We start from the raw sequence: 71,140 nt of genomic DNA on the forward strand, positions 1-71,140 counted from the left end.
TCTCCATATGATAATCTTAGTCATAACTTCGTTAAAAGTTTTCAGTTCAATATGACTCCTTGCAGTATTTTTATTTTTCATACTGATTGATTGTTAAACTTAAATTGCATGGCTTGGTTAAGTTCTCAATTCTGATACATAGCTGACTTTCCTAGCTTGCTTTGTATTTTTATGTTAACTTTTAAATGTTTAAATACTCGCAAAAGTTTAAAAATGCTTAAGCTTTATGGCTGCATAGACGTGCTAGTTTTTGTAAGTATACCTTTGTTAGTTTTCATTGAAAATTTTCATTGCTCATTGAAAAGTTAGTTTATAGGCTATCTACTGCATCTAACATAATAAAAGAGTTTTTTTTTTTTTTTTTTTGACAACATATAATAAAACAGTTACTACAGCACAAAATTAGAAAATAAAAACTGGGCATATATAATTATTTCACCAACCAAACTGATTCTAATTGTGAGAGAGTGTATGTAACTATGTATATAGTTGATGTGTATGCACTTATTCTTTAACTATATATCTACTGTTACCCTGAAAGTGAAGGTTTTAGCTTGGTGAAGGTTTTAGTTTGGACTTATGTTGTGTGCTCTCAGGTTTTGTTCTGGATTTATTTTTCTGGTGCAGGTGATGTGTGTTAAGAGTCCCACATCGGTTGAGATATGGCCTGACTAAGTGTTTATATACTAGAGGCAATCCTCACCTTACAAGCCGGTTTTGTAAGGATGAGTTAGGCTCAATATCCATTTCTAAGAATGTGTTTGCCTCTGCTGTCCTGGTTTTTATTTTTCTATTTCGGATGTTTTTGTCTTGGTTCGTTGTTTGCCTGCCGTGTCGGATGTGTTTTGTTTGTTGGGATGTAGTTGTGTTGCTATTAGCTTTTTCTGGTTTACCCTACTGTGCAGTGGTGTGTATTTGATTTCTCCTCATCGGGTTTAAAATTTAGCTTTTAAAAAAAAAAATGCAGTGCCAATGATTCCTATTTAATTGCATAATTAATTTTCTTAGTTTGCAAGTTTTCTTCTCATCTAACCCCCCTTTTCTCCTCTTCTTATATTAGTTTTAATTTGCTTAGTTTGCATGTTTTCTGACTATGATTAACTCTTAACAGTTTTTATTCAATTTATTTCTTTATTCCATCTCAACTCCTTCATTTTTTATTTCTGTAATGCTGCAAATGAGCATTCATTTCATTCTATTATTATCTTACAGATATATTTTTGGATGTAGTGTAGAACATGTTGAAAAATTTGAGTTTATTAATATCAAACTTTGAGGTTGCTTCTGTACATCATCATGATAATTGTAGAGTTTGGCAAGTCTAATTTGCCGTTCAATTTAATTTTTGGTAAATGCCTTATGGTAGTAGTTCAACTTACTTATTAAGGTACAATCATCAATCATATAGTTAAACATTACTTTTGAGAACAAATTGTTAGAGGGTGTTTTTGGAGACATTCTTAGGTGTGTGTTGATCCAACATCAAAGATTTAGGTACAACCAATCAATCAAGCCTTGACAACTAATAACTAATTCAAGTTGAACCATGACACTTCCTTCCTTTGTCTAATTTGTAGATGAACAGGATAAGTGAAAAATCTGAAGTATGCTCCTATTAAGGACCCGAAGAACTAGTAGTAGCACCTCATCATGCTCATCTCACGGCCACTCTCACTCCGATAACTCTTCTAACCGGTAACTCTCTCTCTCTCTCTCTCTCTCTCTCTCTCTCTCTCTCTCTCTCTCTCTCTCTCTCTTCCCGTTTTTCCATTAACCATTCTCACTCTCAATCTGAACCCTTATTACTATGTTTCAAATTACTATTATGACTTGATCTTTTATGAACAGCAGAATTTGTTTAGTTAGTATATGTAATAATAACAAATAAGTGATACGTGAATGACAACTATTTACGGAATTGATCTTATCTTTGTTCTTGTTACCGAATGGGTTTTTAAATTGGACTAGGTAGTAAGAAATGGCTTAATTAAGAAACTTTCATGTTAGTGTTTCTGCATGTTATAGACTTGTAGTTTTCTTGTTAAACATGCAACCCTTAGTTACTACGTTCATGGTATGTGAAGAGATGAGATATTGCATTTTAGTTACATGTCCCTGTATCTAGCTAGCTGAATATGAAAGGATAAATGTGATGTGATCTCCTTCTGTTGAAGCTATAGATACCGTTTTCTCTTTTAGGAGTATCATCATAGGGTTTGTTCTCTAATTAGTTTCAACAGTTCCTTCCAATAATCATTTGATTTTAGGACTATATATATTCTTATTCTTTCTTTTGGAAGATCTATATTTTCAGTTCAAAGTAGATATATTCTTATCCTAAAATGTCTATTTTTGGCTGGAGACTTATTTTGGTAAGGTTTTTTTCTTATCCCTAATATTTTGCCGGAAGACTCTATTTGACATTATTTTGAATTAGACCAATAATTTGCAAAGTGTGTTAGCTTTTTCAAAAAAAATTCTACCGGTTAAAGTCTGACCGACGAACGTGGTTAAATGTTGATTCATTAACCGGTAAGTCTTATTAAACTAGAAGCCCTATCACTACTAGAAATTTGCTGTTTTCCTGCCGATTTTGGTTCCCAGCTAATACCTTCGTGGTAATTCTGGAATCCTCAGAAAACTTTGCTGCGGAATTTACTATGGAAAATAAAAACAAACATCCGCAGGAATTGTGAAAAATCCGCAGGTAACTCCGCTGTAAATACCGCGGGAAAATCCCCATGAAACGTTTTTACACAGATAAATCCGCAGGAAATACACTTTTTTTTTTTTGACAAATTTTTATCTTTTATTAAATACCAAAATGCATATAAAAAAAATATTTTTATTTAAAGTAAATTAAATTTAACTAAATACTTAATTGAAGTGCTATAAGTATCATGACATAAATCATATCAAAACAGAGAAAAGGAATTACATAATCTTTTGTTATTACTATATTCCATCAACTACACAATAGTACCAAAAAAAATACACATCAGTTGTTTTTCATGAAAAGAAAATACACAATAATCTTTGTAAATGAAGCCAACTTTTTGCCCTGAAGACTTGCTGCTGTTGATTCACACAGCTTCACGGCTATTTACTCAACCTACAAGTTTAACGGAATGCAAAAAATATTAGCTAGCTTAGTAAGAGCAAAAGTGGCCAATATACATGAGCAAGACTTCTCTAAATTTGCCTTTAGAGCATAAATACATACCACAGTCTTGGTTTATCCATCAGAGTTTTCAAATCTGGTACCAAGTCCGACTTCTCCAAATTGGCCTTTTCCTTAATACTGAGCACATGACGTAAATTGTTTTCAACCTCTGTCCATTGCAAGGTCATAAAACCATGCCCACTATCAATTAAAGAATAATTCAATTAAAGATAAGCAATGCATTATAAATGTCCACATCAAAACCAATGATAATCAGAAAGTAATAGTAGATTCTCAATGAAAGAAAATATGCACACCTCATGTCGCCAGAATATATGAATCTGAGTGGAGAAGAACCAGAAGATTTGAATCGACAACACTGTTCACCCATAGTTCACCCTTCTGCAACCAACAGACTGCATAAACCAACTCTACACTTCAAATGCCTCTAGAGTTGTAGTTCCTATTATTTCACGAGAGTCCTGCAATGTTAATTAAACACGAGTACCTTGCAAGGCTTGAAGAGAAGTGGGATTTTGATAGCTGGATCTCTGGATAACATAGCCATATGAACTTGAATTACTTGTAACATAACTGCAGCTTCACATTCCATCAGGCATTTGAAATTTTTGGGAAGTTCTGCGTATATATCTTGAGCTGCTTCCTTTGAACTGATGCATAAGTGTGTCTAGCCAGCTTGATGAAATCCAGAGGGCTTCTCTACCATCTACAAGCACAAAAGAATCCAAGTTTATGTTACTGGAAGACAATACCAACCCTTTCCGGCACCAACGGCTTTGGAGATTGACTAGAATTCCCATCATCCCCAATTTTTTTAATGTGAATGGATCCAAATGTTGGTTTCATTATTCCTGCAACGGCTCTGTATATAACATGAATGTTCAATAAAGCAGATTTACAAGAGTAAAAAGATGTAAGACCTGCAAGAGAGTTGTTTTTCCGCTTCCACTCTGTCCGAAAATTAGACCCAAACTGTGGCAATTGACAGAAATGAGCTACCACACAAATGAAAAATCATTTTCTCCTTTACGACATATGTAAAACATCCAGCATTTATATGTTAAACAGTTTATCCAAAATGCTAGTTAAAGTGGTTTTATGAGAGACTACAAGGAGATACAGTAGGTCTTTATCTAGTTTAACCAGGATAGATACAGGGAGATAGAGGATGCTAGTTTGACCAGGGACTACAAGCGGATACAATAGGTCCTTATATTTTAGGATTGGTTCAATAAAATAGTATACCTTTGCACTGCTATCCTTAAACAGGTGAACATGAGCATCAATTTTTTTGAAGTCAACACTTTTTTGATCCCTGCACGTGTAAAATCAATAGAACATAAAAAATCATGCACTTCTCCATATTCAAGCCATATCATACAAACTGAACTGAATTCAATGCTTATATTTAGGGATCCTTAACAAGCTGAATAACAGTCACAAACTGAACTGAATTGAATGACAGATTCCCTAAGTCTTACTAACTGAATAACAGTCACAAACTAGTATCATGAATCCTTAATAAGACCTTGTTCGACAATAATGTACCCATGGCAGGAAAAGTTAATTAGTAAAAGTAGGATATATAGTTAGAATTAATTAGTTACATGGTGTGATAGATTATACTAGATACTAGATGAGAATACACATATCAAAGTTAATTTATTTCCTCAGTTAACCCCTCTTATGAGATCTAAACATAAACTATAATCTAAGCCAAAAGCCAGAAGTTCTTCTGCCACCTGATTAGGAAAATAACATTAATTATAGTGACATTAATATTCATTTTATAAGATCAAAGCTCAAGATCTCTCATGGACAAAAGGATGTAAATTGAAGGTGTTTTGGATGATAGGGCTCTTACCAGGTAAAGAAAGAAGATGGCTTCTTTTGGCCTAGTACCAAGATAGAGACCTCCAATTTCTTAACTTGGCTCATCACATTGGCAAGTTTTGGTCCTTGAATTACAAGTGCTTCAACTTTCACCTATGTCATACAATAAGCATATGATACAGCAAAGTGATTCAGTCATGAAAATGAAAGAAAAATATGCTTAAGCACACTCAATATTGAAAACAAATGAGATTGATACCGCATCGTGAAAGTGATTCAGTCATGAAAATGAAAATAATATATGCTTAAGCACACTCAATATTGAAAATAAGCATATAAATAGTGAAGAGAGAAGTAAGAATCAGCTTATATGAAAACAACGAAGGGCTTGTGACATAAACATCTTCTGAAAACAACTTAACAACTTATATGAAAACACCTTACTTAGACCTAATTTCTCAAAGATAATGAACAAACAAACAAAAATAGGAATAAGAAATGCACAGAATTAGGATCTATTTCATACTTAGACCTGATTTTTCAACCTTAAGCAAACACAATTAGGATCTATTTCATACTTAGACCTAATTTTACAACCTTAATCAAACACAATTAGGATCTATTTCATACTTTTCCAGGTCTAACAAGTTCAATCAAGTACAATACAAAGAAAATAAGAATGAATCAGAATAAAAGATGAACTCAAAATGCTTACAAAATCGCAGAGAGAAGCTCAGATATGAACTCAAAGCTTTCAAAATCGCAGATATGAACTCAAATCTTACAAAATCACAGGGAGAAGTGACTTATTGAAGCATAAAGAAGTGACGAATGAACGTTCAAATCGCAGAGAGAAGAGAGCTCAAAATCTCGACGGAAGAAAGCTCAGAATCAAAGGAAGAAAGCTCAGACGGTGGCCATGGCGCTCGATGATGCACGATTTGTTCGTGAAAGATGACAGAGTGATTTTAGGGTTTTTGTTGGATAGTGATGATTTGTTCGTGAGTGATTTGTTCTATGCATATATTTTTTTTACGTTAAATTAAAAAAAGAAGAAAAAAAAAAGGTTAGATATTAGATACAAAAAAAGTTATATACTATTTGTTACGAGTATTAGTTAGATATTAGATTAGATTAGATTATATATAGATATTACTAGTTGTGTTAGTTAGATTTGGATTTTTACTTATTCTATGAATTTATTAGATTTTGATTTTTTGATTTTTTGGTACACTATTAGATTTGGATTAACTCAGGGCATTGTACCTGGTTATTATAATTTTTTATTGGCTGTTCCCTTAAAGATATTTTAGGTTTTATAATGGTCTCTTAAAGAAAAAAGGTTCGGATTGGTCCCTTAAAGAAAAAAAAGCCCGGAATGGTCCTTAAAGACATATATTTTTGTCATATTGGTCCTTTCCGTTAAATTTTAACTCCAAATGACAAAATGTAACAAAAAATTCCAATGGTTAAAATTTTAAAAATTAATAAGATTTTTGGTGGACCACTTACACTTAATGACATCCACAATTCAGTATACTAAAACTAACGTTTTTTGTAAAAAAATTGACGGAATGGACCAATTGAGAAACAGATGTGTCATTAACTGACCTTTTTTTCTCTAAGGGACAATTGTGAAACCTAAAATATCTTTAAGGGACCAAAAAACTAATTAAGCCTTTTTTATTTTAAATAAAAAATGAATAAATTTAATTTTCTAAACTTAAAAAGTTTTAATTTTTTTTAATCGAACAAATTAAACACTTTCTTTCTTTTTTTTTAATAAAAATACACTTTCTATTTTTTAAAATTTTCTTTTACAAATTTAAATCTATTCTTTTTTTGTACATAAATTTAAATTTATTCAATATTATATATAGAGCTGTCAAAAAGGGCCGGGGCTATCGGGCCGGCCCATTAACCCTATCCTTTTACATGTGCCGGGCTTCGTAAAAACCGGGTCGGGCCTTATCGGGTCAGGCTTTTATGGGCCGGCCCCCTTAAAGAATTAAAAAAAATATTTAAAAAATTTTTATAATCATTTTATTGTTATATTTTGGTCCTATTTTTATGCATAAATTTATATATAATTTATATATAAAGAGGATACATAAGTTTTGGTGTAGATTTTCATAATACCAACAATATCCCTGTTTTTTTAGTAGCAACAAAAATATTTTGTTAACAAACTCACCATAACATAAGACACATTTTGTTTTTTCAACAAAAATCTTTTATTAACAAACTCACTACAACATAAGGCATATTTTTTTTTGACATAAGTTTTTTTTTTAACATAAGTTAAACACATGCAGATGCGGAACGCGCCTGTCTGGCCCGTTAGTAAATAAATAAAATTTCTAACAAAAAAAATACTTTTTAATAAAATATTTTAATTTGAATATTTTTTTATCTTAATCATAATTTTTAAATTAAAAAAATAAAAATAAAAGTTACCTGCGGAATTTCCTGAAGGGATAAAATCCGCCGGAAACTGGGTCAAAATCCGCAGGAAAAGCCTTTGGAATACTTGCGGAATTTCCTGAGATACCAAAATCCGCAGGAAAGTTGTCTGGGTGCAAAATTCCGCAGGAAAATCCTTGGCAATACCTGCGAATTTTCCTGAAAATGCCAATTCCGGAGGAAATGAGTTCTAATTGTGAAATCTGCAGGAAAGTCCTTAGGAATACCTGCAGATATTTTTCCGCAGTAAAATAGCAAATTTCGTATATTTAATATATTTGGGTGGTATATTGACTCAAAATATATTAGTTGCTATTGACTTTAGGATGGTAATTTGTTGCCCCAATGGCGCTTAAGTTAAATTTCTATTGGCTCTGCAAATTCTTATATGGTTAAAAATTGCATCGGTGTACAATATAAATTTGATTAAATGTTGCATCGATGAGCTTTGGTTAAATGTTGCATCGATGACCCTTATTTAATGTTGTTTCGATGACCCTTAAGTCCAATTATTATTGGCTATATAAATTCGGTTAAATGTTTCCTCGATGACTCTTAATAAATGTTGCCTCGATAAGCCTTAAGTCCAATTCTTATTGGCTATATAAATTCGGTTAAATGTTGCTTCAACGGCCCTTATTAAATGTAGTCTCGATGACTCTTAAGTTCAATTATTATTGACCAAATTAATTTGGTTAAATGTTGTCTCGATGACCCTTGTTAAATGATGTCTCGATGACCCTTAAGTACAATTCTTATTGGCTATATTAATTCGATTAAATGTTGTCTCAATGACTCTTATTAATTGTTGCCTCAATTACATGTTGTTTTGATGACCCTTATTAAGTAAAAAAAAAAGTATTTTGTCACAAAAATACTAATTTTTTCATATTTTAACTAAAATACAAACTTTTTAAGTCAAAAAAAAGAAATTATTTTTTTAAATATTATATTTTTCGTTTTGTTGTTTATTATTATTTCACAAAAATACTAACTTTTTGTATTTTTTTGACAAAAATACAAACTTTTAACACTTTTCTTATTTAAATATACTATTTTTCGTTTTATATATAGTTTATTATTTCAAAAAAAAATACTAAGTATTAATAAATGAAATACTAAGTATTATTCTTGTCAATTAAAATTACATTACTTCAAATAACATACTATGTTAAAATTAAAATTTACGTACTAAGTATTAATTCAAATACATACTATTATAAATTAAAATTATATTACTTACTTGAGTGTCGAGTAGATTCAAACTTGACGCGCTCCCAACCGACGAACTTCGATGACCACGAGAATATTTATATCAACACTTGCTAAATAAAAATTGTAACAACAAATTATAAGAATATATACATATTAAATTCAACTAATAAAGACGTAAAATAAAGTTTTCAAAATTAAGAAATGGTAAAAATGTGAAAGATAAACACTTACATTTTTTTAGATTGAGAAATGAAAAAAAATTGAGAAGTGATAAAAATGTGAGAGAAAAATGAAATTTTAGAGAGAAGTTAGGTTTAGAGATAACTTAGAGGAATAAGAAGGAAAGTGTGGAAATGAAATGAAGTAGGGATATATATATATTATGATGAGGGAAGGAGCAACCGCATTGAGAATTCAAAATTGGTGCAATATTGGCGGCCCTAAGTCGTCGGTAATGCATGTATTATTGGCGACCCTAAGCTTTCAATAATGTATATGACAACTTTTTTGCAAATATGTAGCTTTTGGCAAAACTGGTGTGCATTATTTGCGCCCCATAGCCTCTAATAATGCTGATTTTATTTTTTGTTTTTTTAAACGCATTTTTGACCCTTTTTGTGCATTATTGAAGGCTTTTTAGCCCTAAAAAAAATTGGTAAAGAATTTTAAGTTTTCTTGTAGTGCATGTACCCCGGGGTTCAAATACATGTTCAATCCATTCATACTACCTAAGTTGGTGGGGCCTGGGCTGTTACACAAAAAGTATCTATTGAGTTTTCTGTCGGCCATTATTAACGCGAGAGTGACCTTTTCAGTCATTTTGTATCTCAACTCTGGTCTGGCTAAGACCTTTGAAACGAAGTAAACTAGGCTTTGGTTAGTTCCTACTTCCCTTACGGGTACGACACTTATTGCTTCTGCCAATACTACCAAATAAAGGTATAAGGTTTCAGCCTCCATTGGTCTAGATAACACTGGAGGTTGGGACAATACTTTTTTTTAGTTGGGAGAACGCTTTCTCACACTCTACTGTCCATTCGAATGTTGCTACTTTCTCAACAGTTTGTAAAATGGTAGTGCCTGTAGTTTGCGCTATCTGTCATAAATGTGGTTTTATATCGGTCTCCTTCGTACATGGGTATCTGATTATAGCCAAAATAGGCGTTCATGAAAGATATTAGTTTGGCAAACCGATAACTAGAGTTCTCTATGAATTCTCTTTGTAGGGTTGTCTTTTGTACTACTTTGAATTTGGTTATTTTTCTGGTAAGGTCTACCCCCACCCCCCATGTACATTTTTTTTTCCTATTTTTATTTATATTATTATGAGCTATAGGTATAGGATGAGAGCATTTAGATGTGCCAACTTAGTTGAGATTTCTACTCAATCCTTGATGCCTAGATGCTCTTAGTTTATCTATAAAAAAAATAGTTCTAAATTCGAAAAAATGACGGGGTGGCGGTATTTTGTTCGAAAAGGATCGAAAACGAATTATTATATTTGGCTCAAGTTGTCTTAAACTTGAAAAATTGAATTAATGGTATCAGTTGTTGGAATAATTATTTTTTTATCGTTGAATCGTTAAATATTCGGTTCAGTGCTTTAATCTATTTATTAGGACTACTAACTCTTTATTTTTTATTATATTAGTTTTTCTTAGATTTAATTTAATAAATTAAAGGAGATAATATAACTTTGTTATTTATTTACATTTTGCATGAAATTTTCTTAGACGTGTCACATCATCACAAAGTTTGGCTAGGAGCAACTCAAGCTTTCTGTTACTAGTAAAAGATAAAACATTCTTAAATTGAGTCTTTAATAACCGCCATATCTTTCTCTTTGACATAATATGGATAATATAGATTCTTTTGAACCTAAAAAGGTCGTAATATTAACATTAAAATGTCAAAATTTTGCTCACTAGAGATTAAAAATAAAAATTGTCAAAAAAAAAAAAAAAAGACTAAAAACAAAAGAAAAAATTTTGTAGGATGAAAACAAATAATTTCATTTTACAGGGATGAAAACAAAAATATTTTAGCCGATTTTTAACTTTGTAACAGCTCACAATCAATCAGTAGTGCTGGGTCAGACAATTCTTAAACCCGACCATAGTAAAGCGACAGACAGACAGACATCAAAATTTCTAGAAACCCCAAAAACACAACCATCCGATTTTGTAGTCTTCCTGTTCTTCCCACCGCAACAACTCATCAAAACCGTTCTCATTCGGAGAGATTATTGATTAACATCATCGCTGCATATAACTTCACAGTTCAAAAATTGATTCTTCTTCTTCTTCTTAATAAAGTTTTAAGAAAAAGCTTTAATTTTGAGGGTGAAATCAGTGACCCAGAAGCTTGATTTATTGAAACAGCGAGAGTGTGTGTGGAATGCAGAAACCGAAGTTGATTTCGTTGGTATTGTTGAGGAAGTTGTTAACTGCAGCTATATTCTCAATTGCTTTTGTGGCTCTATTCTCTGTTCCTCACATTGTTCCTTCTTCTAAGGATCATAAGTTCAATGACAAGTTCCCCACGGTTTGTCTCTCTTTTTTTCCCTTTAATTTTAGAAAAATTAAACTGTTTAGGGTTCAAGTTTGTTTTATAAGGAATTTTTTTTTCTTTCTTAAGAAAATTGTTAAATTTGATCATATAACTGGTTTTATTTTTAGGGGTTTTTCAATTGTTATTGCTTATTTTATTACAAGATATTGCTATTAATTTTGTCAAAAAAAGAAAAGAAAAGAGATTGCTATTAATGGCCTATCAATCTTGAACAAACATGGAATTTTATTCAGTTTGGTATGTACTTGTCTTTTCTTACAAGTATATTTAAATTTATGAAGATAGATTTGATTCACCGTGATGCTTTTTTTTTTTTGAATAATAAATTAACCCCTCAAACTGGCATCAGAGAGAATCGAACCTCAGATCTCAAGAGGAGCACACTCCCAGGTCTCAAGCCAATACCACTGTGATTCTTGTATGACTTTTAAGTTAGATTTAATGAAAGTCAAATTGTTTTAATGATCAAACAATATGATTGGCTGATCATATGAATTAAATCCTTAATTTATTTAGGGAAACTGTGTTTTGTTATTATTGGTTGATATTTTAGTGAGTTAAAGATTCCTTTGTTTTTGTATTTGTTGTCATCTGTGTTACAAATTTTGACAGACTAAGAATCTGCAAAGCTGGACTCAAGAGCTAGCTCCACCCCATTTATCAAAAACACTACTTCATACTTCCAAGGTTTGGTTCTTCATGTTAACACCGGCTAGTAGCTGATTTGGTTATATCATCTGTTTAAATGCTAAAGAAACAGAATACCCTACATCTAAGAAAAGTATCTTTGTGCCAACCAAAGAGCTTATTAAATATCAATATTTGAATAAACAACATAACATAATTAAGCACTTATAGTATAAGCAGTTATCATAAAATTAATTATGCATAAAAGTCAATCTGTTTTCATATCACCTAAAAGCAGTTATCTTAACATGTATTGTTCAATAGTTTATTTCCTCTCCTATCCCCATTTCTAGTGTTTATGAATTTCATGTATCGTGTGACCTTAAACTTGTTTGATTTGGTCGTATCACATATGCATAGATGTTGGTGTATCATGTATGTCATGTAGATATATTTAAATCATGTAAAGAAGTTATGCACTATTAGTGTTTTCATCTCTATCGGTTGGACAGTTGAATGGTTCAAAAAGGGATTCAAATTATGAGAAGCTGTGGAAGCCTCCATCAAATCGTGGGTTTCTTCCATGCACAAAGCCTACTCCTAATTACACTGGTAAGAAACTTACACCTTTCTTGCAAGTTGCAAGTATGAATTAGTTTGGTACTTACTCGTATTAATACATGTTTATCAGCTCCTGTTGAGTCAAGAGGATATCTTTTAGTTCATACAAATGGTGGGCTCAACCAAATGCGTTCTGGGGTCTGATCTTTCTCTTTTCTCTATATTACTCTCATATGCATGTTATTAGTATTTATGCCAACTCATCCAATATTGAACTTTTTTCTTCCGAAGTTGTATTGTGAATGAGAGGAGGACATTGCATGTTTAAATTTGTCATATTCCATTGTTGTTAGATGCTAAAAATATGCTCCATTTACTGCAGATATGTGATATGGTAGCTGTAGCTCGTATCCTAAATGCTACTCTTGTAATTCCAGAACTTGATAAAAGATCATTTTGGCAAGATACAAGGTAAACAAAATCTAATTCCTTTTTAGTCTATTATTTATCTGTTATAGTTTGTCTTTATGTTGGATTTTACTTAATTAACAAAACCAAATGTTGACTTTTTTAGTTTTGGTTTTGTGATTTTTCTTTCAGCAATTTCTCTGATGTTTTTGATGAAGAGCATTTTATCGATTCACTAGCTAATGATGTAAAAATCGTTAAGAACCTTCCCAATGAACTGGTTAATGAAACCAGAATGGTCAAGCAATTTATAAGCTGGTCTGGCATGGATTACTATGAGAATGAGATTGCTAGCTTGTGGGAAGAATACCAAGTATGTATGTTGAAAATCTATTGCGGAACTGAAAACAGTTCTACATTATCTAGCATTCTTTTATATGCCTTATTTTCTAACACATTATGGAATTATCAATATTTATAATTTTTTAAGGTTATTCGTGCTTCCAAATCCGATTCGCGGTTGGCAAACAACCATCTACCTCCAGACATTCAGAAGCTTCGCTGCCGAGCTTGTTATGAAGCTCTTCGTTTCTCTCCTCACATTGAACAAATAGGAAAAGTATACGAGGATATCTTGATTGATTGATTTCTTGTTTTCTATCTACTACTTTCCCATGACTCCTGTAGTTTTCATTCTTTAATACGTTTTTTTTTGTCCTTGGTAGTTATTGGTGGAGAGAATGAGGTCATTGGGTCCTTATATTGCCTTGCATTTACGTTATGAGAAGGATATGCTTGCATTTAGTGGGTGCACGCACGATTTATCTCTAGATGAAGCTGAAGAGCTACGGATTATCAGGTACAGAACTGTGGAATCTTCAGAAGGATAAACTGGTCATTTCTTTTCATTTACATTTTTTTTAAGTTATTGTATATGAAACTTGTAGAGAGAACACTTCCTATTGGAAAGTTAAAGATATTGATCCCGTAGAACAGAGGTCCAGGGGGTTTTGCCCCTTAACTCCAAAGGAAGTTGGAATTTTTCTTACTGCTCTCGGATATCCATCAAATACACCGATATATATTGCTTCTGGAGAGATATATGGGGGTGAGTCCCATATGGCTGAACTGCGATCACGTTATCCGTTGTTAATGAGCAAGGTAAGGAATTGCATTACTGTGTTATGCGTTATGTTGTTCATGCTTGATGGGCCCTTTTTATTCGATATATTTTTAGAATATATGAAGTTTTATAATGCATTCTGTATCTCATCAATATCAACTTGAAAGATTCAGCATGTAAATTCATTATATGCATATATATCTGATAGACATTCAATTGGTTCAATTGAAAAAGATGTAGTATCAAAAGATTGTTATTTTGAAATAAAAGTTTTCCATTCAATAACAAGACGTTTGCCACGCTCCCTCTCACATCACATTTTAGATGCTGTATTTGGTTAAGCTCATATTTCTATCAAATTATTTAGATGCTGTCAAGATTTCTATAAGAGGTTTAATTTTTCTTGAGGAAAGAAAAAAAATTATCGGTGGCAGGAACTGACCTTTTATTGCGACGTCAAAATTATTAGTTGTTATGAGCAGACAACTTCTAGAGTAGACCACAGCCCAGAAACTATTGAAATCATTTTAAGGATTAAAAACCTTTTTCTCCTATGCTTCTCCTTGCACTGCTGCTTCTCTTAATAACAAAATTAAAAAGCAAGATAATGTATACTACGTCTCATAAGTGTCTTATTTGAAATATATTTTGTTTTATTAATTATATTTTTTCCAACGTTAATTCTTATTGATTAAAGCTATTTTATTGCATGACATGGATAAATGGGAGTAGTTGCAAATTTTAGGGTCTATGTAGCCTGTGGTAAATAGCCACCAGCACCCCGCTATAGTGGGTAGCGGTATATCCGCTACGTCGAAGTTTAGGGAAACAATACAAAAAGCTTATCATACGTACCCATTTAATCTAAAATATAGAAAAAAAATAAACAAGATTGAAGACATATTCATAATTGATAATCAAAGTTCATTACTATTCAAACCCAATATAAAGCAAATAATTTTTAGCCTCCATGGTTTAAAATAGCTCATCTAAGTATTTAAAATATATACAATTGGTCCCTTAAATGGAATGGAATCACTATCTCCAAGGCGAGGGTGATTGCCAGAAAGTCAGTGGATTGCCAGAAAGCCACATGAGGTAAGGAGGAGAGATGAAGCTGTTTTGGAGGAGACGAATGAGAACACAGGAAGGTGTTACAAGAGTTTCACTGTAGCACCTGCGACAACCGCCATTTAGCCGCTATTGCTGGTGCTGCAACTGCTACTCAACCACAACACAGTGGGATTTTGTGTGGCATCTAGCTACTGACTAAATAGCTTAGGGTTGGCTAATCATAAATGGAAGTACAAGAATATTTTAGTCCTAACACATCATTTGCATCGGAGATTAGTATAATAATCATTTTCTTAAGATGTGTGCATTACCTTAAACAACAGTTAATAAGACAGCAGGAGTATGTTCATGTTCAACTAGCTTAAAAGTAAAATAAAATACAGTTCTTCACTTCTGCTATTCTGAGATAACAACAGCCTGCTGTGAAGCATTAGTATGTGTTCATTAACTTTCCTGTGATTAATTTCAGGAAAAGTTGGCATCCGTTGAGGAGCTTGAGCCCTTTCTGAATCATGCTTCTCAAATGGCTGCTCTTGACTATATTGTATCTATTGAAAGTGATGTATTTATACAGTCTTATTCTGGAAACATGGCAAGAGCAGTTGAAGGTCATCGCCGTTTTCTTGGGCGTGGAAGATCAATATCTCCTGATAGGTAAAGGCTTCCATTTACTCAAGGAGCAGATACTTATCTTTTAGAATTGATTTTTTTAACCTTTTTCCAGTTCATACCTTACAGAGCTGTTCTGATTGTTGTCATCTCTTGATTTAATTAGGAAAGCCCTTGTTCGTCTCTTTGATAAACTGGATCAGGGAACAATGACCGAGGGGAAAAAACTGTCATATAGGATTATTGATCTCCACAGAAGACGGTATGTAATTATAATAAACTCTTCCTTTTTTTTTTCCTTCTCAGGAATTGCAATATTTGTTATTCACAAGTCATGAAAATTTTGGGACTAATTTGATCATATCTCTAATATTATCTGTTTGGTTTCACCTTTGAAAAGTCTTTTTTTTTTTTTAATGGCGCCGATTGAAAAGTCTGGTTTATAATTTACTCATTCTTATATGACAATAGGTTGAACTTCTGCTTGTGATTTTAAAATTGTTTTATGTGGCAGACTTGGCTCCCCTAGAAAGAGAAAAGGGCCAATTTCTGGAACAAAGGGCATGGACAGGTTTCGCTCTGAAGAAACCTTTTATGCTAATCCCTTACCTGATTGTTTATGCCGGACAGAACCATCACTGCAAAACATTTCTCACATCGCCCAATAAATGAGATACTACATGACTTTTTTCTTAGAAAAATCCATTAGTACAAAGGCGGCACTTGTGTAAACTGCCGAAGTAAGAGGCATTGAAGTGTATGTGCAGCTGGAAGGTGTGGCCGCAGAGTGTATATATCAGTATCGGTTTTCCATTAACCATTTAGATTTTGAAGAAAAAAATAAAGAAAAGGAAAGAAAACCCATATTCGGGTTTTGATATATACGATTATGTGTTGGGATGAGAAGTTCTTGAAAGATGGAGCTTTGAGAAGACTGGATTCATTCATTCTGTTAATTGACTTATTTATAGAGGTAAAAAGGCTTTCAGATGTGGTCAGGGATTCAACCATACATGTTATTGAATTTCTTTATGATAAATCCTAAGTAGTTCTACTTAATGTAAATTCTCTAGTATTTATTTTTTGGATACGAAATTCTCTAGTATTTATTTTATTCAAGTGATTTCAGCATTTTAATTTTCTTTTTATAATATTGCTTTTATGGTTATATTGCTTATATATATATATATATATATATATTTTTTTTTTTTTTTTGAAAATTTGAATTTTTTTTTTTTTTACAATGAATTGAGAATCAAATCCAGGACCTGACCCAAACCTCTCACCACTAGACCAACCCTAGTTTATTGCTTATATATGTTAGTTAGTGGTTATATTGCTTTATCTTAATTTTTTTGGTACATATATATTACTTTATCTTAATGTTTCTGCGTTTCCACTTTTTACGGCTTTTGCTCTTTTATAAAGTCTCTTTTATTTTTTATTTTTTAAAAAAAGAGAGAGACAACAAAAGCAACACCAACTAACTATTAAGGGTCTGTTTGGATTGACTTATTTTTGAGTTTATGAGAAATAACTTATTCGAATAAATAAGCTTTTATACATAAATGTTTATTTATTTGCAATTTTGCCTAAACTATTTTCATAAGCTCAAAAATAAGCTAAATCCAAACAGCATATTACAATTTAAGGGTTAATAGGTCTTTACTCCATGTAATATCTATAATTTTTTTTTTTTGCGATTCGTCCCTTGCAATGTTAAAATTCTAACATTTTAGCCCCTCCTTGGACAAGGCGGTCTGCCTAAACCAAATGAATGATGTGGCATGAATAAGTAGATTTTTTTAAAATTTTAATTTATTTATTTATTTAATGACAAGTAGATTAATAATTTTAAATATTATTTTTTTATAAAATTAAATTAAATTGAAAATTATAATAATGCAGAAATTGGAGTTTCTTCATCCTTCAAATTCATAAATTCATCCTAAGAAATAAAAAAAAAAAAAGGACATTTTATTTGTTCTTCATTAGATTCATAAGCATTTTGTTTGTTTAAAAAAGATGAAGATTTGTTTAAGGAAGAAGATGAAGATATGAAGATGCTAAATTCATCCAAATTATGAGTTTTATGTTATTTAAAAAAAAATCAGTATTTGTTTTTAATAAAAAGATGATAAAAAAAGTTTATATGTGAATGTTATAAAAGATAAAAGACCTAAATTAAAAAAATAATAATAAATAAAGGATCAAAATGTTAAAGAAAAAATTTACTTTTTTAAATTTATTGAGAATATAATCTATCTAGTACTTAACAAAAATTAAACAATTTTGTACCTAGGGATGACAATGGGTAGGGTACTATAGTACCCATCCCCATACCCGCAGATTGAAAAAATACCCGTACCCATCCCCATACCCGCGTGGGTAACAACTTTTGCCCCCGTCCCCATACCCTATGGGTACTTAGGTACCCAAACCCGTACCCGATACCCGCATTTTTACTAAAAATAAATTGATCGATTATAAAATATCATATAATTTTAATAGAATTAAAAAAATTTCAAAGATTTTAATATTGACTAATAAAAATTATAAACAAAATTATTACTAACCTTATGTTAAAGTTCATATTTATGTTAAATATTCACATTATTTTTATATTATGTTATAAATAAACATTTTTATTAAAAATATGTAATAGTTTAGTAGAGTTGTATTGTTTTAAATTGATTTATATATATTATAATATAATAATATAAATAAAATAAATAAATATATATTATGCGGGTATGGGGCGGGGTGGGTACTAAGGTACCCGTACCCGCACCCATACCCGTTCATTTTTGCGGGTAATTACTCATACCCGTGCCCGTACCCAAAATGTGGGTTTTTACCCTACCCGTTGTGGGTAATTTTTGCGGGTACCCTCTGGGTATGGGTCAAATTGCCATCCCTATTTGTACCTAGTTGTAAAAATTGAAATGACACAATTGGCTACAGTAACAAATGGAAGGCGGCAAATATGGACCACTTCTTCAAGTGGTCCACGATGGATCGATATTTAAAAAATAATTAAAATATTATTGATAATATAATTGATGTTTGAAAGTATAATTTAATTGTTATTTTTATTTTTATGATTGAAATAATGACTTAATTGACACCGGTTTAATTAAAACAACGTATAGTAAATATGTAACTCGTACTGAATTAACGTTAATAATTTCATTTTTTTAGCCGTAAAAATGAGAAGAGTCGTTATATTTATTTTTAAATAATATTATCGACCGTCGTTGTCGGAATTTTGGATTATTTTAAGCATTCATACATGGTGGACCACTTGTGTCCATCCTAACATTAGCAAGAAATCTAAGGATTGAGGCAGAAATAAGAGAGAATCCAATAGCAAAACATGAAAGTGGATAATGTATGTTATCATAAAGTGACCAGAAACAAACCACAAAAGAAAACATCTTACATTATTACATGATCCTTTTTTCAATCTCTCCTCTTCCAAAGACAAAGACACCAAACAAACAATCACAATTTGGTTATAGTTGCAGCAATCAACAACAATGGGTGTCTCTTTCCTCTCAACCTCAACTCTTCCTTCTTTCCTTCCACTTGGTTCTCATAATCCAAAAACAGCCACAACTAGATGCCAACCTCGTTCTGTAAGTCTTCTCATTCACATTACAATGTCCTAACATTTCATGGTTTCATTGCGATTTCATCAAACTCACTATGATTCCAATTATTCACTCAATCATCTTGGTTGCAATTGTTGCTTAGTTATCAATAGTGTTTGTTCAAATGTGTTGTTAGGTGACCATTTGTTGTACTAAAATCAAAACTGGCGTCACTGATGAAGAAGAACAGTTACGTTGGAGACGAAGAGACGTTCTTAAATGCATTGGGGTTACCATTGCTTTGGTAAGAGCCATTTTTTGGAGTGGTTGGTAACAAAATTATTATTCTTGTAAATTACTAGTTTAACTTGTTTCCTATTTCATTTTTATTTCTATAAGAAAAATTTGTGCAATTGAAAACAAAGTTTCAAGTTTCAACCTCAAGTTTGCTACACCGTTTTTTCAAGTAGGGTAAGACTTCTTGGTATACTGTAACAACAATGAACATGATTAACCAATCAATCAAAAAATTAACTAATAAGAAATAAGAAAGTGAGAGCTTACATATAGCTTCAATTCCTTATAATTATTTGTTTGTATGCTTGAAGTGGCTTATCCTAGAACTTATGAAAAACTCGTCTTCTTGGATTTGGCTTCCCTAAGGGGATGTATTTTTTAGGAATTAGGATAAAGTGTGGAATTATGATTGTTAACATGAAAATCAGTGGACTATGTTTTAATAGATTCAAGTCTCTTATATACGAATTGACGGTTATGATTTTGCATTGACGGTTATGATTTTGCACTTTTCCTGCTAGAGTACATCACTTGCTTTAGAGGAAGCAAATTCCATCTTCTCATAGCGTTTTGCAGCTCATCTATTGTAACCAAGAGAAGATTTTTCATAATTTTGCTCAAATAATTCTCTTAGCAAAAACCAAGTGAGGTTATTGAAGAACATCGAACTTTATGTTTATATCATAACAAATTAGTTTAGGTAGTAAATTTTGAGCTGACACATTGCGCCATCATATTTTGATCTTGATCGACCAAACAATTAATATTTCATTATTATTATTATTATTATTATTATTATTATTATTTAATTTATAAGATTGATTTGATGACGAGTTTTGATCAGTTGTATCTGTTTGTAGGAATCGATAACAAGCTCTAGATCGCTTGTTGAAAAAGCTAATGCTGCTGATCTGATAGAACGCAGACAACGTTCTGAATTTCAATGTAAGATCATTTGGATTTACAATTCCATGTCAAACTGGACTAATCTTTCTTTGCAGCAGAGTTCTAACTTTCTGTTCTTATAGCTCAAATTAAAGGAACACTTTATACAGCCATTAAGGTATATTATGCTGACTTGAATTTACCTAATAACAGTAAGAGTATTATGGTTGTAGATAAGATTATACATTTATCAAACTCCTTAGATTGAGTAAAAAAAAAAAAAAGTCCTTAGGAACATATATTTTTCTATCTAGAGAAAAGAATTTCCAACAAGGATATAATCTGATTTGACATTTGATATCTCTTCAGGAAAACCTGATCTTGTTCCATCCATACTAACACTGGCTCTAAATGATGCTTTGACTTATGATAAGGTGAGACACGCGCACGCACTAGAGCGTGCATACGCAATTTATGAACACACATCTGTTTTCCATCATTTATGTTAAATATTGATTGGAATCTTCTTAAGTTTGTAGGCAACGAAAACGGGTGGCCCAAATGGCTCTATAAGGTTCAGGTATCTTTTTCTTTGGAATTAACATTCACAAGACAGTGATATATAGGTGGTAAAGCCAAATATATTTTAAATCCAATGATATTAGCACATATATAACCATAGATGGATTCTTTAATTCTCTATAGGTGATACAAAAAAGTAAAATTTGGATACCGTACTTGTTAGTATATCTTAAATTTCTGGTTTTTCTTGCAAGTTTTTCTTCTTCTTCCTTTGCCTGTATGCATTATATTTGCTGACTAATAATTAACCATAATAATTTTTTGTTTTTCTTGTTTAATAATTCTGTGTGAAGCTCAGAAATAAGTAGACCTGAAAACAAGGGGCTTTCTGAAGCCTTGAACTTCATAGAGGAAGCGAAAAAAGAGATAGATTCGTATTCCAAAGGTGGACCCATTTCCTATGCAGATCTCATCCAGTATGCAGGTTATACATTTTATCCCTTCTTTTTTTAAGCTTAATACTTATTAACAATACATACTACACATACATGTTCAAAATGTCTGTTAATTATTATTATGACCATTTTTTGTGAAATCAACTTGTGATTAAGAATTAACTAGAAGTTGTGGAGATATATTCAAATTCCACTGACATTATTATTGACTTCATTTTTGTAGCACAAAGTGCAACAAAGGCTAGATTTTTAGCTTCTGCAATTCGCAAATGCGGTGGAAATGTGGAGAAAGGGAATTTACTGTACACTGCATATGGATCAAATGGACAGGTTTTATTTTGTGCATGTGTTCTTGCCCAAAATTGGCTTAATAATATGTTTATGGTTATGGTGATTGGTGACAATCTTCATTGTAGCTTTTAGGTTCTTTGAAGCATGATCTAACACATAGATTATTCTTTGCCTTATTTGTTTATACATAATCATGTGAACATACCAATATTAAATACATGAAAAATGGTATATGTATTTGGTCTAAATACATATATATCTTTCCATATTAAGTCCGGAGGAAGAATAACTCAATCTCTTCCCCTAGCTTTAGAAGTCTTCCTTGTGTGTTGGTTTATGAATTCTTGATCAAGGTCAATTTAATCTATTATTCTTTCTTAGTTTCTATGTTTAGTGAGGTTCCTCTTTCGTATTTTCTATTTTGTGTACATTGGTAATCTGCGTATCTTTAAGTGAAAATTCGACAAAGATGCGGTTTGTTGATTTATCAATAATTATACACAGTAATGTCTTATGATAGCTTTATAAATAAGATTATGACGATGTAACCTTAAGGGATTGGGTTCGAATCCCTCGAAGACGGTTATAAAGTGCTCTTTAGTATCACTTTAAATTATAATAATAATTTCCCTCTTCCCAATTTCTGTTAAAAGAAAAGAAGCTTAGGCATGTAATATAACATGTCCAATTTTCATTGTGGATCAGTGGGGTTTGTTCGATAGGCAATTCGGTAGGGCTGATACTCAAGAGCCAGATCCAGAGGGGAGAATTCCAATTTGGGAGAAAGCAAGTGTTCAGGAAATGAAAGATAAATTTTCTGCAGTAGGTTTGGGTCCTCGCCAGGTACTTCCCATATTTTATCACTATTTTTGCTCATTCTTGTCAATTGCGGATCACATAAAATAGTGGTTTGTCTGCACCAAAATAGCGGTGATTTGACAATACTACTATACAGTGTTCCATGATACAATAGCGATTTGTTCAAATTCTGTTATGCTATCTAACAACACTGCATTTTCTTATTGAAATTTTGAAAGGCGTATATGATCAGAGAAGCCAACTGTATATAAAGTAGAAATTGTGATATTTGTATATATATGCTACAAAGTTCTACTTAGACTGACACAAGAATTCCCCTCTCCAGTGAAGCTATAAAATGATAAAAGCTATTTGGCTATTCCATTTTAAAATGCTACCAAGTTGTACAAAAAGCTATTTTCCGCATTCACGATTGACAACATTGGATGTTACTAATTCTTTTATTTCTTTATTTGGCTAGCTGGCTGTCTTGTCTGCATTCATAGGTCCTGATCAGGACGCAACAGAGACCTTATTGGCATCTGATCCGGATGTTGCTCCATGGGTACAAAAATACCAACGGAGCCGTGAAACTGTCTCACGGACAGATTATGAGGTAGGTTTGTTTATCTATCCAAAGGAAACAAAACAGTCACTGAGACTTTTGTTTGGTTAACAAAAATTCACTTTGTTTTTTTTTTTTTGTTTGTTTTCTTATCTTTTTCAGGTTGATCTGATAACAGCATTCACGAAATTGAGTACCTTGGGCCAAAATATTAACTACGAGGCATATACATATCCTCGCGCGAAGATCGATATTACCAAACTCAAGTTGTAAAAATCGAGTACCATATCATCTTTATTTTCTTCCCCCAAGGACAGACTCACAGACCTTCAATTTCAAGTTTTGACTTGTCTTTTCTCTTATTAACTGAAAAATGTTGAGCTTGTATGCAATTACTTATTATGCTCATGTAGTGAGATAGAACCATATCCTCTTATTAAGTTGAAGCAAAACCAATATTGAAGAATAGACCAGAAGTTTCATTATATTACATAGGCATAAAGATCAATGTCATATTATTTGTTTTTAGTTTTAACCATCAGGTACTTAGAAAAAAGGGCATGTTAACATTTAGTTCGGCCACAAGATAAGTAATCACCTAATCTTTTTATGTCTTCATTTTATCACCTAATCTTCCCCACTTAGCAAGTATTTTATTTTTAAGAAACTTAGCAAGTTATTATTATTATTATTATTATTATTATTATTATTATTATTTACCGGAACCTTTATTACCATCCAGATCAAGTGGGTGAGTCATGACTGTACACAGCGGAGGTAGAATCCAGGTCTGGATGGGAAGAAGATAAAGTTGGAGATAGAAGATGAGTTAATATTATTTGAGGTTTTGTTTTGTTTTTTGGTCAAATTATTTGAGCTTTTTTAATAAAGAAATTAACAAAAAAACAATGGGTAAGGCCGTAAGGGGAGACAAGGAGAGAGTGTGAACTCAGTGAAGAAGAAGATATGTGATAAGGTGTAGGAGGAGTATGATAAGATTTGGTAGGAATGCAATATTTAACCACCGGGTCCGGTTGCACCGTGCATAAGCCCAAGATAATTGCTTAGCACACCCCGTCCATTGCTTCGTACACCCCAACAAATCCCTCACCCACGTACGCAAGGTTCACATTTCACAAAACAAATCGCTTGTTCATCATCAAACAAAACTCGCTCCCTCTTCGCCGTCGCCATTGACGCCTTCCATCTTCAACGTCGCCGCCGTTCATCATCAGTTCATCACATTTCATCATCTTCACTGTCGCCATCATTCAAAACCATTCATCATAGTTCATCGTCATTCACCAACATATACATAATTTGAACGAACCAAACACAAAATGGTGAAAAGAAAACATGTTAGAGCTAGATTTTTACTTCGATTTTGGGAATTAGGTTTTATTTTGGTTTGATTATTTTCTAATTTCACAATATTAAAACCATTGGATGTACTAAATGGTTTCCTAATTATATTTTGGGAATTAGGTTTGATTATTTTGGAATTGTGGATTATTACTCATATGTGTATATGTTTGAACTTTTGTATACTTGAATGGTTTCCACATTTGAGGATTGAACTGTGTTTGTTGATAATAGTGTATGCTTTTATGGTTTTAATTAATTAGTGAGTTATGCATGTGTTGTGTTTGATTAATTGACTGAACCAAATGTAGCTGAACTAGAATATATGCTTGAACGTGAATATCGTCTGTCTTTATAGTATGTACAGCTTTAGTATGTATTACATAACTTGTGCAAATAATTTGAAAGTAATCACTGGTGTCATTGTCGCGTTGGACACCTAGTCTGAAATGACGATGTTACATAGCATTTGAATACTGTAAATATGTGGGTTTGTTGACTTAATCATCATTAGGCTTTATTATGATTTATGAATGTATTTTATGATACTTACTGTTTTACCAATAATGCATACTCTTCTATTCAATTACATGCAAAGATACCTGATGCTTTATAGAATTCTGATGCTTTTCTTAAAGAAGTTGTGCAAATATTAGTAGTGGTTTTTGCATGATAGAGCTTTTCTTAGGACAGGAGGACTTTTGGGGGAAAAAAGGAAGGTTAGAATGGATATAATATTGTGCTCAGGTTCAAAATCTAATTATTTTTGTTTCTGTAATTTTGCTCTATGGCAAACTTGATTTGTTCTTAAAACTTGATTTCCATGCTTCAGATGTCTAGTCCTGAATGTGAGAGAAGTGTTGAGACTCTTGCATCGACTAGAGATATGACCGTGTTTATAAAATTTGGGAAATGTTTTTCTTACAAGTTACAAGCATTGTTGACTTAGGCTTAATCCTAATTGTAAGGATATATTGTAGAATTCTTTTCAATGATGGGAGTATAGGATTGCTTCTGTTGTGCTTTTTGATCTTTTGCACTTATTGTAAATATAAGATTGAACAATAACGCATCCTTGAAGTATTTTGATTTGAAGGGCCTAATCTCTTATTTTGTTTGATCTGTTTTTAGATATTTGGTTCCTCGAGATATGTCTGTTGGGCAGTTTATTCACATTTTAAGTAATAGACTATGTTTGACTCTTGGGAAAGCTCTGTTTATTTTTGTCAAAAACACGCTGCCTCATTTGATTTTCCTCTATAATGGATTTCTTTTCATTTACTGGCACAGATTGATTGGCAACGAGTAGGAGAGCCTATTGATGAAACATTGATTAATAAGGCATTGACTTTCTACTTAGAGATCGGAGAAAGCACAAGAAAAGAAGAACCAAAACACTTTGCAGAAACAATGATTAAAGAAAATGCAGCATTCTATGCTATGTCGAGGCTTCAAATTTGATAGCAAATTTTGCTATCTTTCAATTGAAAGTATAAAATTGATTACTACTTTAGTTTCCCTTATACTATGATACAAGTGGAATATTGAAAGATTAAAAAGGATTGCTACTTTGTTTTTTTTTTTGTTACAATTGCTACTTTGCTTGATTGTATATACTTGCTTGATAGTCTTCTATGAGAAACCAAAATACTTGTCTAATGGTTTTGTAATAGAACATTATTATTGTTAAATGATTTTAAATAAAGATTATACACTGAAACCATTACTCTTGTTAAATGGTTTCAACATGTTATACACTGAAACCATTAGTCTTGTTAAATGGTTTCAGTGTTGTTAACCCATTAATATTGACTATGAGGGTAAAAAAAAACAAAAATATTGATCATAAACATTCTCCTCCTCCCTCCTTTAATAATTTTCTTTCAAACAAAATACGAAATTCCCCTATATCTTTCCTCTCATCTCTCAAAGTCACTCCCGTTTTTTTCATCTTAAGTCTTAACTATAAAAAAGCCTAAATCTTTTTACATTTCACACCAAAAGATAATTCATAAAGAACTAGACAAGTAAAAGAAACATGACACTAATTCTCGCAATTCTTGACTTGAAAAATTATACACTGCTTAGTCCATATTAATAGTAGTTACTAGTATATTTATAATCCATTGACTAATGTTATACATTGAAACCATTAGTCTTGTTAAATGGTTTCAATATGTTATACACTGAAACTATTAGTCTTGTTAAATGGTTTAAGTGTTGTGAACCCATTAATATTGACTATGTGGGTAAAATAGATTTTTTAAATCCTTAATATTGGCATTTATAAGTGAATGTAATAGAACATTATTATTGTTAAATGATTTTAAATAGAGATTATACACTGAAACCATTACTATTGTTAAATGGTTTCAACATGTTATACACTTAAACCATTAGTCTTGTTAAATAGTTTCAGTGTTGTTAACCCATTAATATTGACTATGAGGGTAACAAAAAAAAAATATTGATCACAAACATTCTCCTCCTCCCTCCTTTAATAATTTTCTTTCAAACAAAATACGAAATTCCCCTATATATTTCCTCTCATCTCTCAAAGTCACTCTCGTTTTTTTCATCTTAAGTCTTAACTATAAAAAGGCCTAAATCTTTTTACCTTTCACACCAAAAAGATAATTCATAAAGAACTAGACAAGTAAAAGAAACATGACACTAATTCTCGCAATTCTTGACTTGAAAAATTATACACTGCTTAGTCCATATTAATAATAGTAGTAGTTACTAGTATATTTATAATCCATTGACTAATGTTATACACTGAAACCATTAGTCTTGTTAAATGGTTTCAGTTTTGTTAACCCATTAATATTGACTATGAGGGTAAAATAGATTTTTAAAATCCTCAATATTGGCAGATTATAAGTGAATGTAGTATAACATTATTATTGTTAAATGGCTTTGAATAAAAATTGTACACTGAAACCATTACTCTTGTAAAATGGTTTCAACATGTTATACACTGAAACCATTAGTCTTGTTAAATGGTTTTGTTAAATGGTTTCAGTGTTGTGAACCCATTAATATTGACTATGAGAGTAAAATATATTTTTTAAATCCTGAATATTCAAACCATTATTCACAACCTATAGTACACACTTATTCACAAATGCATTTCCATTTTCGCCTTAAACTATAGAACAAATATGATCAATAACCAAGCACTACCATCACCCCTATCTTATTGAATCAGTATGATCTATACAGTTTGACTTGAGCTGAAGAAGAAAAACCAAGACTCTTCAAAGGTATCATAAGTAGTAGTCTGCAAAAAGTTCAGTAAGTGGGTCTTTTTTTTTTTTTGAATGGCTAGTGGGTCTCTTCTAAAACAATCTATCTTGGCTACAATACTGCAACAATTATCGCTATCGCAAAATGCAAAGAGAATTCCAAAAGAACAGTGGTAAGAAAATGGGGGCCAACAAAACTGAACATTATTGCAAAATTACACAATAGATAGTTTCAAATCATCTTTTACAGCTAGCTAAAGGACACAAAAAAAAACAAAAAAAAGCATTCAAGGTTTCAGACAATGCTCGAATTGGCCAGTCTTTAACATCTGAAACACCTTCACCTAAAATCTGAAACCTTGCTTCGGCTTCAGCCAAACAAGGAGAACTAATCACTTTACAGATTCGTTCTTCCCCTCTTCCTTTCCTGAGAGCTAACCTTGTTGTGGTTGCATGAGCCATAATATTGCCTCCAATAGGCTTGACTTGGGGTCTAGCAAACATTGCAGAACCATCTACCTGTGAAACTACTTGATTTGTTAAGACAACAGCCACGCCGAACTGCAATTAGACAATCAAACAAGTAATTAGCTATAAAGATATACTAAGAGAACTCAAACATATACTAAGCAAGAATCATGAATTAGTTTATAATCTATAAAGATATTTGTGCAGTACAAGCCTGACATGGACTTTTTACCTCGCCTGCTAACTTTTGAAGGCTCCTCAGGAACTTCGCTAAATGCATTTGACGGGCTGAAAGTTCCCCTCTTCCCGAAAAATCTGTCCTATAGAGAGCAGTAGCACTGTCTATTATCATTAGAGCAAACCTGTGTATAAACCATCAAAACGTAAGCCTCAAAAACAATTTTGATATCGAAAGCACATCACCAAATTGAGATCAAACATCACTAGTAAAGGAAAAATCTTATAAATACAACTCAAGGCCTAAAAAAAAGTGAGAAGAGAAAAAAAAAACTTAGCCAGTTATACTGGTAATAATGCTAGTCTGTGATGAAGTAAGATGATACTAATTATCCTAGTCTGTGACATTACTATGCATATCCGAAAGACAAATTATGTAATTGCCATTTGCCAGATCTCAACAATACTGAGCAAAAGGAACCATCAGAAGTCACACCTTGTATCCACCATCATTGAAGCTGCTTCAAGCAGAAGCCGTGATTGATGATCAGTGTTATATGCTCTAGCATAAGCAACATTTTCCAATACATCAGCACCATTCAGTCCAAACCTGTAGCATTAAGTAACATAAATATCAAATGCACATTTCACAGACACAGGTCAACAAAGCAATATAAAGAATCATTATACCTGTCTGCAATATGTAAGAGTCGCTGCGGCCTAAATGTTCCCTTAGCATCTATGTACATAGCTTTACCCTCACCTTTACCCTCACCTCCTCCTTGATCTAATGGTAACTACAACATTAAAGATAAGTTAAATTAGTAGACAATGGCATTAAGTAGTAGTGACAGATCAATACGAACTTAAAACATTTACAAACTGAATACACAAGAATATATTCATCAGTAATAGAATCAGGGCCAATTGAGAGAAAACTCTATTGCCCATAATCCAGTTCTACATGCTAGGACTAAACATATGTTGACATTCTTATATGGGAAAAAGTTCTCAACAAAGAACCGCAAGTAGTTTATGTACCCACAGCTGATCAATATGTTGACATTCTCACTAAGGCTCTCTTTCCTATGAACTTTGAAGTCATGAGGTCCAAGCTCAGTGTGTGTGATCTTACCCTCTTACAACAATCACACCTACCATGAGCTTGTGGGAGAGTATTAGACATCTGATTCTCTTAAGAGCCTTCCTATTGGACTACTGGAAGTTATCCTAGTCCCTCTTGTATTCAATTTTTTCCAAATAATTGTCTTTGTAACTACATAGATAATAAGTTAGTAACAGCTATAGTTAGAATTTTTTATAGTCGTAAATTGTCCTCATACATCATAGCTCTCTCTATTGGTCATATTACTGAGTGAATATATTCTAGCTGCTGCAAAGATACCAATCTTATGTCTGAATAATCGATTCACGCTAGGCATGTCAGCAATAATCTCAGCAGATGCTAAACCAACAAGGTAGATCAAGGTCTTGTACTTTGCTGCATACTCTAGTCCAGCAATATCAGAATCAATAAAATACAATAATCAACCCACACATTACAACACAATAAAATACATAAGCTAAAACCAACTAATTAAAATGTTTAATGGTTTTGATAGTCTTTTTTGTGAAACCAAACTACTTGCCTAATGGTTTCAGGCAAAAACAACATTCATGGATGAATTTAAAAATCATGAACATTAATAAAAAATCAAAACCTAGAAGCTAATAGAATATCAGAAACAAAATCAAATTAACAAGGAAAAATGAAACTTACATAATCCCAAGATGAAATTAGAATATTGTTAGAGTTAGGCGCAAATTGAATCTCCAATTTCGAGAATTCAATCGCAGCTTCTGAGTGACAGAGAAGACGATACACAGAACAAACACGACGGCGAAGTCACAGTGGCGATACAGAGAAGAAACACGAACACGACGGCGAATAACAGTGGCGATAGAGAGAAGAAAGACGGTGGCGATTCAGAGAAGAGAAGGCGAAGTGGAGAAGTGAGAGATGTGTGATCCTGTGACTCAGGTTCACAGGGTGACAACTTGAGATCGTAACACGTGGCAAAAAAAATTCCATGATCAAGTGGCTGTAATTCACTTATGCATCATACATAAATTTGGACTTATGGATATTAACTTTTGCCTTAACCATCCATCTTATGTGGTCTATCATGCACAAGTTTTGTACTTGTGCATACTAAATACCACCTCTTAGGTCTTCCATCCCTATTTTTAAAACTTTCCATCAAACCTATTTTCATTTTATAATAACTTGAGGTACTTTTATTATTTTGGGGGTATAAAAAACTCCACAGCAATCCCTATGTTAGGAATACATTAAATAAGACATTTCTCTGGACATTTCACCAGAAGCATTTCCTGCAATTTTACAACTCAATCTGGTTTTTAAATAGAAAAGCAAAATTTCTTATTAACCCAATGCGTAACATTGAACATGCCCCAAAGTGTTTGGAAGTTTGTCTCTTGCAATTTTAAATGTAATACTGCAAGTGAATTGCGCATCTATCTGAGACATATTTGACCTACAGCGGGCCTGGGAATGTTCCATTCTCGCGTTGCTCATTCCATCTGTCAACCTGATGCATAGAAAAATCAATGAAAAGTGAGTGTTAGTTAGGACAAGAAAGCCAAAGTTCAAATTGGTAGGTACAGGAAAAATAACCAAAAATTGTGAAATGAACTAATTAAGCCATTGACGGGAAAAAATCAAAAATCAAAATTGTATGTTTATATTTGATCTGATGCCTGATGGCAATTGGCAACTGCTACTAATGGAATATTTACTGTACTAAATATTAGCAAGACCCATATTACAAATATGATGTTGAGCCCTAAAACTACATATTTTGGTCAATTTCTAAATGTGAAACTTAAAACTAAGTAAAATGCTTCACAAGTCAAAAAGGCAAGTTGACATGAATGAAGTAACTGAAGTATGATTTATCAGAAGGAATACCTAACATTGATAAGTACCAGAAATAAGAGTAGAACAGAGCACTGAATAGTGCATTAATGGTGAAAATTCAGGCATGTATCAAGGGGACTTCAGTTCCTAGTTCTAAAACAGAAAAATGCAGAAAAAAATAGAAGTGATCAAGCAATTTGAGAGGACCCAGTCTGCTCCAACAATCACAACTAATTTTACCCTCTCTCTACCCCCTCCCCTCATGCTTATATTCTCTCTCATTACACAGATCCACAACTCTGGTGCGCATTACAATTGCCAATTATTGGTACCTGATTTGAGGTGGTAAGCCCTTTGGTTCTAGAGAAACGTCAAATTCAGCTAACATGTTTTCTATAATTGTGGGAAACTGCTCCTGTTCTTCTACTTCTTTTCCTCAAATTGATAACCTACATAATATTCTTCTCCCTCATCTAGCAATGCCTTGACCATGCATTTCTAAGAAGCTTGTGTCTTGCATATGGAAAATGGGTTCAGAGGTACCATGAAAGAATTGAAAAATAAACTCTTCTTTATTGAATGAATAAGATTACCCGACTATACCAAATGTTATTATTGAAGGGTTGCAGCCTAACTCATAATCTGCCTTCCTCCCCTCTATATATAAACAACCCTACTCTTTTCTAACTAACTTCCAAGGTCTACTTGGGCCTTGTCAACCCCCAGCCCATTTCCTTTCCTAACATAAACCTGCCAAACTATTGTTTCACTTATCACCTTCTTACCTCTTCATCTCCCAACTTAATGATCAAATTTCTGAAGTCGGTTTATCTGTTTCCCAAACTTCATAACCAATCCAATCCTAAAACTGCTGAAGTCCCACCTAACTCCAGGAGAAAGAAATTCTGCTCGAATCCCACTCCTTGTATATTCATTTTTATGTCTAGACCTCTGCAAAATATTAAGGGGCATCTTCTACTTTCATTTTCAACTCTTCCAATAATTTCATGGAGATGAAATTACTAGTTGCTACATAATTCACTGGCAACAAAATTCTCCTTTCACCAATATGTTGCCATGTCAAAGGATAGGTTATAAGTTAGTCCCTCCTTACTTTAAAAGGATTTCCGACGGGTTTTGTCCTTAATTCCAACATTTCCCCAACATCTTCATAAGGTCGCAACTCGCAAATCCTATTACTCGCCTGAACCTGGTAACCTATACCAGCACTAATTGGTAAGCTCCGTTTATCCCTGAACTTCTCATATAATTCATAGTCTCTGTCAATCTCCTAATCCAACGTGATTTCTTTTCTGCATTTATTCCATCAACAGATTGCTTTCCACTGAATCTCTGCCCCTAGCTCAAGCCAAGAGTGACCCGCTACTTTGGCAAGACCCGTGAGGGTGTTTCCATGGTGATTCCCCTTTCTGTTTTTTTTTTCTTTTTCACAACCAGTCCACATCTCTGTGGAGCAGAGGTTTTTTTCCTCTTCATGCAGCAACGCCAAGACCATCAACTCGGATAAAGATTCTGTGTCATTCAACTCCAGTCCCACATGGATTTGTTCAATTATACCAATGTGCAAAATGCCCTTCAACATGAAATGGAGCAAAAGTCATTCCAAATATCCCTTTACACTCCACCAATAAGCTTGTTTTTTATCTCGATGAATCCAAGTTGAAAGGATGATTCACTACTCTGTTGAACTCCTTCCAACTAGACCCTAAGGACTGTTCCTCCCACCATTGATACCAATTCAACGAATGATCCACCAATGCAATCACCACAGAGTGAAGCTTCTCAACTTGCACAAAATTCAGCTTCAAATATCTCTCCATTGAAACAATCCATCCATAAGATTCAAACCTTATGTCATACAATAGAGATTGACCATCCTCTTGCTCAGACCGTGAATCATGTTAAAGTTCATCGAGATCGAACTTCTCATGCAAGACCTATTTCAGATCTTTCATTTGTAACAGACTTCCAAAAAGACTGCACTCCAAACTCTCAACTTCGGAGTACAATGTAGCACATAATGACAATTCAAGCTCTCGGGACCGAGAGCTCTAATAGCATATGAAGAGTAAAACAGAGCATTTGAAATTTGAAATATTGTATTAAAGCTGAAAATCCAGGCCTGTATCAAGGCGATTCAATTGCCAGGATCTCAAAGAAGAACAAAATGCTTAGGCAACTTGAGAGTGTCCAGTCTCAGCCAAGAGTCCCAACTACTTCTAGCCTAAACCTTCTCATTACATACACCCACACACTCCCCTCCCCAATATTCTGAGCCTTTGGTCTGGATCAAACATCTCAAGAAAAAACTAAATCGAAGTGGTTTAGCCGCAAGAGTTGAAGGATGAAGGCATGAAAAAAGTTAAAATTTAAGAGGGATCAAATTTCAAAAGCATCCATCCCTATAGAAGCAAATTTACCACAATGTAAGAACTCCGCCTCAATATATACCCTAAAAGAAGAATAAAGAAGCCTAACAACTATAATTTTTATTTTTATTGCCATTTTTTCACAGAAAATAATTTTCTGATTTAGCATAAAGTCATATATCATGTGAAGTGGAACAAAAACAAAAGAAAAGCCAAGTTGTAGCAAACAAGATGCAATTTTCTCATAAGAATTATACATATTACCAACTAAGTAAATGAAACAATTCCATTTCCATGTGAGAGTCCAGATAGACAATCAAAGGATAGAAATTTGAAATTAGCAAGACAATATGTCTCTAAGGGTCCGTTTGATTCGCTAAAAAATAAGGGACTGGACAGGACAACCGTAGTTGTACTGTGTTTGATTGTAAAACTGTTTCAGGAACTGGACAAACTGGGAAGCAATGGACAGGACAAAAACAGAATTTTTTGTACCTCACTAAACCACAACACAACTTTTTGTCCGCAGTACAAGTTGTCTAAAATGTCAAAATACCATTTTATTAACAAAATATCGTATAAGACAAAAAAATGTTCAATATCCCAAAAGTTTGTTCTGTGCTGTTCTGTCATGTGTTGTGCTGTTCTGTCTTGTACTGTTCTGTCCAGTACTTACCCTTTAACAAATCAAACACACCCTAAGTAAATTTTATTGGACAAGCAGATCCTAGTGCCTATCAGATAATAAAGAATATTCATCATCGAAAAATACATACCCATTCACCAGGGCAAAGAGCACGGTAATACTTAGCAAACTTATCGCATTCTGGTGCATCGTCTCCCTTTGCAGCCACACATCTGCACATGAATTTCAATTGTTTAAATAAATAAAACAGTGCAACTTTACAGTGTATGTGAACAAGAATTTCCATAAAAATAAAAGCCAACAGTGCACGACTCACCGATGATATTCAATGTATCGGGTAAAGCAATGCCTTGTTTGATTAGTAGTTGGAAAACGGAAATCTACTGGAGCAGTTTCAAGCTGAAAATAATGGCACAAATATCAAGATATTGAAAGGAGCATCCAGCCTGCTTATGATGAAATCAAGCAAAAACTCTAGAGTGATGACTGATGATATAGTTAAATAAATGTCACCTTAATTTCAGGTTTCTCTTCAGCTTCCTCTTGATCACCAGAATTTTCTTCAACAGTTTCACTACTTGGCTCTTGAGTGTTTTCTTCAGCGGGAGGAGGGGCAACTTCACTGCTTTCTTGAGCAACCACAGGGGCAGCAGGAACTGTTTCTTCTACAGTTTTTTCAACAACAGCTTCCACAGAAGTAGCCGCCTTTGGCTTTTCAACTTCCTCGACTACAACAGGTTTTTCAACTACATCTGTTTTCACTTGTTTGTCATTCACATAGTATTGCTGCAAATCAAAAACATTTCTGTCACTACCTTCACCACAAATTCTATATAACATTAGAAAACCGTCATTGAGCTAAGGAAATTGAGAGAAAATTCCATCACTACACTACCTAAGAAAAAGGACAGAGAAACTACCAACACATATCATAACAATTCTTCATAAAAATAATATAACATCCAAAATGAATAATGAAGGCAACTTGTCTACATAGCTATACACTAGAGAATTATACATAAGTAAAGCTTGCAAATTAGTATCAATATTTCAATCCTTGTGTCATTCTCATTATCTAACTCATACAAATGGAAAATTGAAGCACAATAGAATAAAATTCTATGAAACACTAACACAAACACGTAGACCCTGATAATAATTTTAGAAATTATAAGTAATTAAATATAACTACATGTATATGTCCTTGACACACCTTCAATTGGAAGTGTTGGTGCTAAGTAGATAATATTAATGGGATAAAAGATACATTATTTTGCGTCCTTGATATAGATCTGGGTTTAGAATCTTCTATAGGAATTAAACACTACAAATTTACATTGACTAAAGTTAAGCCCAATTTTCCATGGCAAAAATTAGAAGGAAGTGTAAAAACAATGGAACCTAATAAAGATCTAGCAGAAATCATTATGGATTGCAAAATTAACAAAACCAAGCTGCAATTTATATTATTTTTTTTCAATAAAAAAAAATGATAGGGATTCGAATTAAAATGAAGATCCATGGAAGCAGAATTGAAAATTGAGAATTGATAAGAGATGTTACCTCAGCAAGAGTTTGAGAGTTGTTGGGAGTTTCCGCCATTGATGCAAGAAATGTTGATTGGGCGGCTACAACGCAGGAGTGGAGAAATGGATGATGTTGTAGGTCAGAACACAGAAAAGTGATGTTTCGTGGTTTGGGTGCGTCGTTCAACTCAAGCTGTATTTGTTTGGGTTAAGGTTCATTCTTAATTTTTATTTTTATTTTATAATTTTTCATTATAAGGGCAAACAAGTATATATATTTTTTCTCTTGTAAATAACAACAGTAAAATATCATCTGTGTGCAACTACACCCAAGTCTTATGAGATTTAACTGGACAGTAAATTTATTCTAAGGATGTGTTTGATTCAAAGTAGATAGAAGGAATGTTTCATTCAATTTTAGGGAGGGGATGAGAGAAGAGGGGAGCAAAATTCCTCCAAAATTCAATTTTTGCTTTCCTAAATTGGGGGATTTGGAGTGGAGGGAAGGAAAGACTATCAAAATGGGCTAGCTCAAATGTGTCGGCCTATTAAAGCCCGGTTATAATATGAGCTAGCGGATGAGTAAAAATATGGCGCACGAGAAATTTGTAGGGCGACAAAAGAAACTATCTTGTATTAGCAATTATAGAGCCACATTTTGCAATTTTCATTTATTTTTTTGGAGAAACTAAAAAAAATGTGGTCTAGCCTAGAGCCAGTATAGGACCAGGCTTGGGCCATACTTTTCGAGCCTATTTTTCATCCGGACTTTTTAGTCCGGCACGAAGTAGACCAAAGTCCTCTCAGGCCATCCCAAAATAGGTCGAGTAGCCCATTTTGACAGCTATTACAATTTATATTGACATAATTTTCCTCATAATAATTTTAAAATGTCAAAATCATTATTCTTTGCTATGTTTTTCTTCTTTTTTGAATATTGAAGTTTATTTGTTGGCTATATCTTTTGAAAGTTTTATATCTGCTCGCTATATATAAAGCACATTAAAATTAGTATTTTTTTTATCATTTACAGTAGGAAACATCAGAAAACATAAGCATGATTTGGATTAGGTTTTCACTTTTTTTAAAACAAAAACGAAACAATTTCGACATATATCTCTCTGTAATTGTAATACCATCTATAAAATTGTAAGTAAGGTAATAGTTAAGAGACTCAACGAATGTGTTTCATCTCTTATCTTTCCCTATCAGACTGGTTTTGTTATTGGGAGGAATATACACGAAAATATAATAATGGCCAAAGAGATGGCTCATACGATGCATCATATGAAAGGGAAGAAAGGAGTTTTTGCCATCAAAGTTGATCTAGCCAAGGCTTATGACAAAATCAGTTGGGAGTCTATCTGGAGGATCCTTGTATAGGTAAAATTTCCGGATGCATTGATTAATGTTATTATGCATTTTGTCCAGTGTAATGACTAATGTGAAATGGAATGGGACTAGAGCAGAGTTTTTTAGACCCCAAAGGGGTATTCGACAAGGTGACCCCCTTTTCTCCATACTTGTTTGTGTTGTGTTTGGATAAATTTTCACATATTATTCTTCAGGCTGTGGAGGAAAGGAATTGGAAAGGTATAAAGGCAGGAAGGAATGGTTTGATGATCTCTCATCTTATGTTTTGCGGATGACCTTCTCTTGTTTGGAGAAGCTAGCGAGTCTCGAATGAAATGTGTGTTGGATACCCTTCAATTGTTCTGTCGCATGTCTGGACAAGAAGTCAGCCAAGAGAAAACTAGTGTGTTGTTCTCTGGCAATATGTCTGGTTTTATAGAGACTAATTATTTCGGTAACTATTTGGGAGTCCCTCTGCATGGTCGAGCTCCTATAAGAACAAATTTTTAATACTTGCTTGATAAAGTGAGCAACAAACTTTCGATGCGGGAAGAGTTACTCTGGCCAAGAGTGTTATTGAAGCGACTCTGATGATGTCAACCCTTATTCCAAAGTCTTGTCTGGATATTGTTGGAAAAAGTTGAACACAGAATTATTTCATTAATAAAAATCAAAGAAATATTAGAATAAATAAAATAACAGTATCGAATTATTGAACAAGAAGAAATAAAATAAGATATATAATAAAATAAAATTATAGAACAAGAAGAACTTATCGCATTATTGACTGAGACGTGCAATACACTGGGCTTAAGAGTATTTCGCCACCACAGGTAAGTTACCCGGTGCAGTTGGCCTCATAGCTAATACCCTCCAGGATACAACAGTCACTTCTTGCTAGTACTGCACGTGAATTAGCAAGGTCTCATAGAACTACTTTTTGGATGCTCAAGGAAATTTAGTTTATATTACTTATCATATATGTTTTCTCTCTTCACGTTGCACTATATATTCCTCACATTCTCAAACCCATATATCTTGTTTGCTTCTTCTTCTTGGTACCTTTCTTATAACCACAAAGTCCTTGGATACTCTTAAAAAATTATTAACCATAAAAGCCTAGTTATTAGGATTATGATTAGCATAAAACGTTACAATATAAAATAAAAGAAAACTTGCATCATCACCATGCATTTAGTAATATACATTACTTGGTCAAAAGAAATTTAATAATAATTATCATATATAATAATATAAAATAATGTTTAAAATAAATTAAGATATAAAATATCTTACATGAGTTACAAAAGATGCAACGTCAATTCATATGGGGGGATACTGATAATAAAATAAAATTCCATGTCGTACGTAGGATGTTACTCACATCATGTGACTGTATTACTAATCCAAAATGGATGGAAGGATTAGGAGTCAGAAAACTTGAAGTCATGAACAAGGCTTGCTTACTAAAACTTGTTTGGAAACTCAAAGAAAATGGCGAAGAGTATTGGTGTAAGGTCTTATGATCAAAATACGGTGGCGAGATCGTGAATGAGAATAGCAGCAACAGAGTGGCGCAGTCAAGCCTTTGGAAAGCGTTGAGTGGCTTACAACCTTTCATCGAGAATTTTAGTTATTGGAATATAGGTAACAAGAAAAGTATTGATGCGTGGATCGAAGCCAGACTATGTGTAGAAGACACTGTAGCCATTCCGGATAATCTGCGTGGCCTGAAAGTTCATGAGATTGTGGATGTGAGGGTAATTAGAATTGGAACATGTTAGAGACTTAGAGAGCTAGATTTCGGAAGAAATTACGAGGAAAATTGCAGCAATTGTTCCTCCAAATGATGATTATGGCAACAATGAGAGATTGGGAATTGGAGGAAAGTCTTGTACTCTTGTGCCGTCTACGTAGCTAATATCTAATTTTTTTTTTGGATAAGTCTAAACTATCTTTGCTTAAGGTGTTGTCATGTGTCCCAAATGAGGATAATTGATGTCAAAGAATTTGATGATTGAACTAAAAATACACTCCTTTTCAAATGAAATCAAGCCATATGAGCCATTTGGGACATTTGTGAATGGAAAATTGTTTTATCAAACCAGATTTTACATTGTAACCAAGCCACCAAGCCATTTATGTCTTTTTCAGTTTGAATGAAACTAAGTTATCTAAGCCACAACATGTGACATCTTTTTGTTTCTCCCAATGTCTCACCAAATTTCAAATTCAAATTTTTCCCCTCATCACTTATTCAAAATTCGATATATCTTCATTCATTTTCATATCATTCACTTCTCTCTTCTTTCTAATCTGCATTTTTTTATAACATTCATCTGAAATTCTAATTGATAAAAATTTGAAAATAATTGTGAGAAAGTTGTAACCAATTAAAAATAAATAAAAAAATAAACTATCTTATTCGGAATAAGTTTTAACTTATATAAATTTCAAGTTATAATTTAGATGTAGTTAATAAGTATTTAGAATTTTGAGTATTCTATGTGTTTGTATTGTCGTGATGAAGAAGAAACCATTCTTCATGTTAAGAGGGATTGTCCCAAAGCCAAGGAAATATGGACTGTTGTGATAACAGTAAGAGGTAGAGGAGTGTTCTTTATTGGTGAACTTGATCATCGGATAAGCTACAAATTAAATAACCATATCCAGTGGAAGGGAAGAAGAGCTTGGTGTGAATTTTGGGCTACATGTTGTCATTGCCTATGGACTTGGAGAAATAAAGAGCTTCATGATGAAGACTTTATAAGACCTTATTAGCCAGAAATTTTTTTTTTCTACCCCAACAATCTTCACTCTACCCCAACATATTTTTCAAAATACTCATAATACCCTTATAAAAAAATTAGTATATTTTAAAAAAAAAAATTTATCGTATTATACTGTTCTGGTAGACTGTTTCATCCTCCTAAAAAACTGTTCCGGTAAGTATTTATCTTTACCGGTATACTTTTTAAAGTGTTCCGGTATGAAATTTTTCTAAAATTTATTTTGATTACCGGAACACTTTGGAAAAGTGTGCAGGTAATACAAGAAACTTGACATATAGCTACGGCAAAACTCTGTTGGTAAAGGTCCAAGATCCGTAGGTATAGACGGTAAAACCTATACCCACGGACGTTTTGTTCCGTTCACTTTATCTCGCTCTACCCACGGACAATACCGTCGCTATAGCCTATATAGCTACAGCTTTTTTGGCATTGGACTAGGGTGAGAGGTATACCCACGGACATTACAAACTATTGCAAATCGGTTTGCCCACGGATTTGTCCGTTGGTATAGGTTTGGATTTTGTTTTTTTTTTTTTGCATTTTTTGTTTTGTTTGACAGATGATTTAAATTATTTATTAGATAAAATAAAATGCTTCAAAAAGTGAAATAAAATAAAATAAAACTTTAAATTATATTTAAGAACTAACTAGTCTTACAAGTATGTCAAATTACATATAGTTATAAATATCAAGCTAAGAGTGATATAATGTATTTAAAGACATAAAATGATATCCACTAAATTTACAAATTTGTTCTGTCAAGAAAAAGAAAAAAGTCTCTAATCTCCATTCCTCTTCCATCTTCAATAGTCTGGACTTAGAAAATTGGTTTGCTCAGGGACCAGAAACATCTAGAACCTATTGAAAATAAAAGAATACAAGTTGGAAACTCAACTTAGCCAAAAGGAAGGAAAATTTTACAATGGCACACAAATTGACATTATACACATCTTAAGTGAACATTAAACATTAACCATAACTGAAGTATTAAGAGAACCTGGTGATGGTTACCAATTCATCAACCTGTTTGGATCAAAACCTGCTACTTATTAGAAACCTGGTGGCAGCTGCAACTTGTAAGCTACTTTTCCCACCCTGTCTAGGATTTGGGAAGGGCCATAATATCTAGGGCCCAACTTCTCATTCCTTCTTTGTGCAAATGATCACAGCCTGTATGGTTCGGCCTGAAGCAAACCCAGGCTCTCAGTAAAATTGCAGCTCTCTGCGCTTCTTATCTGACTTTGCTTGCTTGAACAGTTCTGACCTAAACTAACTGAGAAATAATCTGTTCCTATTAGTTACAATTGATTCTTGGGAGTCCATGTAATCTAAAGCTAAAAATATTTGCGTGCTGTTAAATTTGATTGCAACACTGGCTACCAACCAACCAGCATGTAGCAACAATGAAACATGATAATATAAAAAAAAGAAAAAAATCTTCTGGATTTACACAACTAAAATTTCGTTAGTCTCCCTTGATCCGTACCTATACATATGGTAATTTAAGGTGGCACTTATTCACAACAAATACCTTCTCTAGTGCTTGATGTTTTTTGTTATATGATACGATTAAAGTAGACAAGCTCCCTTTGACAAATTGTAGCAGGTTTAAAATGGTTACCAATTCAACAAATACCAACTTTAAAATGGTAAAAAAAACGTTGATTGTACAAGTGAGATTGATTAACATTAAAATCATCAAGATTAAAAAATCATGACTTTCTAAAGGAGTTATTCACTGCAAATTATCAACTGAATATTCAGTGTAAAAGAACAAACAATGAATGTAGTCCAAGAGAACTCAAACAACCAAATAAGTGGTTTACATAACTCCTTTACCCTTCTTGTCATTTGGGATCTTCATCGAAACTCATCAAAGCCACTTTACCCGGTCATTCTTCGAGTAACAATTTCATTACCTAGAGTTTCAACAGGTTAAAAACACACAAAAAAACACAACAAAAATCCCAAAAGAAACTTTGTTTCATTAAAAAAATAAACCCACTTCACCTTGCAATGATCACATCCACACAAAAAAAATCCTTCAAGTTAGCCTGAATTTGAAATCCATACTAATTCATAGGAATCTTAACCTAACCACAATTAAGAGAGCCACAAATCTATTAGGAAAATTAGGGTAGCACCCATACCACGATTGACTTGGATTTTAGCACCAGGTTGTAACTGAAGGTACTTGATTATGACACCCATCTCCGATTAGAGATTTCAATCTTCTTGCTTGAACCCTAATCAGTGGAATCTTGCCTGACACCTACCAGATTTCAATCCTTTGAATCATGTCATAGAAATCGAATAGAAAAATTAAATAAATAGGCGAAACCTAACCAGTAAAATTGTAAGGGGAGCAATCGAGAACAATTATCGGAGGGAGTAGCATCGCTTAGAAGACGAGTGGCAACATCTTTGGCGCCTTGTTTGATGAGTCTGAATTCGGCAGTTGCAGGAGGAGGTCCAGCGTGAGAAACTAGGATTACCAACAGTTTTGCCGTAGCTATATGTCAAGTTTCTTGTATTACCTCCCTACTTTTTCCAAAGTGTTCCGGTAATCGAAATAAATTTTAGAAAAATTTCATACCGGAACACTTTTTAAAAGTGTACCGGTAAAATTAACATACCGGTAAAGATAAATATTTATCGGAACAATGTTTTTGGATGATGAAACAGTCTACCGGAACAGTATAATATGACAAAAAAAAAATGATTAAAATATACTAATTTTTTATAAGGGTATATTGGGTATTTTGAAAAATATGTTGGGGTAGAGTGAAGATTGTTGGGGTAGAAAAAAAATATTTCTATTAGCCAATACAACATATAACGAAACTGACGGGAGAGTATTGGAATGCAGTAATAAGCAACAACATAGTGACGGCCAATGTTTTAAAATCCGGACCGCATAACTATTAACCCGGTCAATAAAAAATATTCAGATCTTCATAACTATAAAATTTAATAAAAGTTATTCTATAAAAAAATGAAAATACATATATATATATATTTAAAAGAAAAACAATAAAAAATAATTAAATTAAAATAATAGATATATGTCTTGTGTCACAAGAATAATAGATATATGTGTTTACAAAAATAAAATAGATATATCTTTTTAGTTTTGTCTTTTTTAGTTTTCTTACCCAAAAAAAATAGATATATCATATATATGTGACATGAGATGGTTAGAAGAAAAAAAAAAAAAAATCTTACTTGTATCAATATCATAGCACATGGTTCTTTAAATCTATTAAATATATTTAATGTTTATACTTTTAAATCACATCAGTTTGTGTGGCCAAATGGTAAGGAATTGGACTCTTACTCAGTGGACTTGAGTTCGACTCCTTGCTAGCACTATTTGGCAATTTTTATTATATTTTCATTTACACACAAAACTGGTCCGACCATAGATCCGGCCGGTTCACGCCGGTTTTCTCCGGTTTGTTTGCTTAACCGGTTCTGCAGGTTGATTGGCCCGTTAATCCTTCCGGTTCCCGGCCGGACCGGTCCGACCGGCCGGTCCGGTCCGGTTTTTAAAACTATGGTGACAGCGCGAAACCATTATAATGTCATGATACATTGGAGTCCTCCAAACCCTCATTTTGTTAAGCTTAACACAGATGGGGCGTTTAAAGACAAGCAAATTGCTGGTTGTGGTGGGGTGATTCGTGGTAACCAAGGTGAATGGCTTGGCGGTTTCGCAAAGTGTGTTGCAAGCTTGCGTTATGCTTATCGATTTGGTTTCAAGAAGATATAGCTTAACATTGATTTAGGGATGGCAAAAAAACCCAAACCGAGAGACCCACCCGAACTCAAACCAAAGTCAACGGGTGAAATCCGATTTGACTGAGTTTGGGTTCAGGTGACACCCGATAATATGGGTGTCGGTTTGGTATCAGTCAAACTCATACCCGAAACTCATACACCCACCCGAAATATTTTATAATTACCCTCATAGTCTCCCTCAATTTCCTTGGAAGACCTTAACTTTAGTTATAATTTAATTTCTTGAAAGTCTATGTTGTAATTTCTTGAAAGTCTACGTTTGAATTTCTTTTGAGTGCTTAATTTTAGTTGTATTTAATTCAAAATCTATGTTGGAATTTAATTTCTTAAATTTGCAAATTATTTTCAAATGTGCTGCGGGTTTGAGTTTGGGTGGAAAAAACCAAAATCCAATGGGTGTGAGCATGGGTGTTGTTTTGCTACCCGAATAGCTTTTGAGTTTGGGTGATGATTTCGGGTGTGAGTTTGATAAGTGTCAAACCCGCACCCATGAGCACCCATTGCCATCCCTACATTGATTCGGAAGTTGTGGTTTGAGTTCTTAAAAATGGCACATCTAATAGCGCAATGGGCAGTTCATTGTTAAAGCATATCAAAAACCTGTTGGCTTTGGACCGGACTGTAGAGATATCACATTTGTACCGTGAGGCAAATAAATGTGTGGATGCAATGGATGATTGTAATGATAGTAACAATTGAGATGATAATTATTGTGAAATAATGTGGAATTGATAGTAAAGAGAAGTTGAAGTGCATAGAAGAGGGGAAATACAGAGAGAAGAAGAGAAATATCAGAGAGAGAAGATGTGACTAAATCACCAATTACATATTCAATGCCCTATTCACTTGCTTTTCTTTAGTTATATATGCCTACTCAAGCCTTGATGTTCCATTTCTTGGGCTGAAGTTGGCTAACTCTTATTTGGGCCTATCCAATTTAGAGGATTCATTACAATACCCTCCCTTTAAAATCAACCTTGTCCTCAAGGTGTCCTCAAGGTTATAAGAATTGCTCACAACACAAATTTTACCCGGATCTCATTGTTGGAATGGTGACCACATAACTGCTGTATAGTTCCTCAAATGTGCACCAGGATCCAATTGATGCCCATTTTGCATTCTCACTGATTTGGTGTAGTCATAAGGTTCCACAATTATATGCATGAATTCACCCCATGTGGTTACAAGGTTAACAATTTTGGTAAGTACAAAAGTTGCTAGTTTTGCTTCAAAGTTCCCATCTAGCAATATGTAACAAGACCATAATCTCACAATCTTGTGATTAATTTTCTCCATCATTTCAACGGCTTTAGTGGTGTCACATATAGTTTCTTCATTATGACACATCAATGCTAACATACATGGTACCCACACAACATGAATGATATCACTATCCCCTCCATGAATACCAACCTTGTCCTTAAGGTTGTAAAAAAATCTTCCAATATTTTTGATCTTCATGGGAGAAAGAAGTAGGAGTCAACCCTTTCCATGGAACTAAAACAGCAACATCACACTGACCTTCCAAAGAACCAATGAGTATAGCTAACCAAACATTGTGCAAAAGGTTTGAGTTGGGGTAATTGTGGATAAAAGATCCTAACCTTATGGATTGCACTGTGGAGGAGGCAATATAATCTCGTATAATAGGAAGTAAATTTGGTTTGTATTCCTCTAAACCAATTATAGGAACTTGATAGTACTGAACAATACCATTACTATATGACATCAACCTCAAGCAATTTGAACATAATGTATGTGAACATGTCAAAGTAAGCATAATTGACATTACCTTGTCAATGGATCCAATAGAATAATACCCAAGTAATCTCTCACCATTTACAAAGAAGGTAACAAGTACAATTGCTTCTTTGGCCAAATACAGGGGTTGCATGAGATCAACATTCTTTATAAGCTTTAACCGAGTATGTTTTGGAGAAAAGACTAACAAGTGGTGATCATGAACCCACCCCAAGTCATCTGTTGATACAATTGTAGGAACTTTCAGGCCAAGCTTTTTAAGAAGACCCGCTTGGTAGTGGTCCTCATATTGTAATGGCATTTTGCATACACATTCATGAAAACATTTTATTAAACACCATGCTTGAGAAGAATTAGACAAAATGCAATATTTGAAGGCATCATAAAAAGCATAAGTGATGTTTAAATCCAATGACAGTAATGTGTAGCCTTCCCAACCATAAGTGATGCTGGTAAAAAATCCTTGAATGAAGGTCAACCAAGTGACAACACTTTGTTTAGCCATTTCTGCAAACACCTTTTGTGCATAGTACACACCAACATTTGCATAGAATTTTATCAAATATATCAAACATCGTGAGTCACAGTATGCCTCACTTTTCCATTGATTTCTATAGCAGGCCAAAGCATCCACGTGAGATTCCAAACACAATTTATGGAGGTATAGGCTTGAAGCAATACAAACTATATAGAAGTTCAAATGACGATCAAACTGAAGCACATAAGGAATTTGACCAAGAACCTGGACATAATCAATGGAGGCGAAACCAGAAAACAGAGTCCAAATTGCTGAATAATCAAGTGTTTCCTTTGAAAACTCGTTATTATATATCAAGTCAGAGACACTGTAGAAACTCCGATCAGGTGGTTTTGGCGGTGGAGGCAAAGCTTGGTTGGTACTCCAGGACTCTGGCACGTTAAAATATCCTCTAGGATCGAACAAAGGAGCCAAGTGTTGTGGTAATTGTGGAGGTAGTGTTCACAGTTGCCTTCACCAATGGTACGACACACACCGGAGCAACCGTCATGAGTGTAAAGCTAGAGGAACGAACCAAATTAGGAGCAAAGAAAATAAAATCAAAGTCGAGTCGCACATCTCTATCCTTGCTTATTGTAGTGATCAGATCTTTCTTTTCGCTGGCTATCACCGGAGAATCCTCAATTGAGTCTGCAATTTCGAAATCCGCAACCTCAAGTGAAGAGGAATGTTGATGGAAATCACTGATTCCTTCTTCCACCACGGTTGATTGTTCATCGATTGGTTCTGTTGGCAAAATAGTTTGGGCAGAAGTCCAAAGTGAACCGTTTGTCGATTCGGTAGCATCGATCTCCTCTTGTAACAAATCAATTATTCTTGTACTCGATTGCTTGATTTCTCGTGACAATTCTGCCATGCGCTGATTAAATTCTCTTGACGATTCAGCAACAGGAGATATGTGATTGGAACGGAATGGTTGTCGTAGGGTCTCTTGACACGAGTTCATCGCACCACGGAAAGAGCTATGCGAACAAGGAGAAGGGATCTTGATCTGTTCGACAGAAGGAAGGAACTCATCTTGCGTTAGCATAACAACACTCAACGATTCTGACGCATGAAGTTCTTTGAAGGAGTTCGTAGCACCATGGGAAGAGAACTGCAGTAGGATTTCCAATTTAGCCATGACTTCACCGAAAATACCATTTGTGCGAGCAGTCAGGTTGTCCAATGTATCTTCTTCCGCGATGTTCTTCACATATTCTGCCATGGTGAGAATGAAAGCACCAATGTAATGATAGTAACAATTGAGATGATAATTATTGTGAAATAATGTGGAATTGATAGTAAAGAGAAGTTGAAGTACATAGAAGAGGGGAAATACAGAGAGAAGAAGAGAAATATCAGAGAGAGAAGATGTGACTAAATCACCAATTATATATTCAATGCCCTATTCACTTGCTTTCCTTTAGTTATATATGCCTACTTAAGCCTTGATGTTCCATTTCTTGGGCTGAAGTTGGCTAACTCTTATTTGGGCCTATTCAATTTAGAAGATTCATTACACTGATATAGAATGTTCCCGCTCTTATGATATTATGTTCTATGATAGTTGTCCATAGCTCATTAGAGATTTTTATGATGCTGACATTCAAGGAGATCTTCTCCTAGGCTAATTGCCTTGTAATTTTTCTTTTCTTGGGTGAGCACTCTGGTACACATATTATGTGTACATGTACTGGTACATCGCTGAAGTGTATAATTTTAATTGGTCCATGTGTAATGATAATTTAACACATCATTTCAAGACATATTTAAATATGAGTTTTCTAAAATACTATTTTAATTTACAAAATTTCAAAATGACACCCATAGGAATTATATTGTAATTTAAAAATCTTATAACATGTTTCCAGTAATTTCAAAACAAGATCAAACCTCTGTCTCGAACATTTCCTTCTCTATCGTCTCTCTTCTTTGTTGTTGAGATGTTCTTCTCTCCCGTGTTCTCTCTTCTATGTTCTCTCTCCACGGCGTTGTTCTTCTTCCACCGCCGATATAATACTTTTTAGGGTTTTTCTTATCTCTCTGTTCTTTAATCTACTATTTTAGGGTTTTTCAACGTTTGGAAAATTGGTCTTCTTCTCTCTTATTCATGTATATTTTCCCTAGTCCTGATACAATATTTCATCTGGTCCGTTATTCCTGTATATTTTGTTGTGTGAATTTGTAGGAGTGATACCATGATTATATATAGAAGGGTAATATATTTGAAGAAAATCAAAATTGAAAAATATTGTTAATTTTTATTTAGAAAGGTAGTATTTTTGAAGAAAATTCAAAGATTTGTTAATTTTTACTTAAAATAGTACTATTTTTGAAGAAAATCAAAATTGAAAGATTTGGTGTTGTTTGTTCACCGTGGGTGACGGCAAATTGGGGTTAGGGATGCTGTTTTAGGGTTAAGCTCTTTCTATTTCTATTTTTTATTTATTTTATGGATAGGTGTAGAACCTTTATGCTATGCTTTTTCCAATTTGTTCATTAAATCTACGCACCAGAACAACACCATATTAGAATTGGGGTATTGGGAGAGTAATAGGTGGGTGTGGCAATTCCAATGGTCTGATGACTTATCTGATATTGATATCTGATGACAGTTGGTCATTTGAGTATTTTTAATTATTATTTTATAGTATTTTAGTGATTTTTAGGAGTAATACATGGTCAAAGAGAAGAATAATTGAAGAAATTAACATAAGAAGAAGTTTGAAGATAAAAGGCAAAAAGGTGTAAAAACACTTAGAAAAATTCCAAGAATTCACACACCTGCAGTTCTGGATTTTTCGCGTCGCGGTGCAATTACGTTAGTGGCGCGATTTGGGTTTCTACTTGCACATGACATCAGCATGACGTCAGCAACATGGACAAGAACTTTTCACTTGAATGACGTGTCAACATGGCATAGGATGCAATTGTTTCATTGTTTTGGTGCACGTGATTTATTCTTTCACAAAGGATATAAATAGGAGCTTCATAGTAACCTAGGGACGAACGAGACTTTTTGGAAAAAAAACTGAACCAAGGAACTCACGCCGTCAGGGAGAGAAGAAGCAATTGCCATTGGGTTTTATATCAAGGTGACTTCATCATTGATCTATTATTATATAATTGTTATGTCAATTATTATTATGAGTAACTAATCTCATCAGATTAGGGATTTTAGATGATTCTTTGTAGAACTATTTGAACCATGTAACTACGTGTTCTTATTTATGCAATTAAAACTAATAGTTATTCAGTTAATTTCGTGTTTAATGTTTTTCTTTATTTGGCCAATATCGAATTGATTTCAAGAAATAATTCACTACTGACCCTAGGTTTTATTACTATAACTAAATTAACTGTTTGTCAATCGTAATTGCTTTAGGAATAAAGAATTAGTTGGTATGATTAAGAATTTAACGTTCAATGACGCTTTTGATAATATTAGTTTCGCCTAAGGAATTAGGGTACTTTATTAGATAAAAGGGATCATGAGCCAAGGAATTGGACTTAATCTATTTTGTTAAATTATCGTAACTATTAGAGTTTGGTTGTTGAGAATTAGAACCTAGAATACCAAATAGGGATACAGAGAGGATTCGAACAATCCTTAATCGCTTCGCTCCATTAAAAAGTCTTCGTCAAGTTATTGCAATCTTTATTTTAATTATTTTATAAACCAAATATATGCCAAGCATACCCCCTTATATTTACGACCTAAATACAATTCAATTGTTTTGTCGAGATTGAAACAATCCCTGCGGATACGAACTTTATAAATATTATTACTTAACGATAAGTTAGTACACTTGCTAATTTTGTCATCAAGTTTTTGGCGCCGTTGCCGGGGATTGTTGATTAATTTTGACTAAACAATTTATTGTATATAGGATTTTTTTTCTGTTATTTTTATTTTAGTTTGTATATTATAAAAAAAAACTTTTACACTTCATGTTTAATTCATTGTGCTTTGCTACTGAAAAGTTTCCTTGAGTTTTGTAGTAATGACAGGAATATGGTATGAGAATGTATTGATTGATAGTGAAGAGATAGGCATTCTTCGATATCAATTATTGAGATCAAGACTCGAGGAAAAATACAGGGAGATAGATATAAAGAAGCTAAAGGAGAGGTGTGTTTATTGTGATCAAAATCATGATTGCGAATATAATAAGAAACCTTGTAGTAAAGATGAAGAGCCACAAGTGGTCATGATTAATTACAATTCACAACTCGAAAGTATTTTGGATGAATTCTGGAGGTCCAATCAAGTTCCGTGTGATAGATTTGAAGTGCAATGTGGTAACCTCATGGAGGAGGCAAATGAGTGTGAGAAGAAGTTGGTTGAGATGGTGATGAAACCTCATGCCATTGTGGTAGAAGAAGAAAATTCGAAAAACAAAAATAATGGCATGAAAGAGAATTCAAGAGTGAAGAATGTTGATCTCTATGCAACATGGGAGTCTCAACCAATGGAGATTAAAAAGAAAAGTCACTTGAAAAATGAGCATCATTCTTCTCTAAAGTGGGAGAGTGCATATTCCAAGAGCTTAGTTGTTGGAGCACGGAAGAATTTGACTCTTTATGTCAAGTTCATGCAATTCCTACCAAACAAGAGAAAGAAGAAGGATGATGTGTTCTTTTTGTCATATATGCCACCCTAACGATGGGTGATGAGTCAAGCTAATGACTGTAAAGAAGCGCTTAATGGGAGGCAACCCATCAGATACGTTTTTATTTATTTTCTAGTCTTGAATTTTTTTTTTAAAAAAAAAAAACAAAAAGAAACAAAAAAAGAGTCAGTCATAGTTGTTGTTTGCTGACAATCCCCTATGTTTCATCCTTATGTTACTTTGTTTATTATTGAGTTGAATGTTTTTATGTCGTTTCAGAATTGTCAGTGTGTTAATACCTGAATTTGCATGATGAGAATCTCTTAGACTTGCACATAAAAGAATAACTGACATGTGACTGCTCATGAAAGTGTGATGGTTAAAGAGACAAAGCGATGAATTGGAAAGATGGTGTTTTGCACGGTGTACCAGTTCAACTTTCAGATACCTCGGCTGGTGAGCATGTTGAGCCAAATAAATTCCATGGTATACTATTTTCTTTCACATCTTATGAGTGTATCCATGCTTTGTATATTTTCTAGAACTTGCGACTATTCTCTACTGTTGATTGGTTTTGCATTTACACACATAGAGGCACATTTGTTTGGTACTCTGAGCCTTTTCAAGCTACCTTGTTCATTATTTATCCGTTGCTAAACCATTTTGAGCCAAAAAAAAATATTCCCCTTTTCTTTCGGTGACATACCAAATTATAAGCCTTTTAGACCTGAAAATTTTTATCTGTTTGCCCTCCTTGGAGTTAGGTAGAAGCTTTAAATTTCCTTGTCATGACATCATTTTAAGTTTGGGGTTGCTTATGGAATTAGCAACATCTTAAGTTTGGGGTAGGGGTACTAGAGAACTTAAGAAAAAAAAAAAAGAGAGAATAACAGAGACTCACAAAAATAATGGAGTTTCTTAAAAAAAAATATAAAGAGCCATTAAGCATGAAAAATAGTGGCATCTTCAAAGAAAAAAGAAAAAAATTTGAAAGATAAGTTCTCTAAGTACCTTATTAACAATGAATTGAACCCCGATAATGGTAATGCTTCAATAAGGAATAGTAGTGGATATCTAACTCCAATTTAGCCTACTTTTCCCAAAATTATCCCACCATTTACCCAAGCCAAGTTATAACCCTTAAGACCTCAAAAATGTGTGTGATGTATTTACTTTGATTGACGTTTAGAATTTTTTTCAAGCTTATGGTAAAATAGCATTTGCATGTTGATGAAGTGAATACCCTGTCAAATTGAGTGAAATGGTGAGTGAGAGATAAGGTTGAACTTTGGACATCGTGTGGAACGGTCATTGGACTTAATCTGATTGAAGTCTTAGAAGCCAAAGTGTTGATTGAGCAGAATCACTGAAGTTAAGACCGGTGGTTCTATTGCCGGATGAAGAGAATAAGGTTTATGAGATTTTTATCATTCAAATTAATTTGTTAATTCCCTGACAGTTTTGTTTTGACAGACATGTCACTTGAGGACAAGTAACAGTTCAAGTTTGGGGTTGTGATGACAGTTGGTCATTTGAGTATTTTTAATTATTATTTTATAGTATTTTAGTGATTTTTAGGAGTAATACATGGTCAAAGAGAAGAATAATTGAAGAAATTAACATAAGAAGAAGTTTGAAGATAAAAGGCAAAAAGGTGTAAAAACACTTAGAAAAATTCCAAGAATTCACACACCTGCAGTTCTGGATTTTTCGCGTCGCGGTGCAATTACGTTAGTGGCGCGATTTGGGTTTCTACTTGCACATGACATCAGCATGACGTCAGCAACATGGACAAGAACTTTTCACTTGAATGACGTGTCAGCATGGCATAGGATGCAATTGTTTCATTGTTTTGGTGCACGTGATTTATTCTTTCACAAAGGATATAAATAGGAGCTTCATAGTAACCTAGGGACGAACGAGACTTTTTGGAAAAAAAAACTGAACCAAGGAACTCACGCCGTCAGGGAGAGAAGAAGCAATTGCCATTGGGTTTTATATCAAGGTGACTTCATCATTGATCTATTATTATATAATTGTTATGTCAATTATTATTATGAGTAACTAATCTCATCAGATTAGGGATTTTAGATGATTCTCTGTAGAACTATTTGAACCATGTAACTACGTGTTCTTATTTATGCAATTAAAACTAATAGTTATTCAGTTAATTTCGTGTTTAATGCTTTTCTTTATTTGGCCAATATCGAATTGATTTCAAGAAATAATTCACTACTGACCCTAGGTTTTATTACTATAACTAAATTAACTGTTTGTCAATCGTAATTGCTTTAGGAATAAAGAATTAGTTGGTATGATTAAGAATTTAACGTTCAATAACGCTTTTGATAATATTAGTTTCGCCTAAGGAATTAGAGTACTTTATTAGATAAAAGGGATCATGAGCCAAGGAATTGGACTTAATCTATTTTGTTAAATTATCGTAACTATTAGAGTTTGGTTGTTGAGAATTAGAACCTAGAATACCAAATAGGGATACAGAGAGGATTCGAACAATCCTTAATCGCTTCGCTCCATTAAAAAGTCTTCGTCAAGTTATTGCAATCTTTATTTTAATTATTTTATAAACCAAATATATGCCAAGCATACCCCCTTATATTTACGACCTAAATACAATTCAATTGTTTTGTCGAGATTGAAACAATCCCTGCGGATACGAACTTTATAAATATTATTACTTAACGATAAGTTAGTACACTTGCTAATTTTGTCATCAATATCAATATCAATGGCAGCAGTGCAGGAACTTATGTTATTGTTGCAGCAGATTAGACCGTGTGTTGACAGCTTAGATAGGCGTAAATGGAGCTCAGGCACAGCAGGTTTGTTCACAGTTAAATCAGCGTATATTTGCCTGCAGAACAAGTACGGGATGGCCGAAATTGAATTAGCAAAAGTGCAAGCACTGCAGCAACTGTGGCTGAACAATGTACCGCCGAAGGTCAACATATTCGGATGGAGGTTATTGCTCGAAAAACTACCAACTCGGGAAGCTCTATACCGTAAAGGAATTATTACTAGTAATCATGAAAGGTGTTGTGTGTTTTGTTTCAAGGAGAAAGAAGATGTACAACATGCTTTTTTTCAATTGTAGTATCATCTCACAAGTATGGCAAAACATATTCAAATGGATGGGCACAAGCTTCATTGCTTATGAAGGTGTTACGCAATACTTCAGCATATTTGGGAAACTAGCAACAAGAAGAGTAGTAATAGGTTGCGTCATATTATTTGGTTGGCAAACACTTGGAGTATTTGGCGAACGCGTAATAAATATTATTTAGAGGAGCTTGCGTAGATATCTATTCTTTGTCGGAGCAAATTATTTACTTTTCATGGTATTGGTTTATCGGCCTTTTAGGGAACAATGCAAATTTTGTGTTCTCCAATTGGTGTAACAATCCTTTAGCATGTTTACAATGTATGTAAGGTGATTGTTCTTGAATTGTAAGGGTTGAGTACCCTTGTACCCCTTATAATTCAATTTTTGCGTATAAAAAAAAGATTAATATAAAATAATAACAAACAGACTTATTTAACAAATATGCTTTGTTAATCAATGTCCTGGTTCAAATCTCTCTTGGATTAATCAATTCATCTTGACCTAATTGAAATAATTTTCACAACTCTGACTATGAGAATCAATTCATCTCAGTTAATCTAACGGTTCAATCACATATTATTGGGCTAATATTGCTCAAAAAACCTAGTTATTGTGAAATGATCGTTAAATCACAACCAACTAGATTGAAAGGGACTAAGAAGATCAAATTTATCAATTTGACTGTTCAACTCAACTAAATTGAAATGAGAAACACTTGAGAATTCAAATTTCAATAATCAAACAACTAAACCTCAACTAGTTATATTAACTATTATAACTTAAGAAACCTAGTTCATATGAAATGATTGTTAAGTCTCAATTGTGACAAAGGGAATCATTCATCTCAATCAATTTGTTCAACTTGACCTAATTGGAATAATAAACACTTAAGAAATTGAAATTCAACAATCTGACGATAAATCTAATTATTATGAAAGGATTGTTAAGTCGCAACCAACTAATCTCAAAGTGACTAAGGATATCAAATTGTAACGACCCATTTTTCGTATTCGTATATTTTAATAAATGTATTTTTATTTATTAAATGGCTTTTATTATTTTAGTGAGCGACGAATAATTATTTAGCCGAACGTAAGTTATTAGGCGCGAGAACCTTTGTTTTGGGCTTATTAGGCGTGTGAGACATTGGGCCTAAACCAATTGGGCTTGGTCCATGACTTTAGGGAATGGTATAAGTAGCAATATCAACCTTGAATAGTATCATAACTTCATTTCCTTGAGTGAGCTAGAGCTAGAGCAAAGCTAAGCTAGGGTTTGATCAAGAGAGAAAGCTTGAGCAAGAGAAGGCTTGGATCATCACCAACTTAAGGTAAGAGATTAGAATTCATGATTCTTGAGTGGCAAGGAGAGGGGAGATTGTCTATGTCTCCGTTCCCGAACTCTCCCACTCAATTTCTTTTAGACTTTTGATAAGCTTTTGTATGTGAGTGTGATGTTCTTCATCATCACTTTGTATGTGTTAATCACTAGCTTGATTTCATGATAAATATGTGTATGTTTGGATCATGTTGAAAAAGTTTATGAAAGTTACTTAAAACCCAAGAAATTGGCATGATTTTGATTATTTGAGGTATTTGGATGTTTAGAAGGGATGATTAATGTTCCTTGATACCATATATGTTTGGAATGGCTGTTTATATGAATTTATAACATGTTTGGATGAATTTTTGAGTTGATTTAATGTTAAACCGCCTTAGATAACTCAAGAACAGATTTTCTTTCTGGTGTAGTTCGCTTAGCGACCAGGAGTTCGCTGTAGCGAATATGTTCGCCACAAGCTCGCTACCTGTTCGCCATGTACCTGTAACCCTCTGATGTAGTTCGCTACAGCGAACTGAGCTTCGCTTAGCGAATAAGTTCGCTACCTGTTCGCTACGGCTTCGCTTAGCGAACAGTACTGAACCTGCAACTTCTGTTATTGGTGGTAAGTGTGATTAGGCACTTGTAACATGGTTTAAGGGTATCCTTACATGATTGTTGATACATGTTGATGCTGTTAATGCTTATTGATAATCGTTATATGAATGATAAACGTGTATGCAATAAGTTGTAGCTTAAAAAGAGCAATGTTATGTTTTGGCATTAATTTGCAATGTTAAGTGAATGTGTTAGGATTTGTGTTCCCGCATTCATAAAAGAGTAGCTTCGAGCTAGAGAATATCATATGGTTGATATGTGTATGCATACATGCATTCATGATTGTATGTGAACATTGGAAACTTGGGTTCCAATAACGAAAATGGATTATGTGTCCATAATGAAGCCGAGGATCGGATTAGATGAATCCATGAGTCCGGAGCTGCTATCCAACAGGATATAAAACTGTGTTGGCTTATCCAAGGGAGATAAGATGGTTCGGTAAGTTCCGACATATCCAGCATGATATAAAACTGTTCTTGGTCCACCGTTGGTGAGACACCTTGGTACCACATGCATTTAGTTATGTCTAGGGATGGCATGACAGTGAATTAATTGGCATTAGATACCTTAGGGTAAATGCGCATATATTTGATAAATGGTATGTGACATTATTTGGTTGAATTGTGTTGAACTCTATTAATTGATAATCGTTTAGTGCGATGTTTTGGCGTGAGTTAGAATATGTATGATGTAGTTCGAAAGTGTAAGACCTTTCTTATGCTCGTATGATATGCGATTATGTTTTCTAACTCTCTGCTTTGTGTTATTTGCTGGACCTTTGGGGGTTCAGATATTCAGGCTGAGGACTGTGCCGACGTTTAGACTGCTGTTTTAGCTGGGTGTTGAAGTACCTTTTGGTGAGGAGACTTAGCATAGATTACTCCTCTTAGTACTAGCTTTTGGTTAGAGTTTGTAAATAGTAAATGCTCTGGTAATGTAACATCGAGTCGGGGATTACGCTTGGATTTCATCGTATATCGGTGTTACCTTTTGATATGCTAGTTCTTGTGTAAGTTACATCCTTAGGGATGAATATGGCTTATGTATATATATATGTATATATATGCATGCTTGGTTTGAATGAATCCGCTGTTGCTTTTCATGTTAAATTTCATGACGCTCTGTGTGTGTGCTTGTGTTTTAATTACCGCGTGGCACTCTGCCTTTACACTTGTTAAAAAGTTTTTAAAATTACGTTTTTAAGGGTAGTATGGGTTAGGGTGTTACAATAGTGGTATCAGAGCAGGTCGGTTCGTGTGAACCAATTAGGACTTTTCTTTTCCCCGTATGAGCATGTGTAGGGAACACTGTTAGTACTTTCTAACGTCTAGTTGTGATTCGTTCAGGAATCATGGCTGCTGCGAGAACGAATGCTCAGATTGCGGAGGCTTTGGCCGCACTCACCAACATAGTGGTTAGAGATCATCAACCTGGAAGAGAGGTAGAGATGAGGTTGGAAAGGTTCATGAAGCTGAAACCGCCAACATTTACCGGAGGGTACAACCCGGATGGAGCTCACAAGTGGCTAGAGGAACTTGAGATAATTTTCGAAGCAATGGATTGTTCCGAGGAAGGGAAGACAACCCTTGGAACATATGTGTTGCGTGAGGAAGCGAACGTGTGGTGGAAGAACGCCAAGTTGAGGCTAGGACCCGGTGGTATGGCTATACCATGGGCAAGGTTTAAAAGAGAATTTTTGGTTAAGTATTTTCCTGTGGATGTGAAGAATAAGAAAGTGGTGGAATTCATGGAGTTGAAACAGGGAAATATGACGGTAGCTGACTATGCCGTCAAGTTTGAGACTTTGTGTGCGTTTAGCCCGCATTACAACACTTTGGAAGCGGAGAACGACAAGTGTGTGAAGTTTGAAAGTGGTCTACGTCCAGACATTAAGCATATGATTGGATTTTCACAGATAAGGGATTTTGCGACCCTTGTGAACAAGAGTAGGATCTGTGATGAAGATGGTAGGGCAAAGGTGAACTACTACAAAGCTGTGAATGACCGAAAAGGGAAAGGGCAAGAGCGCGGAAAACCTTATGACAACCGCGGTAAAGGGAATACAAGTGGTGGTAGGAAGCCGGTGAATGGGAGTTGTTATAACTGTGGAGAACGGGGTCATATGTCTTATGATTGCCCGAAGAAAGGGGATAGGTGTAAGAATTGTGGAAAGCTGGGCCACAAGACCGAAGTGTGTAGGACAAAAGTGGTGTGTTTCAATTGTGGTGAAGAAGGCCACAAGAGTCCGACTTGTAAGAAGCCCAAGAAGGTGATGGGCAAGGTGTTTGCTTTGAGTGGAGAGGATGCTAGCCTTGAGGACAATCTCATTAGAGGTACGTGTTTCATCTATGACACTCCTTTAATTGCGATTATAGATACGGGAGCGACACATTCTTTTATTTCTTTGGATTGTGCGAAGCGTCTTAGTATTCCTTTAACGGATATGATGGGTAGGATGGAAATAGAAACTCCTGCTAATGGTTCAGTGATTACCCGACAAGTATGTCGTAACTGCCCCGTAACCATTTTTGGTAGACACTTTGGAATGGATTTAGTGTGTATTCCACTTAGTGGTATGGATGTAATTTTTGGTATGAATTGGTTAATCTTCAACCGGATTCATATCAACTGTCGTGAGAAGGCCGTTGTTTTTCCGAAGCCGGAGGAGAACTTGCATTTGATGAGCGGGAAGGAAGTATCGGAAGCGTTGAAAGAACATGCCGAGATGTTCATGATGTTTGCATCATTGAAACTCGAAGGAGGAGTTAAGATAGAAGAGTTACCGATCGTTTGTGAATTCCCAGATGTGTTTCCGGATGACATATCTGACGTGCCTCCAAAGCGAGAGGTAGAGTTTTCTATCGACCTAGTACCTGGAACTAGTCCGATATCGATGGCGCCGTATCGAATGTCAGCGTCTGAGTTGAATGAGTTGAAGAAGCAACTTGAAGAGCTGCTTGAGAAGAGGTTTGTTCGGCCGAGTGTTTCGCCATGGGGAGCGCCGGTATTGCTTGTAAAGAAGAAAGATGGAAGCATGAGATTATGTATAGACTATCGTCAGTTGAACAAAGTGACGATCAAGAATAAATATCCACTTCCGAGGATAGATGATTTGATGGATCAACTAGTTGGAGCGTGCGTGTTTAGTAAGATCGATTTGAGATCTGGATACCATCAGATTAGAGTGAAGACGGAAGACATACCTAAGACTGCATTTAGGACGAGGTATGGGCACTACGAGTATTCAGTTATGCCGTTTGGTGTGACCAATGCACCCGGAGTTTTCATGGAGTATATGAACCGAATTTTCCATTCATTTTTGGATAGATTCGTGGTGGTGTTCATCGACGACATTTTGATTTACTCAAAATCCGAGGAAGAGCACGAAGAGCACTTGAGGATTGTTTTGCAAGTCTTGAAGGAGAAGAAATTGTATGCCAAGTTGACGAAGTGTGAATTTTGGATGAAAGTGGTGAGTTTCCTGGGGCATATAATTTCAAGTGGAGGAATCGCGGTAGATCCTGCGAAGGTTGACGCTGTGTCACAGTGGGGAACGCCGGAATCTGTTTCAGAGATTAGAAGTTTCCTTGGTTTAGCCGGTTATTATAGAAGATTCATCGAAGGTTTTTCGAAGTTGGCTTTGCCGTTAACCAAGTTGACGAGGAAAGATCAAGCGTTTGTTTGGGATGGTATTTGTGAGAAGAGTTTCCAAGAGCTCAAGAGAAGATTGACTACTGCACCCGTGTTGATTTTACCTGATGCCAAAGAGTCGTTCGTCGTGTATTGCGATGCTTCGAAGTTAAGACTTGGTGGAGTGCTTATGCAAGGGGGTAATGTGGTAGCATATGCTTCACGGCAACTGAAGGTTCACGAGAGGAACTATCCAACGCATGATTTGGAGTTAGCCGCAGTGGTGTTTGCTTTGAAAGTGTGGAGACACTACTTGTATGGATCGAGGTTTGAAGTGTTTAGTGATCACAAGAGTCTAAAGTACTTATTCGACCAGAAGGAGTTGAATATGAGGCAACGAAGATGGCTCGAATTCTTAAAGGACTACGATTTTGAATTGAGTTATCACCCCGGAAAAGCCAATGTAGTGGCCGATGCATTAAGTAGGAAAACTTTGCATATGTCATCATTGATGGTGAAAGAGTTAGAGTTGATTGAAGAATTCCGAGACTTGAGTCTTGTGTGTGAGGTTACTTCTTCAAGTGTGAAGCTTGGAATGTTAAGATTGACGAATCCTTTTCTTGAAGATATTAAAGAACGTCAGAAATCGGATAAGAAATTGATGGAGAAGATGGTACTCATCAATGAAGGTAAGGAGACCAATATCAAGATTGACGAAGGTGGAGTCATGAGATTTCAAGGAAGAGTTTGTGTACCGGATGTACCCGAATTGAAGAGAATGATCATGGAAGAAGGTCACAGAAGTGGTTTGAGTATTCATCCTGGAGTAACCAAGATGTATCAGGATTTGAGGAAGTTATTTTGGTGGCCGGGAATGAAGAGGCAAATTTCTGAATTTGTTTATTCCTGCTTAACTTGTCAGAAATCGAAGATTGAACATCAGAAGCCGTTTGGTTTGTTGCAACCAATGTTTATACCAGAATGGAAATGGGATAGCATTGCAATGGATTTTGTGGGAGGTTTACCGAAGACCAAGAAAAGTAACGAGGTGATTTGGGTAGTGGTAGATCGTCTGACGAAGTGTGCTCACTTCATTGCTATCAGGAAAGGTACTTTGGTGCCTAAGTTGGCTGAGATTTATGTGGAGCAGATTGTGAAGCTACATGGTATTCCAACAAGTATTATTTCGGATAGAGATCCGAGATTTACTTCTAGATTTTGGGAAAGCTTGCAAGAAGCTTTAGGAACGAAGTTGAGGTTGAGTTCAGCTTATCATCCTCAGACAGATGGTCAGTCGGAGAGGACGATACAATCCTTAGAGGATTTGTTGAGGGCTTGTGTTTTGGAGCAAAACGTGAATTGGGATTCTTGTTTGCCGTTGGTAGAGTTTACATACAACAACAGTTACCATTCTAGTATCGGAATGGCACCGTTTGAGGCTTTGTATGGGAGAAGGTGTAGGACACCTCTGTGTTGGTATGAAACAGGAGAAGGTGCAATTCTTGGACCAGAGATTGTACAAGAAACAACAGAGAAGATTCGGATGATTCGTGAGAAGATGAAAGCGTCTCAGAGTCGACAGAAGAGTTATCATGATAAGAGGAGGAAGGACATTGAATTCCAAGAGGGGGATCATGTATTCCTACGAGTTACATCGACTACTGGAGTAGGACGTGCGTTGAAGTCAAGGAAGTTGACATCGAGGTTTATTGGACCGTTTGAGATTTTGAAGCGAGTTGGGAAAGTTGCGTATAGGATTGCATTGCCGCCATCATTGGCGAATTTGCACGATGTTTTTCATGTATCGCAGTTGCGCAAGTATGTGTCTGATCCGACACACGTGATTGAATCGGACGATGTTCAAGTGAGGGATGACTTGACCATCGAGACTGTGCCTTTGAGAATCGAAGGAAGAGAAGTGAAGAGGTTGAGAAACAAAGAGATTGCATCCGTAAAAGTCGTGTGGGGAGGACCGGCTGGTGAGAATGCGACGTGGGAGTTGGAAAGCAAGATGAGAGATTCTTATCCCGATCTGTTTCTAGGTAATTTCGAGGGCGAAATTCTTTTAAGGGGGGTAGGATTGTAACGACCCATTTTTCGTATTCGTATATTTTAATAAATGTATTTTTATTTATTAAATGGCTTTTATTATTTTAGTGAGCGACGAATAATTATTTAGCCGAACGTAAGTTATTAGGCGCGAGAACCTTTGTTTTGGGCTTATTAGGCGTGTGAGACATTGGGCCTAAACCAATTGGGCTTGGTCCATGACTTTAGGGAATGGTATAAGTAGCAATATCAACCTTGAATAGTATCATAACTTCATTTCCTTGAGTGAGCTAGAGCTAGAGCAAAGCTAAGCTAGGGTTTGATCAAGAGAGAAAGCTTGAGCAAGAGAAGGCTTGGATCATCACCAACTTAAGGTAAGAGATTAGAATTCATGATTCTTGAGTGGCAAGGAGAGGGGAGATTGTCTATGTCTCCGTTCCCGAACTCTCCCACTCAATTTCTTTTAGACTTTTGATAAGCTTTTGTATGTGAGTGTGATGTTCTTCATCATCACTTTGTATGTGTTAATCACTAGCTTGATTTCATGATAAATATGTGTATGTTTGGATCATGTTGAAAAAGTTTATGAAAGTTACTTAAAACCCAAGAAATTGGCATGATTTTGATTATTTGAGGTATTTGGATGTTTAGAAGGGATGATTAATGTTCCTTGATACCATATATGTTTGGAATGGCTGTTTATATGAATTTATAACATGTTTGGATGAATTTTTGAGTTGATTTAATGTTAAACCGCCTTAGATAACTCAAGAACAGATTTTCTTTCTGGTGTAGTTCGCTTAGCGACCAGGAGTTCGCTGTAGCGAATATGTTCGCCACAAGCTCGCTACCTGTTCGCCATGTACCTGTAACCCTCTGATGTAGTTCGCTACAGCGAACTGAGCTTCGCTTAGCGAATAAGTTCGCTACCTGTTCGCTACGGCTTCGCTTAGCGAACAGTACTGAACCTGCAACTTCTGTTATTGGTGGTAAGTGTGATTAGGCACTTGTAACATGGTTTAAGGGTATCCTTACATGATTGTTGATACATGTTGATGCTGTTAATGCTTATTGATAATCGTTATATGAATGATAAACGTGTATGCAATAAGTTGTAGCTTAAAAAGAGCAATGTTATGTTTTGGCATTAATTTGCAATGTTAAGTGAATGTGTTAGGATTTGTGTTCCCGCATTCATAAAAGAGTAGCTTCGAGCTAGAGAATATCATATGGTTGATATGTGTATGCATACATGCATTCATGATTGTATGTGAACATTGGAAACTTGGGTTCCAATAACGAAAATGGATTATGTGTCCATAATGAAGCCGAGGATCGGATTAGATGAATCCATGAGTCCGGAGCTGCTATCCAACAGGATATAAAACTGTGTTGGCTTATCTAAGGGAGATAAGATGGTTCGGTAAGTTCCGACATATCCAGCATGATATAAAACTGTTCTTGGTCCACCGTTGGTGAGACACCTTGGTACCACATGCATTTAGTTATGTCTAGGGATGGCATGACAGTGAATTAATTGGCATTAGATACCTTAGGGTAAATGCGCATATATTTGATAAATGGTATGTGACATTATTTGGTTGAATTGTGTTGAACTCTATTAATTGATAATCGTTTAGTGCGATGTTTTGGCGTGAGTTAGAATATGTATGATGTAGTTCGAAAGTGTAAGACCTTTCTTATGCTCGTATGATATGCGATTATGTTTTCTAACTCTCTGCTTTGTGTTATTTGCTGGACCTTTGGGGGTTCAGATATTCAGGCTGAGGACTGTGCCGACGTTTAGACTGCTGTTTTAGCTGGGTGTTGAAGTACCTTTTGGTGAGGAGACTTAGCATAGATTACTCCTCTTAGTACTAGCTTTTGGTTAGAGTTTGTAAATAGTAAATGCTCTGGTAATGTAACATCGAGTCGAGGATTACGCTTGGATTTCATCGTATATCGGTGTTACCTTTTGATATGCTAGTTCTTGTGTAAGTGACATCCTTAGGGATGAATATGGCTTATGTATATATATATGTATATATATGCATGCTTGGTTTGAATGAATCCGCTGTTGCTTTTCATGTTAAATTTCATGACGCTCTGTGTGTGTGCTTGTGTTTTAATTACCGCGTGGCACTCTGCCTTTACACTTGTTAAAAAGTTTTTAAAATTACGTTTTTAAGGGTAGTATGGGTTAGGGTGTTACACAAATATTCTAAATTTGACTGTTCAACTTGACTAAATTGGAACGAGAAACATTTAAGAATTCAAATTTCATAATCAAATAATTAAACCTCACTAGTTGGATTAACTATGACTTGCGAAACCTAGTTCATATGTAATGAACTAATACTAATTTGGATTGTGACTAAAGAAATCAAAATTTATAGATCAAATTCTCTTAAACTTGAAACACAGTTCATATATAAACCTAGCTAATTATACTTACTTTCACTAAGGAATTCAAAATTTCTCAATCAAGTCGTTCAATATGACCTAATTGGACCAACAATAACTTATGATTTTATATTTCGACAATCAAGCATATTTAGAATAAAAAAATATAAAAAGTTCATTTACAAAACTTTAGTATTTTTTAAAATGAGATTAATATAATATGAATTTTCTAAATCAAAATATCAAGTAACCATTTTTTGAGCTAAAATCAAATTTTTAGCTCATTATTTTTGGACAAACATTTTTCTTTGTTGGGTACAATTGGACAAACATGTTATAATGCTCTATAAATATTTACAAAATAATCATAAATACACATCAACTTAACAACATGACTAATATTGCATGCATAAAAATTTAGTAGGGATAAAAACATGATATATTTTTTTATAAAGATTAAAAATTAAATTTAGTAATTTTACAGAGGCAAAAAACTTATTTAACATTATAAAATATTATAAATCACTTTCTAGCCACTAAGCTACTAGACAAAAAAAATTACGAATCACTAAAAATTAACAGTATTACAATAAAATATATACACGTATTAAAAATTATATGTATTAATAATCAAACAGTAAAATAAATATTAAATTTATAAACTTATAATATTAAAAGAAAAATTGAAGGATAAATAAGGATACACATTTTAATAACTTATGAATTGTCCTTCAAATAAAAAAAACTTATGGACTAAAATATTTGAAGGATACATAAAGAATCACATTTTAATCAACGGTAAAGAAATTGAAGGATTCACATTTTAATAACTTATGAAATAAAATATTTGATTTATTGTGTAACATGATTGTCATTGATAATTATATTTATGTGAAGGATATATTTGTAAATATTAAAAAGTAGTGTTTAAAATAGAAAATTTAATAAAGAAACAAAATCTGCATTAAATATGATTGATGATTTATATTTATGTGAAGGATACATTTGCAAATATTAAAAAATAGTGTCTAAAATAGAAAACTTAATAAAGAAATAAAATCTACATTAAATACCTATCACTTGTTAACCACGTCAGCGGTGTACCGGTATACGTCCACATAATACGTGTACCGAAGAATTCACCCTTTTCTTGGGTTTTTGCCCTCATCATTATTAAAAAAAAACGACATATTTCCATTTAAAAAAGATTGGAAAATATTCATGTAAATTTATTTTGAAGTATCCATAAATACTACTACACCGGTTATAAAGATGTTTTCTCTTCCGACCCCGTGTTTCTTTTATATCCCTGAATTTTCAATCTTGTCTTTGCAAAAAATTTCAGTTTCTAAAATTCGAATTTCTTTTTGCCTTGAAAAAAAAATCGGTTTCTAAAAACCGAAATGTACTTTGAATTTGCACTAGAAAAAATCCGGTTTCTACGAACCGAATTTTTCTGCAAGGGCAAAATTGGAATATTGGGCGTATAAAAGAATCACGGGGGGTCGGAAGAGAAAACATTTGTTATAAATAATCCCTGGCAAAATTACACTGCAGGTCCTTTATTATTTTTTTTATAATATTTTGGTCCTTTATCTTTTTTTGGTAGCATTTTGATCCTTTTTTTTAACACTTTGGTCCTTTATTTTTTTTATTTGTAACATATAGGTCCTTTATTTTTTTAAGTAAATACGATAAGGGACCAAAGTGTTACAAAACAAGGAACTAAAGTGCTACAAATAAAAAGATAAAGACCAAAATGTTACCAAAAAAAATAAAGGATCAAAGTGTTACAAAAAAAAAAAAAGATAAAAGGACCAAAGTGTTAAAAAAAAATAAAGGACCAAAATGTTACAAAAAAATAAGATAAATGACTTGTAGTGTAATTTTGCCATAATCTCCCGGAAACTATCTATACTTTGACATTTTTTATTTCTATGCATCAAAAACCCTATTTTCCAGACCTGAATTCCATGCGGTCAGGATTCCATGAATTCATGCAATCAGTTCAATATATACCCTTTGATTACGATCAAATGATATTTTGATCAGATCTAAAGGCTATGATTCACCTGCAGTTACTTTTTGACTGCACTGAATTCATATCCGCATTTTCAATATGGAGTTAATATTCTATGACTATGATCCTCCTCCGTCAGTTAACAACATTCCTAGCATTTGCTTTGCAACATGTTGTGGACATTTAGGAGGACCACATCATATTTTAGAATTCTTGTTTATTTATTTTTTTGGAAACCGTTATTTTTCTATCCTAATACTATGAGTGAGTATTTTAGGACTTGTCAGCAATATTCGAGCACAGGGTCTAACTCTTACAATAATTGAGATGACCAAATGCAATGACCCGTGTTGCTTTGTGAGCATTTTGACATTTACTATAATATATATAGGATAGGATAGGTTTCATGTGTCTCATCCTTTTCTTTAGGTTATACTTCAATTTTACTGGCAGTTGATTGCGTATTTATATTTGTTGAGACCAAGGCAAACCCATACTTATGATACAAAACTTGGTAGGACTAAATCTTGGGCGGTTTAGATATCCCATTTAGAAATAAGGAGGCATATTATTATACGAGTATTGAAAATAATATACTAGTACGGCTGTTTTGTTCTTGTGCTTAATGTTCAAAAAAGTCGGGTCAATATAAGATCCGTTTATTTCAGATTTTTCAATAAAAAAATCTAATTTTTTATCTTGTGTTTGTTTCAAAAATCATTTTAGTAAAAAAATCATTTTTTTCATCAAAATGAGAATCTATTTTCAATAATTTTTATCAAAATCTTTTTTTTTTCATTCATCATCCCTTACTATATTAAAAAAATAAATTTTAATGATAGTAAACAAACGGCAAATAGCTTTAAATTTTTTTCAAAATCTCTACAAAAAACTGATTTTCATGAAAATGATTTTTTTCAAAAAAATCATTTTTTTAAAATCTCAAACATACCCATAGTAATTGACCCTCTGATATCATATCACTAGCTAAGATTTCAAATCCAATTTTTCAAGGACTGCAACTCCAATTTCTGTGATATTCATTTATTTACTATTCCACCATAAAAGGTTTGAAAATTAGCAGCCACACTTTCAAAAACCAAACAGCATTTCCAAAAGGGCTCGACAAAGCATAACCTTCTAAATAGAGTCAAGAGTGCAATCTTCACAACAAAATTAAATGAGGCTCAATGTAGATTTTAGCAAAGTGAAGTTTGCTATAAGATAGAGTGGTTATTAGACCAATTGCATATGATAGAAATTTCAGTGATATTAAGAGAACATGCAATTCAGAAACACGTACACAAATGAAAGGACAAACTAAAAAAGCCCAGTGCATCCATATATCATAAAATAGACCATGAATGCCTAAAATCTCTGTAGCATCAACATTATCAATCAGCACCTTCTCCCTTTAAAACATGATAGAGGAGAAGTTTAATAACTAACTAGCAGTACGGTAAGTTTACTGCTCATCGGCCCCTTTAGGTGCAGCTTCTTTGATTTCATCTGCACCATCATCCTGAAACCCAAACAAAATATAAACCAAAAATCAATCAATAAATTGAAAGTGAATATTAAGAGTTACAAAATAAAAATAGTAGGTGACACTGATAAATAAACCATACCTGCATGTCAGAGGTCCAAAGGGTGAGGTTGTCACGGAGAAGTTGCATGATCAAAGTGCTATCCTTGTATGACTCCTCTCCCAATGTATCCAATTCAGCAATAGCCTCATCAAAAGCCTAATGAAATATAGAACAAATGAACAGGATTGTTCGTTAGTAAACACCTTTCATTATAGAACAGGACATACACCAAAGTTCTAGAAGAACAAAATATCAAAAGATTCCTATGGTAGTTACTAACCCTGCACAAGTTTACATCAAAATCACAACATGAATGAAATTACGATATATCAGAATCTGAATATTTTCACTGCATCCAGACATAATCTTAATAATATTAATGTTGTCTCATAGTAATAGCATACAACAAAATTTTAATTGATTGAAAAAATACAACACACCAAATATTTTCTCACATTATTCAGTTTATAGAACACTAACCTGTTTTGCAAGGCCGCAAGCACGGTCAGGAGAGTTAAGAATCTCATAGTAGAACACCGAGAAGTTCAGAGCAAGACCAAGCCTGATGGGGTGAGTTGGTGGCAGTTCAGAATTTGCAATATCCTACAGGCAGAGTCAAATTAAAACATCAGAATACCATACCATTATAACACATACAAAAACAAAAAGGGATATCTTCAATTCCAATAAGCCAAAGATACATTAAATTGCATTGCATAAGACAAAAACTATTTTTGATTCAAACAAACAAGTACAACAACAGAATAAGTGAATTTCAGAAGTATATCTAAACCAGTTAAGCAAACATGCAAAAATAAATTATGCTAATTGAAAAAATCGTTTCCTTTAAATAAAACCTTTCATATTACCTCTTCAAATTTTCAACTCATTGTTCTAACCTAATTGAAAAAATCGTGCAACCAATACAATTTTAATTAATCATTTCCTTTAAATTAAACCATTCATGTTACCAAAGAAATCAACAATTATTGTTTTAAAAAAGGAATTTAAGTTATAAATCTAATTCATTTCCATGATACATGCTCAAACTCAAATCACAAAAACTCCACCTCAATCAGATAGATCTGATGAACAAGGTATTAACATAAGCAAAATTTCAAACAAATAATGATGGAGAGATAACTAAATAAATTATTAAAAATAGAAATTAATTAATATTATACAAAAAAAAAACTTGAAAAATAGATATAGATCCATAAAGATTGTAACAGGTCGAAGAGATAAAGAGAGACCTGAGCAGATTTATAAGCAGTAAGAGTGCTTTCAGCGGCATCTTTACGCTCAGCGCCACTTTTAAACTCAGCAAGATACCTATGATAATCACCTTTCATCTTAAGGTAGAAAACCTTAGAGTCACCAGAAGCAGCAGAAGGAATCAAGCGAGAATCGAGAAGTTTCAGAATACCGTTACAGATATTGGAAAGTTCAGTTTCGATCTTAGATCTGTAATCACGGATAACAGACACGTGTTCATCGTTGCCTCTGCTTTCTTCCTTCTGTTCGATGGAAGAGATGATCCTCCATGAAGCGCGTCTTGCTCCGATCACGTTTTTGTAAGCGACGGAGAGGAGGTTCCTCTCTTCGACGGTGAGTTCTTCGCTTTCAACGGCGACGGTAACTTTTTCCATGAACTCTACCATCTCTTCGTAACGTTCGGCTTGTTCAGCGAGTTTCGCCATGTAGACGAACTCTTCGCGTGGTGTTGGTGCGGTTGCCATTGGAGAATCTGGTTTCGGAATCGAAGAGAGAGAAAATGTGAGAGATGATATTGATGATATGTGTGTGAATGAGAGGAAGAAATCAAGAAATAGCGGTTTTTTTGTTTTAGTGGACGGTGGTGGGTGGGTTAACTATTTTTTATTTATTTATTTTTGTAAACTGTAAACCTATTTTTAATTTTAATTAATTTTATTATTATTATTATTATTGAGAAAAGAAATTGAAAGGTTGGGATTGGCTGGCATCCTCGTGTTTTTGTGTTACTGTTTCTGCCAACGCATTTTCGTGGGATTATTTTCACACGCGCCCTTTGGATTCTGTTTTCATACGTAGTTTCATTTCATGGGCCAAAATAGCCTTGTTGTATTTAATTTTATGTTTTTGATTGATGAATTAATTAATGAGTAAAAAAATCAATTAATTAATTCATCCATCCATTTAACAAGGGAAAGGGAATAATATTAGCTGTCAAGCACGGGAGTTCTTATTTTAGGTTGGTGGAAAAGAAGACACTCACGCGCACTAGCGTGGTGAGTGAGCACGGTTGGTGTCATGGACTCATGGTACGGGATGCAACATGGGTTGTAAAGAGAAATATACTATTCCTTCAATTATTTTATTTTTTAAAACAAACTATTCCTTTCTATTTAAAATAAAAAATAGAAGAAATTAGGAGAGTGCTGACAAGATGTTTGAAATGTGCTGAAATGAGCATAGTGTGATGGCAGGGAGGATAACATCATTATTTTAGTGCATTTGTATAACTGAAACGACAAGATCTTGAATGAGAGTATTCAGTCATCGGGCCAAGTTGAAAGAATGACGTTCGTCGTCTAGAACGAGTGTCATAGTGTTGTCTTTTTGAGGATCATAGGTCAGTTCGGTGCAACAACCCAGGAGTAGGATGCATAAATGAAATGTTGATACTGATTTTTAGTTGGGTATTAGGGGTTGAATTGTGTACTAAAAAAAGGATTAAAAATTAACACTTAAAAATAATTTAACAAAATAAAATAAAGTGCTCAAGAATAACTTTAAATAAAATAAAATAAGAAAGTACAAAATAAAGTTGCTAAAAACAAATAAAATGAAAATAAATTGCAAGGAAAATAAGACACATGAAATTGGTATAAAAAGACTCAAGAGAATTATCTTGGTTCGGCTAAAAACAAGGGACTACTTCAGTTCCCAATAATAGCACATTGAAATTTCACTAAACCAAATTTTTATAACAGGATAAGCTAATAACTTTTACAACCGAAAACTTTCAACACAAACAATGGGATAAATATCACCTCCCTTGTGCAAGAGTCTCTAAATCAAGAGATATCACCTCTTTTGAAAACTTAAACCAATAGATATCACCTCTTTTGAAAACTTTGGAATCACACCCAATACAAGTAGAATCTTTTACAAGTAAAAGGAATGTTGAGTTGCTCACAATCAAGTATTTTGATGATGTGGCACTCTATAAGAAAAGTTTACAATCTCTATTAAAAAATATTTTCATCATTTCCTTTAATTAAATCATTTTAATTTTAATTATCAATATATCAAATTATCACTATATAACCTTTTCATCATCTCCTTTAATTAAATCATTTTAATTTTAATTATCTTTAATTAAATTATTTTTATTTTAATTATCAATATATCAAATTATCACTATATAACTTCTTACAAGGGACCAACTAACTAAAATGAAAAATTATTAAATTAAAATGGACCAACTAATATATAAGATTTATATAACCACAAAATATTCATGACTATTGGAATTCTTTCAATACTAATAAAAAAAGGAATCATTATATTTCAAGCAAGTGACTCACTTTGATATTCCAAACCTCTTTGATCAATCCCTTAAAGAACTGAATTTAATAATAAAAAAAATGTGTGTCTCTCTTGCTTGAAATATATTCTTTCAATACTAAATGAATTAAAAAGGGATCATTCTTCATTACTTATATTG

General features: G+C 33.9%; 6 protein-coding genes and 2 long non-coding RNA genes across 19 annotated transcripts; 3 read left to right on the forward strand and 5 right to left on the reverse strand.

Annotated features, from left to right (window-relative positions):
* Positions 1-2,886: 2,886 nt before the first annotated feature.
* LOC123909706 lies at positions 2,887-6,056 on the reverse strand. 8 transcript variants are annotated; one of them, XR_006809992.1, is made up of 8 exons: positions 5,733-6,050; positions 5,049-5,170; positions 4,430-4,499; positions 4,105-4,156; positions 3,672-3,890; positions 3,481-3,579; positions 3,224-3,364; positions 2,887-3,112 (listed from the first exon to the last, which is right to left on the reverse strand). It is a non-coding gene; the product is annotated as an uncharacterized LOC123909706 (long non-coding RNA). The 8 variants fall into 8 exon arrangements; XR_006809996.1 differs by having other exon boundaries at positions 3,481-3,890; positions 4,105-4,179; positions 5,733-6,052; XR_006809990.1 differs by having other exon boundaries at positions 3,481-3,890; positions 5,733-6,051.
* A 4,687-nt stretch (positions 6,057-10,743) lies between these two features.
* Positions 10,744-16,799, forward strand: LOC123908234 (O-fucosyltransferase 7-like). Of its 2 annotated transcripts, XM_045958810.1 has the most exons (12): positions 10,744-11,239; positions 11,879-11,953; positions 12,406-12,505; positions 12,585-12,652; positions 12,837-12,925; positions 13,055-13,235; positions 13,353-13,481; positions 13,588-13,721; positions 13,810-14,023; positions 15,529-15,713; positions 15,835-15,930; positions 16,183-16,799. In XM_045958810.1, exons 1-12 carry the CDS (start codon positions 11,093-11,095, stop codon positions 16,334-16,336), a joined length of 1,572 nt encoding a protein of 523 aa, XP_045814766.1. In that variant the 5' UTR covers positions 10,744-11,092; the 3' UTR covers positions 16,337-16,799. The 2 variants fall into 2 exon arrangements, with proteins under 2 accessions (XP_045814766.1, XP_045814767.1); XM_045958811.1 differs by lacking the exon at positions 11,879-11,953 and having other exon boundaries at positions 10,771-11,239.
* Positions 16,800-19,062: 2,263 nt separating this feature from the next.
* On the forward strand, positions 19,063-23,587 carry LOC123908235 (thylakoid lumenal 29 kDa protein, chloroplastic). Its single transcript, XM_045958812.1, has 11 exons — positions 19,063-19,306; positions 19,458-19,565; positions 20,419-20,503; positions 20,587-20,621; positions 20,812-20,877; positions 20,983-21,023; positions 21,319-21,449; positions 21,644-21,750; positions 22,417-22,554; positions 22,991-23,125; positions 23,237-23,587. Exons 1-11 carry the CDS (start codon positions 19,208-19,210, stop codon positions 23,345-23,347), a joined length of 1,056 nt encoding a protein of 351 aa, XP_045814768.1. The 5' UTR covers positions 19,063-19,207; the 3' UTR covers positions 23,348-23,587.
* Positions 23,588-27,868: 4,281 nt separating this feature from the next.
* On the reverse strand, positions 27,869-30,466 carry LOC123908236 (DNA repair protein RAD51 homolog A-like). 2 transcript variants are annotated; one of them, XM_045958814.1, is made up of 5 exons: positions 30,110-30,466; positions 29,020-29,830; positions 28,826-28,939; positions 28,385-28,514; positions 27,869-28,245 (listed from the first exon to the last, which is right to left on the reverse strand). In XM_045958814.1, exons 2-5 carry the CDS (start codon positions 29,076-29,078, stop codon positions 27,922-27,924), a joined length of 627 nt encoding a protein of 208 aa, XP_045814770.1. In that variant the 5' UTR covers positions 29,079-29,830; positions 30,110-30,466; the 3' UTR covers positions 27,869-27,921. The 2 variants fall into 2 exon arrangements, with proteins under 2 accessions (XP_045814770.1, XP_045814769.1); XM_045958813.1 differs by having other exon boundaries at positions 29,020-29,839.
* Positions 30,467-30,604: 138 nt separating this feature from the next.
* Positions 30,605-36,057, reverse strand: LOC123908238 (cytochrome c oxidase subunit 6b-1-like). Its single transcript, XM_045958815.1, has 5 exons — positions 35,870-36,057; positions 34,820-35,092; positions 34,623-34,705; positions 34,437-34,518; positions 30,605-30,941 (listed from the first exon to the last, which is right to left on the reverse strand). Exons 1-5 carry the CDS (start codon positions 35,906-35,908, stop codon positions 30,888-30,890), a joined length of 531 nt encoding a protein of 176 aa, XP_045814771.1. The 5' UTR covers positions 35,909-36,057; the 3' UTR covers positions 30,605-30,887.
* Positions 36,058-40,590: 4,533 nt separating this feature from the next.
* Positions 40,591-42,667, reverse strand: LOC123908239. 3 transcript variants are annotated; one of them, XR_006809588.1, is made up of 3 exons: positions 42,324-42,592; positions 41,988-42,249; positions 40,591-41,896 (listed from the first exon to the last, which is right to left on the reverse strand). It is a non-coding gene; the product is annotated as an uncharacterized LOC123908239 (long non-coding RNA). The 3 variants fall into 3 exon arrangements; XR_006809589.1 differs by having other exon boundaries at positions 40,591-42,242; positions 42,324-42,667; XR_006809587.1 differs by having other exon boundaries at positions 40,591-42,249; positions 42,324-42,667.
* Positions 42,668-53,421: 10,754 nt separating this feature from the next.
* LOC123905266 lies at positions 53,422-53,787 on the forward strand. Its single transcript, XM_045954881.1, has one exon. The coding sequence runs from the start codon at positions 53,422-53,424 to the stop codon at positions 53,785-53,787; it is 366 nt and encodes a 121-aa protein (XP_045810837.1).
* Positions 53,788-67,091: 13,304 nt separating this feature from the next.
* LOC123908240 (14-3-3-like protein A) lies at positions 67,092-69,393 on the reverse strand. The gene is made up of 4 exons (XM_045958817.1): positions 68,682-69,393; positions 67,909-68,031; positions 67,468-67,584; positions 67,092-67,361 (listed from the first exon to the last, which is right to left on the reverse strand). Exons 1-4 carry the CDS (start codon positions 69,165-69,167, stop codon positions 67,305-67,307), a joined length of 783 nt encoding a protein of 260 aa, XP_045814773.1. The 5' UTR covers positions 69,168-69,393; the 3' UTR covers positions 67,092-67,304.
* Positions 69,394-71,140: the final 1,747 nt, after the last annotated feature.

This window comes from Trifolium pratense, linkage group LG2 (genome assembly GCF_020283565.1).
Source record: "Trifolium pratense cultivar HEN17-A07 linkage group LG2, ARS_RC_1.1, whole genome shotgun sequence".
NCBI classification, from domain to species: Eukaryota; Viridiplantae; Streptophyta; class Magnoliopsida; order Fabales; family Fabaceae; genus Trifolium; species Trifolium pratense.

Bases quoted from the DNA above. Each gene is read 5' to 3' on its own strand.
- LOC123908234 (XM_045958810.1), top strand. From the start codon at position 11,093: ATGCAGAAACCGAAGTTGATTTCGTTGGTATTGTTGAGGAAGTTGTTA. The intron at 13,722-13,809 runs GTACAGAACTGT...TGAAACTTGTAG, and splicing joins GAAGAGCTACGGATTATCAG to AGAGAACACTTCCTATTGGA. The intron at 15,714-15,834 runs GTAAAGGCTTCC...TGATTTAATTAG, and splicing joins AGATCAATATCTCCTGATAG to GAAAGCCCTTGTTCGTCTCT.
- LOC123908235 (XM_045958812.1), top strand. From the start codon at position 19,208: ATGGGTGTCTCTTTCCTCTCAACCTCAACTCTTCCTTCTTTCCTTCCA. The intron at 19,307-19,457 runs GTAAGTCTTCTC...ATGTGTTGTTAG, and splicing joins CTAGATGCCAACCTCGTTCT to GTGACCATTTGTTGTACTAA. The intron at 20,504-20,586 runs GTAAGATCATTT...CTGTTCTTATAG, and splicing joins ACAACGTTCTGAATTTCAAT to CTCAAATTAAAGGAACACTT.
- LOC123908236 (XM_045958814.1), bottom strand. From the start codon at position 29,078: ATGTACATAGATGCTAAGGGAACATTTAGGCCGCAGCGACTCTTACAT. The intron at 28,940-29,019 runs GTATAATGATTC...TTAATGCTACAG, and splicing joins CTCTTACATATTGCAGACAG to GTTTGGACTGAATGGTGCTG. The intron at 28,246-28,384 runs GTAAAAAGTCCA...GTCTAATTGCAG, and splicing joins TTCAAAAGTTAGCAGGCGAG to TTCGGCGTGGCTGTTGTCTT.
- LOC123908238 (XM_045958815.1), bottom strand. From the start codon at position 35,908: ATGGCGGAAACTCCCAACAACTCTCAAACTCTTGCTGAG. The intron at 35,093-35,869 runs GTAACATCTCTT...TTTGATTTGCAG, and splicing joins ACTCTCAAACTCTTGCTGAG to CAATACTATGTGAATGACAA. The intron at 34,519-34,622 runs GTGAGTCGTGCA...ATTCATGTGCAG, and splicing joins CGATACATTGAATATCATCG to ATGTGTGGCTGCAAAGGGAG.
- LOC123905266 (XM_045954881.1), top strand. From the start codon at position 53,422: ATGGCAGCAGTGCAGGAACTTATGTTATTGTTGCAGCAGATTAGACCG.
- LOC123908240 (XM_045958817.1), bottom strand. From the start codon at position 69,167: ATGGCAACCGCACCAACACCACGCGAAGAGTTCGTCTACATGGCGAAA. The intron at 68,032-68,681 runs GTCTCTCTTTAT...CTCTGCCTGTAG, and splicing joins CTGCTTATAAATCTGCTCAG to GATATTGCAAATTCTGAACT. The intron at 67,585-67,908 runs GTTAGTGTTCTA...ATATTTCATTAG, and splicing joins CTTGCGGCCTTGCAAAACAG to GCTTTTGATGAGGCTATTGC.